At 45.3% G+C, this 72089-nt stretch overlaps 1 protein-coding gene across 3 annotated transcripts; it reads left to right on the top strand.

The window, feature by feature from the left end:
* Positions 1 to 7867: 7867 nt before the first annotated feature.
* Positions 7868 to 46386, top strand: LOC142291019 (uncharacterized). 3 transcript variants are annotated; one of them, XM_075335225.1, is made up of 4 exons: positions 7868 to 8279; positions 12870 to 12974; positions 19072 to 19141; positions 43946 to 46386. In XM_075335225.1, exons 1-4 carry the CDS (start codon positions 7977 to 7979, stop codon positions 43981 to 43983), a joined length of 516 nt encoding a protein of 171 aa, XP_075191340.1. In that variant the 5' UTR covers positions 7868 to 7976; the 3' UTR covers positions 43984 to 46386. The 3 variants fall into 3 exon arrangements, with proteins under 3 accessions (XP_075191340.1, XP_075191341.1, XP_075191339.1); XM_075335224.1 differs by lacking the exon at positions 43946 to 46386 and adding an exon at positions 29748 to 30286 and having other exon boundaries at positions 7873 to 8279; XM_075335226.1 differs by lacking the exon at positions 19072 to 19141.
* Positions 46387 to 72089: the final 25703 nt, after the last annotated feature.

Here is a 72089-nt window from a genome sequence, read left to right on the forward strand (position 1 = left end):
GTATATGGGCAGGATGGGGGTATATGGGCAGGATGAGGGTATATAGCAGGATGGGGCCATATGCCAGGATGGGTGATATAGCAGGATGGGCCATATGCCAGGATGGGGTATATAGCAGGATGCGGCCATATGCCAGGATGATGGTATATAGCAGGATGTGGGCTATATACTGTATATACAAGGCAGGAGAATCATTACCAGGATGGGGTACCTTAGTAGAGAATTTGGGGACATTACCCCCATAACAGTGTCAGTAGCAGATCCTCGCCGCATAACAGTGTGTCATGACCACACTTTTTGCTTAAAATTTATTTTCCTATTGTCCTCCTCTAAAACCAGGGTGCGTCTTATGGTCCAGTGAGTCTTATAGTCCGAAAAATTCGGTAGCTACCCCTCCTTTTCTCCTGCTATTACTAAAATTAGAATATCCAATAGGGAAATGGATAATAGCAAACTGGAAAGTTCCTAACTTGTCATAGTGTGTCTCCTGAAGACAATATCCGCCTTCTGAGCACTCATCTCCCTAAGTTTAATTCTCCTCTTCCCAGGGGAATTAAGACCCCTTACATTAGAAGATACTACACGTACCATAATTATTTCTCAGTGCAAGAGAAACAATGTGAAATATAACCATACTCACACTTAAGTCGCTTCCCAGAAGCACCTCCCATACTACTCCTCCAAAAAAATTGTTTTACCATTCAATAGATAAACCTTCATTCAGAAAGAGGGGGTGATCTGTCATGAAGGGAAAGGAAAGACACAAAATGGCACAGGGGAGACACAGACAACAAAAAACATGCAAAGAAAACATGCAGTCTTAAAGGGAACCTGTCATCAGAAATTTCGCCCAAAAGCTAAAAGATTCCCCCTCTGCAGCTCCTGGGCTGCATTCTAGGAAGGTCCCTGTTATTATTGTGCCCCATGTGAGACCAAAATAAAGCCTTTATAAAGTTCTACCTTTTTGTATGCAGCTTCTGTAAATGTGTCACGGGGGCGGGCTCTCTGCCGTCCGTTATTCTGCCTCCTGGTCCTGTATGCCGCCCCCATCGCTCCTTTCCATATCTGATGCACCGCCCACTGCTCCAGCCATCCCCGCGCATGCCCAGTGCCAGTCTCACAGGACTGAGCAGTGTGACCGCTGGTGACATGTGCGCAGGCAAGTGATTATGGGCGGGACTGTGACTGTTATCAGCAAGTACCCGCCCATAATCTCGTGAGCGCGCAAACCTCTCCAGCATTCACACTGAGCTCAGTGTAGATGCTAGACTGTATGGGCTGCTTCCAGGGATGACGTCCCTTTGTCATGTGATAGGGGCGTGTTCAAAATACTATCACATGACAAAGGGACGTCATCCCTGGAAGCAGCCCATACAGTCTAGCATCTACACTGAGCTCAGTGTGAATGCTGGAGAGGTTTGCGCGCTCACGAGATTATGGGCGGGTACTTGCTGATAACAGTCACAGTCCCGCCCATAATCACTTGCCTGCGCACATGTCACCAGCGGTCACACTGCTCAGTCCTGTGAGACTGGCACTGGGCATGCGCGGGGATGGCTGGAGCAGTGGGCGGTGCATCAGATATGGAAAGGAGCGATGGGGGCGGCATACAGGACCAGGAGGCAGAATAACGGACGGCAGAGAACCCGCCCCCGTGACACATTTACAGAAGCTGTATACAAAAAGGTAGAACTTTATAAAGGCTTTATTTTGGTCTCACATGGGGCACAATAATAACAGGGACCTTCCTAGAATGCAGCCCAGGAGCTGCAGAGGGGGAATCTTTTAGCTTTTGGGCGAAATTTCTGATGACAGGTTCCCTTTAACGATTCAACAATATTTCCCTGAAAAATTTCTGGCTTGTGGATATAAGATTGGCACTAAGTGAGCACACCAAAATAGTATTACAAAAGAAAGCTAAACATGGAAAAAGTCCCCAAAAATATATAGTCTATGAGAGGAGCCCAAGGCCAATGAGAAGAGTAAAAACCAAAGAAACATTGAAGCATCCAGCCAGCCAGATAGGAAACCCAAAAAACTTCAAAAATATAAGTAATAAAAATGGAAACGGCAGTGAGCTGGTAACAATGAGCTGCAATAGTACTGGCCAAAGTAATTAAAATCATCCATAACAGAGCAAGAGTTCTGAACCATTGGGAGTTCGGTCTACCCATTCTAGCAGAAGTTGAGTTGTCCTGGATCTTATACTACACCGGGCCCCTCCATCTTTCTCCATTCTGACTCCACACCGGTGGAGGGAGTCTGAAGGTAGTCACAAGCTTCATCCAAGATTTTTGGCACTCACAAAGGTAACTTTTCACAGAAAGAGGGTAAATCATCCAGAGGGTGCGGGGTCACCAATATTCCATTCTTGTGGGCAGCTAAAGCAAACAGAAAGCTGCATCTGTAGGAGACCTGTTCATCCTGCAAGATCTTAAATGAAGGTTTGAGGTGTCTCCTCTTCTGAAGGGTTATGCAGGAGAGGTCAGGAAATATCTGTAACTCATTGACCTTGTGAGTAATAGATCTCTTCATCATTATTCTCATTTTAGTTTCAAAGTCATTTTAGGTTTCAAGTCCCTATGAGGTCTAGCTAAGTTAATGGGCAAGGTCAGAGGGTTTCACAAAATAGAGTTAAAGATTGTTTGGATCATGTCTTTAAGATCCTACTGACCAGTTGATTCAAGAATGTCCCGTATTCTTAGGTTACATCAACAATCCTTGTTATCAAGGTTCTCAATATGGGTATGCAACTCATTCACCACTCCTTCGCAAAGATGTTTGTTGAATTTTCTTTACCTATTATCAGCTTTGCCCAACATCTGGTCGTCTAATGGTTAGACGGAGACCTGGAGAGGCGTACAAGCCACAGTGTCTTGCACCCACTGTGAAATTTGGTGGAGGATCGGTGATGATCTGGGGATGCTGTAGCAAGGCTGGAATTAGGCAGGTTAATCATTGCGAAGGACTTATGAATCAAGTCGCACACAAGATAATCCTGGACACAGTTGCTACCTTCTGCTCATGCAATGTTCCCCAACTCTGAGGACTGGTTTTTCCAGCAGGAGAATGTGCCATGCCCCACAGCTAGGTCAATCAATGCATGGATGAAGGACCACCACATCAAAACCCAGTCATGGCCAGTCCAATCTCCACACCTGAACCCCATTGAAAACCTCTGGAAGGTAATCAAGAGGAAGATGGACAGTCACAAGCCATCAAACAAAGAATAACTGCTTACATTTTTGCGCCAGGAGTGGCATAAGGTTACCCAAAAGCAGTGTGAAAGACTGGTGGAAAGCAGCCAAGACGCATGAAAGCTGTGATTAAAAATCATAGTTATTCCACAAAATATAGATTTTTGAACTCTTCCTGAGGTAAAACATTATTAGTATTGTTGTTTCTAAATGATTATGAACTTGTTTTGTTTGCATTATTTGAGGTCTGAAAGCAATGCATTGTGTTACGAATCGGCGCCGCCATAGCCACAAGCAGCCTGCTGCGGTTCCTCTCGCGCCCAGGCGTCGGCTGACGTTTTTGGCCTTGCCTCGGGTCGTCCAGCTGGCTGCTTCCTCCTGAACGTCTAAGTGTCGAGAGGCGGCTAGTGCGCATGCGCGCTGATTTACCCCAGCCAGAGCCTAAGTCCAGTGTTTCGCCTAGTAAGCATGCTCAGCCTCATAGTGCCATTTCTGAGGCCAAGTCCTCGGTTCAGGCTACTGAGCATGCTCCTACACTTAGTGCGAAAAGCCTCTTTGCACAGGTACTTGGACATCGTGCCGTGTCTAAGTCCTGTGTTGTGCCTACTGAGCATGCTCAGGCAGATAGTCTGATTTCTGAGACTGTTGTTCAGGCTACTGAGCATGCTCAGGCACTTAGTGCATCAGGGGCTAGGTCCGGTAAGGACCTCACTGGACATGTCTGTGAGGTGGCAGGGTCTGATAGGCCGACACACATCAGGTGTCCTGATGATGTGGCCATTCCGGACTGGCTCGCAGAGGCCTGCCCCTATGACACAGCACCTCACCATTGTCCGTCAGACGATGACTGGTGAGGTGTTTGGGGCGTGGCAGCCATGAAGTCATCAGTGACATGGCGGTTCCGGATAGGCCGCTGGAGATGTCGCTGATGACATGGCACTCCGCTATTGGACCCTGGAGGTGCCATTGTGGTCCACCCTGGGTTTGGGGTGGACCCAGGTTATAAAAGGGGCTGGAGACAACATGGAGGTGCGCAGTCGTCTCATATGCTTGTTGTGAGCACACCTCCATGTATAGAGCCCATTGTGGCATAAGCCTTTGTTTGAAAGCGGTAGGTAGGGTTAGGTGTCCGGTGCTTGTCACGCCAAGACACCCGTGCCTCAGCACATTAGGGTCAGGCGCCAGGCTTCCACCTCCTACCGTCCAGTCCTGCTTGTGCAGCCCAGTGGAGTTAACTGGGCTGCGGCTGCTGCGCCTACTGTCCGGTTGTGCCCCCTACGCACACGGACATCGTACCCCAGGACCCCTGTGGCGTTACCAAGGAGTTCCTGGGCTGGGTGTGTGTACCCTGTTCCCCTTGTATCGGCTTCCCAGTCAATGCTACTAATGTGGCCACCTGGCCTGACGTGTCCTTCACACACGTTGTTGAGGGTATGAATTGAGTAATCTAAAATACTTCAGCCATTTCATAGACTCAAAAATGTAGTTTAGTTGATGTAACCTAACAATTTATGAATGTTTTTGTCTCCTACTAACTCCTATGAATATATTCAGTGATTTTCCTTTATACAAAATGCTTGCTATGGACTCTCTCTTCTCGGGAAAAGTTTTGGAAGAGCCTATCCCATTAGGCTGATGTCTCCCCAGCCTAGTCTGCGGAGCACTGGCAGTAACACGCGAGTTAATGTTACATCTCAGAAACCAACGGACCTGAAACAACTGAAGAAGAAAGCGGCTACTATTTTACAGAAGGTTTTTCCAAGTCGGCGCCACAAACTTCATATGAAGTTTTATCATGTTTTGTACTTTATCAAGAACAGATCATCCAGGTTCACGAAGTGGCCTAAGTGGACTAGCACTGACCAAGCATCCTCCTTTTTTTTCATATCCGGAAAGAACCATAGACAATTTGTAGCAAATGTTTTTTTTTGGTTATGTGCTGATTTTAAGATAAGGTCTAGATTCAATCTTTTTTAATCAGGATAATGTGCCCTAATGAAAGTAATAATGCCAATTCTAATAGCCCCTATAAATCATAGTTATTTTTAATAGAATAAGTAATTAAGGGGGAAGCTAAAGCCTTGTAGTGTTGTATTAGACAACAATCTCATGGAAAACCCACAGATATAGATATAATTAAAGTTCCAAGGGGAGTAGGTCATAAATAAGTTCTAAATAAAATATATCAAATGGGGAAAATTTTAAAATTTAAGGTTGACAACATTCACAGATATCTTATTAAGGGGGGGACTGTGGAGGTGGCCTAAGCTATAAATTGTTTGTTCAAACGTAATAAGAATATCTGTGTATGTAAATAATCAAAATATAGATGTAGTAGCATAATTATCTGTGTGTCTATATAGCAATTACACAGACCTATAAAATGATTCTAAGCTGTATAGTCACGAAGGGGTTACCAAGGATGAGGCACCGGCCTCTGAATATCCTAAACGAAGATACCATTGGCTATCTTCAACTAAATCTCCCTTAACAACGTGGCCAGTCGAGAGGTGACCAGAAACGCTAATCGGAGGACTGCTCGGCCTGACGTGTCCTACACACGTGGCCAACAGGGCGCTTTCGCAGCGGTCTTCTGGTCAACGCTAACTGGTCACCACCTGCCCTGACGTGTTCCCTGCACACGTGGTCGGTGTAGCGCCAGTTGCACCAAAACGCTAACTGGGTTGTCGTTCGGTCTGACGTGTCCCTACACACGTGACCGGTTTCCTGGGTTATCTCAGAGCTACCCAGCTCTGTATTCTCCGCCTAACCTTCGGGTTGCCAGAAGCTCCTTTGTCATCTGAAGCACGGTGGGCCCCGACTGGCGATTGGGTTATTTACCACCTTATCCTGATCTGCCATTCCCCTCGTAACACATTGTTTTGTTATTTTGATCATTTCTCATTTTCAGAAAATAAATACAAAATTTATTGGTTGGAAATTTTGAGACATGCTGCCAGTAGTTTATAGAATAAAAGAAAAATTTACATGTTACACTAAAATATACCTATAAAGACAAAAATCAGAAAAACGGAAAATTTTGCAGTGGTCTCCTAATTTTTGCCAGAGCGGAGGATATGTAATATATCTCTATATCTCTCTCTCTCTCTCTCTCTCTCTCTCTCTATATATACATACATATATACACATAAAAAACATAGAAAGTAGTTTACACAAGTGGGCATGAACTCCTTATTACTGACCTATCACTACTGCGCCCTGTAATACAAGTCACATCCAGCTACACAGTATATGGTGCAGTTCCCTTGTCGTCCAGCAGGTGGCAGTGGAGTGCAGGCTACCCGCTGTTCCGGCCACTTGCTCGTCAGGTGACATCCAGGTACACTGTATAGTTCCTGCGGCGTCCAGCAGGTGGCAGTGGAGTGTAGGCTGCACGCTGTTCCGGCCACTTGCTCGTCAGGTGACATCCAGGTACACTGTATAGTTCCTGCGGCGTCCAGCAGGTGGCAGTGGAGTGCAGGCTACTCGCTGTTCCGGCCACTTGCTCGTCAGGTGACATCCAGGTACACTGTATAGTTCCCTTGTCGTCCAGCAGGTGGCAGTGGAGTGTAGGCTACACGCTGTTCCGGCCACTTGCTCGTCAGGTGACATCCAGGTACACTGTATAGTTCCTGCGGCGTCCAGCAGGTGGCAGTGGAGTGCAGGCTACTCGCTGTTCCGGCCACTTGCTCGTCAGGTGACATCCAGGTACACTGTATAGTTCCCTTGTCGTCCAGCAGGTGGCAGTGGAGTGTAGGCTACACGCTGTTCCGGCCACTTGCTCGTCAGGTGGCATCCAGGTACACTGTATAGTTCCTGCGGCGTCCAGCAGGTGGCCGTGGAGTGTTGGCTGCACGCTGTTCCGGCCACTTGCTCGTCAGGTGACATCCAGGTACACTGTATATGGTGCAGTTCCCTTGTCGTCCAGCAGGTGGCAGTGGAGTGTAGGCTACACGCTGTTCCGGCCACTTGCTCGTCAGGTGGCATCCAGGTACACTGTATAGTTCCTGCGGCGTCCAGCAGGTGGCCGTGGAGTGTTGGCTGCACGCTGTTCCGGCCACTTGCTCGTCAGGTGACATCCAGGTACACTGTATATGGTGCAGTTCCCTTGTCGTCCAGCAGGTGGCAGTGGAGTGCAGGCTGTTGCAGTTCCGGAATGTTGCTCGTCAGGTTATAGCCATACACCGTATATGGTGCAGTTCACTTGGTGTCCAGCAGATGGCAGTGGAGTGTAGGCTGCACGCTGTTCCGGCCTGTTGCTCGTCAGCTCACATCCAGTTACACCGTACATGTATAGTTCCCTTGGCGTCCAGCAGGTGGCAGTGGAGGCTGTCGCTGTTTCTGCCACTTGCTCGTCAGATTACACCATACATGGTGCAGTTCTTGCGGCATCCAGCAGGTGGCAGTGGAGGCTGACGCTGTTTCTGCCACTTGCTCGTCAGATTACACCATACATGGTGCAGTTCTTGCGGCATCCAGCAGGTGGCAGTGGAGGCTGTCGCTGTTTCTGCCACTTGCTCGTCAGATTACACCATACATGGTGCAGTTCTTGCGGCGTCCAGCAGATGGCAGTGGAGTGCAGGCTGTCGCTGTTCCGGCCTGTTCCTCGTCATGTCATAGCCATACACCGTACATGGTGCAGATCCTCTGGCGTCCAGCAGGCGGCAATGGAGTGCAGGCTGCGGGCTGTTCCGGCCTCTTGCGTCTTCCTCCGCTGTCGGCGCCACTTTGAACCTGCGCCTTTTCTCCCTGTCGGAGGACGGGTGAGCGGGCGTCAGTATGGCGGCGGCAGTGTCGCCCGAGCTGCAGTGGGACACGATGGAGCAGAGGAAGCACAAGGGGCAGAACCTGTATCAGCGGCTGTACGTGTGGAAGATGCAGCAGCTTCCTGCAGACGTGCACAGGTTCTGTGACCCGGAGACGTCCGCCCCCCGCAGGAAGGAGCTGCTGCAGCTGCTCCGGAGCCTGGAGATCGGCTGCAGCTGCCAGCGCCTGCAGATCCTCTTCTCCTTCTCTGTGCCCAGCCCGCAGGCGGTGGAGCTGCTGTGTGCCCTGAACCTCCCCCTGGTGTCAGCCGGAGCTGTGAGTGCCTGTGCCCTCCTCACCCACTGCCCTGAGAGTTCACTATTCCGATTGTCGCATATTTTTCAGACTAGATCTGGGGGCTCCATGGGGACAGTGACCTGCTGCTATAGCAATCCTACAAAAGTCACTGGATAACACATCTGTGCCTCTTGTGTGCAGCTGTGATTGGGCTGTAATAAAGCCACCAAGTTGCAGACAAGTCGCTTGTTACAAGCAAATTGCATTGAAGTCTATGGCACATGTGTAGCGTGTGTGACTTGTGACCAGAAAAACCCACACATCTAGAAACATTGGCTGCTCCGAGTGCGGGTCGCAATGTGACACCATGGGAAATCATTACATACAATGACAGAACATATCGCCAGAGCCTCCATTCATAATTTGCATGACTTTTTTTATAATTTTTTTTTTCTTCGTCATTTTTTGCTCACACGGTTCTTGAAATTGGTGCAAAAAAAAATCAACAATGGTCTTTAAAGCACCACTACAGAGTATTATTTATTTATTTCAGTGCTGGAGTGGCGCTGTAAATCTAAGCTCCCTGTCACATACTCACCGTCCAGCTGCTTCACCTTCTCATGACGCTGCTCCGATCCCGTGGTGCCATCTTGTGATTGTAACTGGCTGGAAGTCAGAAGTTTCATCACAAGGTCCCAATGCAGGTCTATGAGATCCAGAATGAAGCTCTCATAGACTTGTATTAAGTTGCGACCTCCGGCACGCACCATGAAACACTAGAACTTCTGGCAGGTCACAAATCGCCAGAGAGCAACGCTGGAAACGGATGGAACCGCCAAAAGTGAGTATAAATCAGAAAATAGTTTAAAAAAAAAAAATCAACATATTTGGATCTCTGGATAAGACATCGGACCCCAGCTACAATTTTATTCATCTTCCTATCACCTACATGCCCAGATAGACGGGTGATCCTCCTGACAGATTCCCTTTAAGGCCCCCATACTCTATAGAAAAGAAAAAAAAAAGATTGTCAGCTCACCACATTCTCGTACAGATTATTACAGCAGATTCTAATCAGGGAAACTTGGTGAAGAGGAAATAGGTATCCAGCAAGTGTAACTTCATTAAGTCATCCTGTATTAGAAGTCCATTAAAATTGAAAATACATATCGCGGAACATTGCTCTAAATTCCAGAGATAATATTCCAAGTGCGTATTCAGATTATCTAGACATACGATACGCATTTGGATCATGGTCCTTAGTCATTGTATAGAGCAGGTCCTGACCTGTATCTCATTGAGCCACATGTGGCTCGCAGGCCCATGATCTGTGGCTCACGGCTGGCTATGAAGAGCAGGTCTCCAGATGGTGACATCTTTGAGTAGCCCCATACAGAAGAGCAGCTCTGAATAGAGGTAGGAACCCCTGGATATTGGTATACTGCCTCGGTATGGTGACTTGTGTGTCAGAGCTTTGGCTGCCATTATACTGGTGTCACTACTGTCAGTGGAGAGGGAGCTAAATGTCTCACGTCTCTCAGAGCTGAATGTGGCTCTCAGGGTCAGAAAGATTGGAGAGGACTGGTATAGTGTATACTCAGTTGACTAATGTCGGCCAACACTCTGTGTTTGGGGGCCTCCAACTCTCCCGACAGATGATCTAAAAGTAAAGAAAGATCTGGCATGTGCAGTTTCAGACTGCAAATTCTTTTGTTCTCTAAGAGATTAGCCGCTGTCGGAGCTGTCTGGCAGCAGCTCTCTCATACAGTTAGGTCCAGAAATATTTGGACAGTGACACAAGTTTTGTTATTTTAGCTGTTTACAAAAACATGTTCATAAATACAATTATATATATATAATATGGGCTGAAAGTGCACACTCCCAGCTGCAATATGAGAGTTTTCACATCCAAATCGGAGAAAGGGTTTAGGAATCATAGCTCTGTAATGCATAGCCACCTCTTTTTCAAGGGACCAAAAGTAATTGGACAAGGGACTCTAAGGGCTGCAATTAACTCTGAAGGCGTCTCCCTCGTTAACCTGTAATCACTGAAGTAGTTAAAAGGTCTGGGGTTGATTACAGGTGTGTGGTTTTGCATTTGGAAGCTGTTGCTGTGACCAGACAACATATGGTCTAAGGAACTCTCAATTGAGGTGAAGCAGAACATCCTGAGGCTGAAAAAAAAGAAAAAATCCATCAGAGAGATAGCAGACATGCTTGGAGTAGCAAAATCAACAGTCGGGTACATTCTGAGAAAAAAGGAATTGACTGGTGAGCTTGGGAACTCAAAAAGACCTGGGCGTCCACGGATGACAACAGTGGTGGATGATCGCCGCATACTTTCTTTGGTGAAGAAGAACCCGTTCACAACATCAACTGAAGTCCAGAACACTCTCAGTGAAGTAGGTGTATCTGTCTCTAAGTCAACAGTAAAGAGAAGACTCCATGAAAGTAAATACAAAGGGTTCACATCTAGATGCAAACCATTCATCAATTCCAAAAATAGACAGGCCAGAGTTAAAGTTGCTGAAAAACACCTCATGAAGCCAGCTCAGTTCTGGAAAAGTATTCTATGGACAGATGAGACCAAATCAACCTGTACCAGAATGATGGGAAGAAAAAAGTTTGGAGAAGAAAGGGAACGGCACATGATCCAAGGCACACCACATCCTCTGTAAAACATGGTGGAGGCAATGTGATGGCATGGGCATGCATGGCTTTCAATGGCACTGGGTCACTTGTGTTTATTGATGACATAACAGCAGACAAGAGTAGCCGGATGAATTCTGAAGTGTACAGGGTTATACTTTCAGCCCAGATTCAGCCAAATGCCGCAAAGTTGATCGGACGGCGCTTCATAGTACAGATGGACAATGACCCCAAGCATACAGCCAAAGCTACCCAGGAGTTCATGAGTGCAAAAAAGTGGAACATTCTGCAATGGCCAAGTCAATCACCAGATCTTACCCCAATTGAGCATGCATTTCACTTGCTCAAATCCAGACTTAAGACGGAAAGACCCACAAACAAGCAAGACCTGAAGGCTGCGGCTGTATAGGCCTGGCAAAGCATTAAGAAGGAGGAAACCCAGCATTTGGTGATGTCCATGGGTTCCAGACTTAAGGCAGTGATTGCCCCCAAAGGATTCGCAACAAAATATTGAAAATAAAAATATTTCGTTTGGGTTTGGTTTATTTGTCCAATTACTTTTGACCTCCTAAAATGTGGGGTGTTTGTAAAGAAATGTGTACAATTCCTACAATTTCTATCAGATATTTTTGTTCAAACCTTCAAATTAAACGTTACAATCTGCACTTGAATTCTGTTGTAGAGATTTCATGTCAAATCCAATGTGGTGGCATACAGAGCCCAACTCGCGAAAATTGTGTCACTGTCCAAATATTTCGACTTCCTAGCAATCCCACCAGCGATCCCGACCTGGCCGGAATCGCTGGAAAGTCGCTGGTGAGCTGTCAAACAGGCAGATCTGGCCAACAACGCAACAGCGATCCGGACCTGCAGAACGACCTCACTGGTTGTTGGGGACGTGTCACATAGCAGCTATTTGACGACTCACACCTATGTTAGGGGTGTGGTGTTTGGCGCTGAAGCCACCTAGGTGTCCTTTTTACACGCCCCCTCTCAGCTCCGATTGGTGATCGCTAGTGCGTTCTTATTGGCAACCCCGAGCTTGGAAAGATTGGCAAAAGTCGCGCTTGTATATCCGTTGTTCCTGAGCTTCTGTTGCTTAGCGGATCTTTGTAGAGTTCTCTGTGCGGCGACTCCACACTGCTTTATCTATACAGCATCAATACAGCTCAATCAAATGATGCTTACCGTATAGGCTTTATAGTATTGCAGACTGGAGAATTCTCTAATGATCCGCAAACCAGCACGCTCAGGAACAGGGTAGCTTTGAAACTAAGGACGGAAGCGCTGAAGTTGCCTTCTTTTCAGTGAAAGCCGCCCAATCAGAACGCTATAGCACGCCTACGGGCTGGGTTCTAAGTCGCTAACGATGTCGTAACGGTGTCAAACACCAAAAAATGGTCCTGAAAGATTTGTTGCAATCAGTGACCTCACAGTGGTGGCCAGGTCGGTGATGCGTGTCACACACTGCAATGTCGCTGGGGAGGTCTCTATTACGTCACAAAACCGGTGACGTTACAGCGATATCGCTAGCGATGTTGCAGTGTGTAAAGGGGCCTATAGAGAACACAGGAGCCCTTGGGAGAGTGAATGTGTATTGGATAGTTAGGCGAGATAGCTGTAGGCCAAACGATTGGCCAAATCATTGTTCGGCCAACAGGCCTCTTTTGTGTATGTGACCCCTTAGAGATACAATTCCTGGCCCAACTATAGCTGGATGGTCCTGAACTGACAGCTTCATAGATCTCGTGGTCGGACTGGGCCTTCCTTCTGTAATACGGCTTACATATCTAACACTTGTCTGAATCTGCCTTCATATGGTAGGTGTCAGTGGTGGTAAAATGATTTACACCAAATATACCCCTGCAGTCAGAGAAGAAAGAATCCTCACAACTTGCTGCTGCACATCTTTACTGTACATATGTGGAGTGTTGAGCCCTACACCTTACTGTGCTTATTCCTTCTTTGCTGTTTGTCCAGGGCACTGGATACTGGGAGTTCTTACTGCAGTGTCGTGGACTGGATGTAGTGGCCTTTGATCAGAACACCATTTTCCCCCCAGAGATGCGTTACACAGAGGTCATGGTAAGAGCAGTGTGGTGGAAATGCGGCATGATAACATGTACATTAGAGATGAGCAAATAACAATGACAAAATAATCTGCATAAACAGTACAGATGGCATATGTGACAAAACAGCGAAAAATGTATGTTGCTGTCACTTTGCTATTACTAAGGCTGCGTTTGTATTAAAAAGCTTGAAAAGTCAGATACAGTCCTAGGGGAACTCCGACACAGATTTTTTTTGAAGGCAATAGGAGTATCCTGTGATTTGCAGCCAATTTATTAGCAGTAAGTCATATTTGAGTTTTAGCATATAGTGTACTGCAAAATGGCAAACAAATTCCAAATTCGGAAAAATTGCAAAAAAAATTGCACTATTGCTTTTGAGATATTTTATTCACTGTGTTTCCTATATGATAAAACTGATGTCTTGGTGTGATGCCTGAGGTCGGTGCGAGTTCACAGACACCAAACTTGTATAGGTTTACTTTTATCTAAAAGGGGTTAAAAAAAAATCAGAAGCTTGTGCGAAAAAAGTTGCGTACATTTTGCACCATTTTCGGCGATTCGTAGCATTGTCATTTTTCGGGATCTATGGCTCAGTGACTGCTTACTTTTTGCGTCTCGAGCTGACATTTTTAACGGTACCATTTTTGCGCAGATGCTACGCTTTGATCGCCTGTTATCGCATGTAGCGCAAAATTTGTGGTGACCAAAAAACGTAATTTTGGCGTTTGGAATTTCTAACCACTACACCGTTTGCCAGTCAGATAAATTGATTTTATATATTCCTAGGGCGGACGTTTCTGAACACGGCAATACCAAATGTGTGTGTATTTTATATTTTTTTTAACCCTTTAATTTTCAACGGGGCAAAAGGGGGGTGATTTGAACTTTTAGGTGTTTTGGTTTTTTTTTAATTTTTAAAACTTTTTTTAAACTTTTTTTTTTTTTATTTTACTAGGTCTCCAAGGGGACTATAACAATTAGCGGTCTGATTGCTCATTCATTTCTCCCCATCAGAGCAGCACCTCTCAGACTGGGAGAAATTATAATTTCTTGTAACAAGCAGCACTCGGCTGTTTCTTACAGGACCTGAGTCATGTGAGCACAGGAGTCATCACATGACCCTGTGCTACCATGACAACCACTGGATCCATGTGATCACATCACATGACTTTCGGTATCAGCCTGTGAGTACAGATCTAACGTTATCGCCATTAATATGGCGCTGTCACATCTTGACAGCACCATTTAAGGGGGTTAAAAGGCAAGGGTGGATAGCGATTCCACTCGTGCCTACAAAGCACACATGTCGGCTGTATTAATCATATGAGATGTGCCCTGATCACCGCAGGCCGCTTGCAGCAGCCCGCGAGGATTAACACTATGACCGCTAAGACGTAATATTACTACCCGCAGTCATTAAAGGGTTAAAGGGGTTTTCAGTTATCTTAGAAAAGTCTACAGTCACTTTTTTTGCCTGCAGACTTCTGAATCCTGACAACGTGAAGTGCGCACACTGTCAGGATTCTTCGGTATTGCCAGTCAGAGCAGTGGGTCACGTGACTGAAAGTATGCGCTTTGCATACATCTGGTCATGTACTGACAAGACATGCTCTGCCTATATCAATTTCCTTTTGTTGAGAGAAGCCAGGCACGTCTAGTCGGAATGTGGCCGGATTTATGTCAAGCGCATATTTGTGGTCAAGTGACTGCCTGCTCTCACTGGCAATACCGGTGAATACTGATTGGGTACGCTCCACCTTTTGTCAGGATTCAGAGGATCAGAAACCCTCCTTACTAGTATGTACATATTGGGAAAAAAAGGGAAGAGACTTCCAGCAATGACAAAAGACATTTCACGATTGGAATAGAGAAGCATTAAGATAAAACTTCACATTTATTTCTAAAAAATGTCAAGTAATCAGTGTAAAAATACACTATAGGAAAAAAGAATAGGTGATGTGTTTCAGCTATGATTATTCATAGTTTCTTGTAGAGGATGAATATGCTTCATATAGAACTAGAGTCCAATCGTTCAAGGATCCTAGAACGATTGGACTCTAGTTCTACTTAAAGCATTTTTATCCTCTACATTAAGAAACCAGTAATAGCTGAAACGCGTCGGATTTTCGTTTTTACATGAACTGGTGTCTTCCAACCATTCATGTACACCTTTTTATGGCTTGATAAAGGCCCTGCGTTGCTGTTTTTATCCCCTCATGCACATTGGGGCCAATAAAGATTTTTCTATTTAATGGAGTTTTTGGTGCCTTGGATACTACTGTATTGTTTTTTCTTTTTCCCTTTGGTAAATTTTTATACTGTCTGATGTAATCTACTGCTGATTAAACAGTAATTTTATCAAAACTTAACTAAGCAGCCCAGTAAGTGACAGACCGCTGGAATAAGGATCTCTGCCCCTGCATTATGCTGCTCTCAGATCAGGTGTGGTGACAGATTCTCTTTAAAGGGAACCTGTCACCTGTTTTTTCCCTTAGGAGCTGCGACCAACACTAGTGAGCCCTTGTATACAGCATTCCAGAATACTGTATATAAGACCACAGGCTGCACTGTACAATGTAAAAACACCTTTATAAGGCTATGTGCGCACTAGACCGTTTTTCCCGCGGATTTACCCGCGGATTTGCCCCGGAAATTTCTTGAGAAATGTCTGCAATCTTTGTGCAGACATTTCCCATGAAATTCAATGAGAAAAAAAAATAGTTGTGCGCACTGTGCGGATTTTTCTCAAGAAAATTTCTTGAGAAAATTTTCTCGAGGAACTTTCTTGAGAAAATGTGCATGTCCATTATTTTCCACAGGTACCGGGGGTATTCCGCAGGTAGCAATGATGTGCGGTATACCACCGGAATAGCCGCGATTTACCTGCGGTAATGCCCATCGCTGCCTGCGGTTTTGAAGGAAGCGATGTCATTATGCCAGGAAGAGGAGCAGAGTAAACACAGACGTCACACTCCCTGGACGCCGCACAGAAGCACTTCCGTGCGACCTCCAGGTGCCCGTGCAGTGTGTGTCCTGCTCCGGCCTCGCGGCTGCCTGCACTGCAGGGTGTCAGTGTCTGCCCGCAGTGTCAGCAGCCTGTCACGCAGCAGCGCAGGCAGACACCGACATCCTGCAGTGCTGGGAGCCGCGGGGATGACGATCGCTGCTGTCAGGAGGTGAGATCATTACCTGCTGTGACGATCTCCTGCCTCCTGACGTCAGCGCTGTCACTGCTGTCTATGCCCGTCTCGCGAGCGGCCCGAGACTGTCACTAGCGGTGACGTCACGGGCTCTCGCGATAAGTCAGTGACAGCGCTGACGTCAGCAGTACAGGAGATGATCACAGAAGGTAATGATCTCATCTATGCTCCTGATGGCAGCGCTCGTCATCCCCTGCAGTGACCTGAGCTGACCTATTGATGTTAGCTCAGGTCACTGCATTGCTCTCCCAGCCAATGGGGAACATTCTGTTTTTCATTGACTGGGACAGCGACTATGGTATGGATCGCCGTGCCCCCCCCCCCCCCTTATTGGATTACGCCGGACGTGGAATTGATTGTGCTCTTTTCAATAAATTGGTTAAAGAGGGAATGTTTTGGGGAGTGTTTTTTCAAATAAATCTTTTTTTGTTGTCTATTTTTTAATTATTACTGACTGGGTTGGTGATGTCGGGTATCTGATAGACGCCTGACCTCACCAACCCCAGGGCTTGATGCCAGGTGACATTACACATCTGGCATCAACCCCATATATTACCCCGTTTGCCAACGCACCAGGGCGCGGGATGAGCTGGGGCAAAGCGCCAGGATTGGCACGTCTAATGGATGCGCCACTTCTGGGGCGGCTGCGGCCTGCTATTTTTAGGCTGGGGAGTGTCCGATAACAGTGGACCTCCCTAGTCTGAGAATATCAGACCCCAGCTGTCCGCTTTACCTTGGCTGGTGATCCAATATGGGGGGGACCCCACGTTTTTTGTTTTAAATTATTTATATAATTTAAAATAACAGCGTGGGGTGCCCACTGTTTTGGATTATCAGCCAAGGTGAAGCTGCCAGCGGTGGTCTGCAGGCTGCAGCCGTCTGCTTTACCCTAGCTGGCTACAAAAAATGGGGGGACCTCACGTCATTTTTTTTTAATTATTTATTTATTTTATGGCTAAATACAAGGCTAAGCACCCTTTAGGCTACTTTCACACATCCGGCTTGAGCTCTGCGGCTCAATCCGGCTGTGCAAGCTATGCAACGGATGCGGTGAAAACACCGCATCCTTTGCATAAGTTTTTCCTGTGCGGCCAGTCCGGTTTTTGCCGCTTGCGGCATGCTACTGAGCATGCGCAGTGGCAAAAACCGCATGCGGCGGCCGGATGCGGTTATTGCCGCATCGCGCCGCATCCGGCCGCCATAGGCATGCATTGAAAAATGCGCCGCACGAAAAAACGTGCCAGGCAACGTTCCATCCGGCCGCCGCATCGGCTACATCTGCCGCATGCGGCAAAAACCGGACGGAACGCAAGCCCATGCGGCACAATGCGGCACTAATTAAAGTCTATGCAGGAAAATCGCAACCGGCAGCAAAAAAAAATCGGTTGCGATTTTCATGCAAAGTGCCGGATTGTGCCGCATAGCAAAAACCGGAGGTGTGAAAGTAGCCTAAGTGCCACATGAAAGTCACTAAAGGGTGCCAGCTTAGAAAATGCAGGGAGGTGGAACATTATATAGGTTTTTCTCATCTATCTATCTATCTATCTATCTATCTATCCCTCTATCTATCTATCTATCTATCTATCTATCTATCTATCTATCTATCTATCTATCTATCCATCTATCCCTCTATCTATCTATCTATCCATCTATCCCTCTATCTATCTATCCCTCTATCTATCTATTCATCTATCTATCTATCCCTCTATCTATCTATCTATTCATCTATCTATCTATCTATCCCTCTATCTATCTATTCATCTATCTATCCCTCTATCTATCTATCTATTCATCTATCCCTCTATCTATCTATCCATCTATCCCTCTATCTATCTATCTATCCATCTATCCCTCTATCTATCTATCCCTCTATCTATCTATTCATCTATCTATCTATCCCTCTATCTATCTATCTATTCATCTATCTATCTATCTATCCCTCTATCTATCTATTCATCTATCCATCTTTCCCTCTATCCATTATCTGTCTATCGATTATCTTTATTATTTATTGCAGGGACAAACCTGCGGTAAATCCGCGGTAAATCCGCGGCAAATCCGCGGCAAAAACGCATGCGGATTTGGTGCGGATTTTTTCCGCAGGTCCGGAAATCTTTCACTGGCAGAAGTTTCTCAAGAAATTTTCTTGAGAAACTTCACATTTCTAGTGCGCACATAGCCTAATACTCACCTAGGGAGTAGTCTGGTGGCTGTCGCTGCTCTTCGTACGGCGCCGCCTCCATTTTGTGTGATCGCCTTCCACCTGCCCAGTCCTGTGTGGATGACACGTCCTATGTCATCCACACAGAGTCTGCCACTGTGCTCCTGCGCATGCACATTTTTATTTGACCTACTGAGGGCAGAGCAAGGTACTGTAATGCGCAGGCGTAAGGTAAGGTCAAAGACCGCCTGCACATGCGCACTACAGTGCTTTGATCTGCCCTCAGCACGGCAGAGGAAAGTGTGCATGCGCAGGAGCGTAATGGAGTCCTCTCTGTGAATGACGCAGAATGCGTCATGCACATGGGGCTGGACAGGAGGACGGAGATCGCACAAGATGGAGGAGGCGCCGGACTGAGAGCAGCGACTCCAATCGGCCCCAACCACACCTTAGGTGGGTATTATAAAGGTATTTTTTTACGTTCTATAGAGCGGCCTGGGCTCTTATATACAGTATTCTAGAATGCTGTATATAAGAGCTCACTGGTGGTGGCCGCAGCTTATAGGGGAAAAACCTAGTGACAGGTTCCCTTTAAGAAAATGTTTGTGTCCTGCTACCTTAACTAAACAAAATGCCAATTATAACCTGAACGAATTAGCACAGCAAAAACTGAATGCACCTACTACATTTATAGTATTTATTACACTGATTTCAGGTGTATCTTCTGAATGTACCTCTGTTATTTGTAGACAGGAGGCCCTGAACTCTTGGAGAACTACCCAGACAGAGCCTTGTTTCTTGCCTGGCCTGATGCAGATGGTAAGGAAAAAAAATTACACACACTAATTTTTGGACAATAAGACAACCATGTTTGGACAAAAGAAAATAGAAAAAAAGTAAAGATATAGCCGGGGTAATGTTACTAACAGTGGTCTACAGTTGTGCTCGTTTCTTGTTGTTCTAGGACAGATGAGGGGGTAATGATTTATTCAAAAATGGTAGGAGGGGTCTACTAAAAAAAAAAACTAAAGAGAATTATGTATTGTACCCTGGAGTAACATAAAAAGGTGCCAGTACAGGTTACCTTGGTTGTCTTGTACCAAAACTCATAAAGAGCATAAGTACATTTATTGTAGAATCAGCTATGTGCCTGGTTTCTTACATGTATAATGTCTTTCATTTATGACACTTAAAAGGAATCTGTTAGCAGATTGTTGCTACTTCATCTGAGAGCAGCATAATGTAGGAAAAGAGACCCTTAATCTAACGATATATCACTTATGCGGGCTTCACACGGTACGATCTATTGTGCGATTGCACAAGCGATCGTACCCGCCCCCGTCGTTTGTGCGTCACTGGCAATTAGTTGCCCGTGGCGCACAAAGTCGTTAAACCGCCGTTGCATGTCCTTACCTGCTGAGCAACCTCGCTATGGGCGGCGAACATCCACTTCCTGAAGGGGGAGGGACGTTCGTTGTCACAGCGACGTCACACAGCGGCCGGCCAATAGAAGCGGAGGGGCGGAGATGAGCGAGACGTAAACATCCCGCCCACCTCCTTCCTTCCGCATAGCCGGCGGGAGCCGCGGGACGCAGGTAAGCTGTGTTCATCATCCCTGGGGTGTCACACAGAGCGATGTGTGCTTCCCCGGGTACGATGAACAACCGGCGCAAAGTAGAATAAACAATTTTTTAAAAATGAGCGACCTGTTCGCGATACGAAACCGATTTGCGATCATTTACAGACGCTCATAGGTGTCACACGGGACGACGTCGCAAGCGATGCCGATGTGCGTCATGAAAACCGTGACCTCCAACGACATATTGCATGATAGATCGTCTCGTGTGACGCCCGCATAAGATTACTGGGTGCAGCAGTTGTGACAAAATCAGAGTTCTTTGTTGTTGTATGAAGAAGAGCTGAGAAAGCAAACCACACCCACACCATAGCTCTGTACATTGTCTATTGATAGTCAGCTGCTTATCAGAGGAGGGGGTGTAGTAGAAACTGCTCACAAGCTGGTGGAGTTTATATAGTCCCAGCAATAATCTCCTGGTGCTAAAACAATCCCTGGAAGTAAACAACAGCACACAGTGTGATAAGAGATACATTGCTGAAATCTGTGTTTTTAATTTTTACCTCCTGCTGTCCTCAGATTACCTAGCAAAACTCTGCTGACAGATTCCCTTTAACTCCACAACAAAGGACATACCAGTACGTCCTTAGCCCTGTCTGTTCTGTTTATGCTGGTTATCGCGGAGTTCCCACAGTTATTCCACACATGTCTGGTGCTCTGATCAGCAGACATGTGAGGCTAACAGGTCCTGGTGGATTGGTGATCCACGCTTGCCTTTTAATCCCTTAAATCGTACTATCAAACTCTGTCAGCATGATCTAAAGCACTCCGGCAGGGATTGTGCCATTCCCCGTCACCATTGGCTGCCACATGACACCATTGGGTTGCCATAGCAATGTGGGGCCAAATGATGACCGCTGTGAATGCTGGCAGAGTGCCGGCACTCACAGGAGAACAGCATTTTCTCTTGATCAGGGGAATCCTGAAGCATAAGGTCACCTAAAGGGACTAGTATAATGAGAAAAAAGTTTTATAAAATATGGTAACAAACCGTAAAAGTTTAAATCACCTCCCTTTTGCGCCATTGAAAATAACAATAATAATAATAAAAAATACATAAAATCTAAAATCAATTAATCTGATTGGTACATGGCGCAGCGAGAAAAAAATTCCAGATGCCAAAATTACATTTTTTAAATTTAAATGCAATAACAGGTGATCAAAACATCACATCTACACAAATATGGTATAATTAAAAACGCCAGCAAAAGACACAAAAAAATTAAACCGTCATTGAGCCCCAGAGCCCAAAAAATGAGAACGCTATGGGTCTTGGAAAATAGCGACAAAAGCGCTTTTCCTTTTTTGTTTCTTTTTTTAATACGAAAGTCTGAATTTTTTTTTCACCACTTAGATATAAGTAAAACTGTACATGTTTAGTATCAATGAACTCGTACTGAGCTGGGAATCACAATGTCAGGTCCATTTTTTTTTTTATATTGTAAATATGGTAAATATAAATTCTAAAAAACAATTGTGCAATTGCACTTTTTTTTCCAATTTCATCACACTTTGATTTTTTTTGCTGTTTTCCAGTATAATATGTGGCAGAATGAATGGTGTCATTCAAAAGTACAACTCATCCCGCAAAAAATCAAGCCTTCATATGGCTATATTGATGGAAAAATAATAAAGTTTTGGATCTTGGAGAAAGGGGAGGAACAAATGGAAAATTGCCCAGAGTGAAGGGGTTATACTACTTATACACATTATAGTCAGCTGTACACTTTAGTAGAAGTTATTTTAATTATCACACTATAAAGGATGCCTATTGCAGATTTTATATCAAGCAGTTTTGTACTACACCAATTGTCTGTACCCTTCATAACCACACATAAATGTGGGCAAACAAGTACGGCATCACATATGTACTCTTTTGGTGCACAGTCACACTTGAAAATGCAGGAGATCGGCTTTTGTTTGGGTCCGAGATTCTTCTACTAAGTGTAAATCAACTTGTTATCTTTGTGTGACTGTTTTATTTTTTTCAGTCAGTGCACCAAAGATCCATTCTAGTAACCTTCGTGTGGACACAAGCTTTCTCTAACCTAACAGCAAGATCAGCTCAGTCTCGCCTACTCCGCATTAATTAGAGAGGGAAAACTACGCAGCCACTTACCGTATTTTTCGCTTTATAAGACGCACCTGATTATAAGACGCACCCCCAAATTTGGTGAAGGAAAAGAGAATTTTTTTTTTTAATGTTAAGTGGGGTCCATCTTATAATGCCAGTGTCCCTCTAACAAATCATATAGGGTATATGTTCCTCATAGCGCCCCAACCTAAAATTAGCTCCCTTAATCTGGATATGACCCCCTTATATTGAATATAGCCCCCTTGTGATGGCACACGTTCCCCTGTGCTGCCTATGGCCCCCAATGGATTGCATGCATTCCCCTGTGCTGCCTATGGTCCCCTATGGATTGCACACGTTCCCCTGTGTTAGATAGCGCCCCCATGCTGCTGCGCATGGCCCCTATAGATCGCACAAGTCCCCCTGTGTTAGATATCTCCCCCATAGTGCTGCCCATGGCCCCTATATAAATCGCACAAGTCCCCCTGTGTTAGATATCGCCCCCATAGTGCTGCCCATGGCCCCTATATAGACCGCACAAGTCCCCCTGTGTTAGATATCGCCCCCATAGTGCTGCCCATGGCCCCTATATAGACCGCACAAGTCCCCCTGTGTTAGATATCGCCCCCATGGTGCTGCCCATGGCCCCTATATAGATCGCACAAGTCCCCCTGTGTTAGATATCGCCCCCATGGTGCTGCCCATGGCCCCTATAGATCGCACAAGTTCCCCTGTGTTAGATATCGCCCCCATAGTGCTGCCCATGGCCCCTATATAGATCGCACAAGTCCCCCTGTGTTAGATATCGCCCCATAGTGCTGCCCATGGCCCCTATATAGATCGCACAAGTCCCCCTGTGTTAGATATCGCCCCCATAGTGCTGCCCATGGCCCCTATAGATCGCACAAGTCTCCCTGTGTTAGATATTGCCCCCAGGCTGCTGCCCATAGTAAAATAAAACCCTCTTTCCTTACCTCCTGCAGCGCTGAGCTCCCTCCTGTCTGGCTCCGTGCTTCTCTTCCTCCACTTCCTGGTTCTCAGTGCGGTCATGTGATCGGCACATTAGAGTAAGATCTCTGCCTGCCTGATCACAGTGGAAGCAGGGACACGGGGAGAAACGCTGGAGGGGATAAGTAAAGCTTTTTTATTTTAGAATGAGCAGCAGCATGGGGGGAAAATCTAACACAGGGGGGGGCATGTACCATCACAGGGGCGCGCAGAGACATATAATATGCACCGCTCCCCCAGCCCCACACTGCGGTGCGATTTCAGCACCACCGGAGATGGACAGCGGCTGTGCATATCATATGAGCGGGAGCAGGAGATCAAACGCTGCCACCGCAGCGTTCACCTGCCCCCAGCACAGCGCCCCCACCTCCCCTGGACCCTGTAGTGTACATATATATATACCCCGCCCCCTGTATATTCGGCTTATAAGACGCACCCCCTACTTTCCCCCAAAATTTGGGGGAAAGAAAGTGCGTCTTATAAAGCGAAAAATACGGTAGTTATCGCAGCGATACTCTACCCTATGATTTAAAAGGAATCTGTAAGTGGGATCAAATCCCTAAGCCATATACACACATGGTCAAAATTGTTGCTACCCCTCGTTAAATGAAAGAAAAACCCACAATGGTCACAGAAATAACTTGAATCTGGCAAAACTAATAATAAAAAAATATATGAAAATGAACAAATGAAATTCAGACATTGCTTTTCAACCATGCTTCCATAGAATTTAAAAAATATAAAACTCATGAAACAGGCATGGACAGAAATGATGGTACCCCTGAAAATAATGTGACAAAAGGGACATGTTAAATCAAGGTGTGTCCACTAATTAACATCACAGGTGTCTACAATCTTTTAATTAGTCAGTGGGCCTGTATATAGGGCTACAGATACTCACTGTGCTGTTTGGTAACATGGTATGTACCACATATCAACCTTGGACCAGAGGAAGCGAAGGAAACAGTTGTCTCTGGAGATTAGAAAGAAAATTATAAACAACCATGTTAAAGGTAAATGTTATAAGACCATTTCCAAGCAGATTGATGTTCCTGTAACTACAGTTGCACATATTATTTAGAAATTTAAGATCCATGGGACTGTAGCCAACCTCCCTCCCTCCCTTCTTTTTTTTTTTTAACCACTCTTTCATTTTGCAGGGAATTGAGATTTGTAGCCTTTATTATATTAGGAAAATCAATATGTCTAATTTGAAGTTGTAAATGTCACGTGTCACATGGAGAATGTGTCTGATCCGACCAGTAGAGGTCAGGATGTGCATTTGTAATGTTTTACTGCAGGCTTCTTCCAACTGTCCCCTCAAAATATTAAAGAGAAATACTATTGTGTAGAAAGAAGATTCTCATTTAATACTATTGGACCTAAATTAAAATCATTTAATGTTTAAATGGGGAACAACCTGAACCAGTACTTCTTGTACACAGAAAACAAACAACTATGTATTTTTTCTTCTCTTTGTTATTCCAGTGATTATATAATATCTACGTTAGAGGCTGTTAGGCTATGTGCACACGTTGCTTTTTTTTCAGCGCGGAAAAAAACGCACCCTCTGGCAGAGGGGAGAATTGTAAACAATGCTTCTTGAGAAAAACGCATGCGTTTTTCATGCTTTTTTCATGCGTTTTTTTAGGTGCGTTTTTTAAGACTTGTCAGTGTTAATAAAGTTGGTTGAACACAGAACTTTGGAAAAAAAAACCTGTGATGTCATTTCCTTCTCCACATTCTGTTTGGATAAATGGGAGGGCTTGGAATGGAAGGAGCACCATTTGAATTTTGGAAAAGTTGAAATAAACTTCGCGCACCATGTCACATTAGCAGGGCCCCTTGGGCACCTATACGTCAGAAAACCCCCACAAGTGACCCCATTTTGGAATCTGCACCCCTCAAGGATTTTATTCAGGAGTATATTAAGCATTTTGAATCATCAGCTACTTCACCCAAAATGTTGCTGCAGCAACAAATTTCTCACTTTTAGGCTATGTGGCCGTGATCCAGCGACACGGCGTCTAGTACACAGTGTCAGCCTTCCTGCAGAGATGTGAATGTTGTCCACGGGAGAACGCAGCTGGCCATGCCCACGATTTGGGTTCAGGCTGCTGTGGACTTTAGCTCTATTCTACCTGCAGAGAGCACTCTCGTCTCCACAGCATAAATTGACATGCTGAGTCTCAGGAAGCCACGCCACCGGTCAGTTTATGCTGCGGAGAAAAGAAGCACAGTGGGCACGGGATCTCCAAAAATCCTTCCACTACGCTTCTACTGCACAACGCAGCGTTATGGACGCAGGTAAAACACTCAGCGCCCAAACCACTGCAAAACCTGATTGTGGGCACACAGCCAAAAAAGCGTCAATGGATGTCAAATATATATAACATCCCACCTCGCCTGCATATTCTAAGCTGGCACCTTTTAGTACCTTTCATGTGGCACTAAAGGGTGCCTAGCTTAGTATTTATCAAAAAAACACAAAAACAAAACAATGAAAAAAATGGCATGGGGTCCCCCCTATTTTTGATAGCCAGTCAGGGTAAAGCAGACAGCTGTAGCCTGCAAACCACAGCTGGCAGCTTCATCTTGTCTGGTGATTAATTTGGAGGGCTCCCCAGGCTTTTTTTTTTTTATTTATAAATAAAGAATTAAAAAAAAAATAACGTGGGGTCCCCCCAAATTAGATCACCAGCCAAGGTGAAGCTGACAGCTGGGGTCTGGTATTCTCAGGGTGGGAAGAGCCATGGTTATTTGACTCTTCCCAGCCTAAAAATAGCAAGCCACAGCCGCCCCAGAAGTGGCGCATCCATTAGATGCGCCAATCCTGGCGCTTCGCCCCAACTCATCCCGCGCCCTGGTGCGTTGGCAAACGGGGTAATAAATGGGGTTGATACCAGATGTGTAATGTCACCTGGCATCAAGCCCAGCAATTAGTGATGTCACGGCGTCTATCAGATACCAGACATAACTAATTGACAGTAAACAAAAGCAAAAAAAAGACAAAAAACTTTTTATTAGAAAAAACACTCCCCAAATCATTCCCTCGTTCACCAATTTAATCAAATTTGAAAAAAATGGGTCCGCAGAAATCCATTTGGACGTCCCACGTCGGCTCTGGACCTTCAAGAATATGGGGGCACGTTCAGGGAACGTATCCCCCATTTTCTAGGAGGGCAGACCCTCCATTTGAGGAGAGTGGGTGCCAAAAATCTGCACCCACTCTCCCCGGGTCACAGCTGCAGAGTGCGAGCAGCCAGCACAGCTCTCTGAACACAGTGCTGGCTGTCAGCTGCTCTGCTCATGTGACCGCACTGACCGGCGTCTGCTGTGAAGGAGGAGGGGGCCGCGGGGGATCAGCGCTGCGACCGGACAGGTAAGGGGGAATACCGGGGGGAATAGGGGGTGACCTGGCAGGGCCTGGGGGCATTTTTCTGTCGCATGTCTCAAGGCACATGCGACAGAAATCATAGGAGTAGGTTGCGGCCGGTGCGCTGCTGTGCGCGCGGCCATGTTGGATTTTCGGGAGGGGGGTTGGGGGTCGGGGCGGGCACTTTGGCGATACCGGGGGCTTTCCAGGACTTTGCCAGGAAGTGAGGTCAACAGGAAACCTCTTGACCTCACTTCCAGGTCAATTCCTGCGTTCTGGCATGCCGACAAAGCCCGCGGACTGCAACAAAAAAGCAGCTCACTGCAGTGTAGCTGCGTTCTGACCCACATCATTGATTCAATGGGGGAGAGAACGCAGCTACACCGCACAAAAGAAGTGACATGCTGCTTTTCTTTCCGCACCGATTTTTGGCTTCCAAAACGCTGCGTTTAGAAACGCAGCGTGTGCACTGATTTTTCGGCTTTCTCATACACTTTGCTGGGAAAGCTGAACGCATGCAATTTGCCACTGAAACGCTGCGGTTCTAAATGCAGCGTTTCCGCGGTAAAAAGCGCAACGTGTGCACACAGCCTTACTATTTGGCATCACAAAAAGCCTTCATACATTGCATTTGTGAATTTGGGTATTATACTATCCAGTAAACCACACTTTTGTTTTAGGGGAAATTTTGGATATGAGTGGGAGTTATACAGTGTATTATAAAACTAGAAAGCATATCCCATTAAGAAATTCTGAGGCTGCTTTCACACATCAGTTTTTTGGCATCAGGCACGAGAAAACTGATGCAACGGATCCGGCGAAAAAACGGATCAGTTGCATCAGTTTTTTCTATCAGTTCCTTCAGTTTTTTGACAGATCCGGTGTGATACTGAGCATGCTCAGTTAAAAAAAAACGTCGGCCGGATCCGGAAGTCCGTAGGCTTCTATTATATCCGGCGCAATCCATTTTTTTTTGCCGGACACAAAAACGTTCACTTCAACGTTTCATCCAGCCACCAGACAAGTAAATTTTGCCGGATATGGCAAAAAACATGAAACGCAAGGCCATTCGGCACAATCCAGCGCTAATGAAAGTCTATGGGCGAAGAACAGATCCGGCGGCAACAGACGCCGGATCCGTTTTTTCATGTTTTTGCCGGATTGTGCCTGATGGCAAAAAACTGATGTGTGAAAGCAGCCTTACTCTTCTACCTGCCTAATCTCATATTTTTAAAGAACACTTGTTTTTAATGGCTTTATAGGGTTTTTGAAAAGATCAGCAAAAAATGTAAACGCAATAGAGGCTGAGACAAGTCTGTAACTATAGATAATTCTGAGCTCTATCGTTAATAGATCGTTCTGTGCACATAGATTGTCGTTGTTCTTGGGAGTGCAAGTCCTGTTTATACAGTATAATGTGCTACAAACAAACTTAATCAGTTCACCCATGGGCGTTTTTCCGTTTTTAGTTTGTTTTTTTTTTTTTTGCTCCCCGTCTTCCAAGAGCCGTAACCTTTTTATTTTTCCATCATTCTTGCCATATAAAGGCATGTTTTTTGCGGGACAAGCTGTACTTTTAAATGAAACCATAAGTTTTACCATATAGTGTACTGGAAAACGGCAAAAAAAATTTCAGGTGTGAAAAAACTGCAAAAAAAATGTTTTTGGGATATTTTATTCACCATGTTCACTATATAATAAAACTGATATGTTGGTTTCATGTCTCAGGTCGGTACAAGTTTGTAGACACCACACATGTATAGGTTTATCTAAGGGGGTTAAAAAAAATTCACAAGCTCGTCCAAAAAAAAGTAGCGCCATTTTCCGAAACTTGTAGCATTCTCATTTTTTGGGATTTATGGCTAAGTGACTGCTTAGTTTTTGCATCTTGAGCTGATTTTTAATGGTACAATTTTTGCACAGATGCTACGTTATGCCTGTTATTGCATTTTGCGTAAAATTTGCGGCGACCAAAAAAACTTAATTTTGGTGTTTGGAATTTTGTTTGCTACTACGCCATCTCCCAATCGGATTAATTGATTTTATATTTTGATCGATTGGGTGTTTCTGAACATGGCGATACCAAATGTGTATTTTTTTAACCCTTTAATTTTCAATGGGCTGAATGGGGGGTGATTTGAACTTTTAGATTTTTTTATTTTTTTAAATTCTTAAACTTTTTTTTCAACTTTTTTTATTTTATTTTATTAGTCCCCCTAGGGGACTATAACGATCCGCTGTCTGATCGCTCATTCATTTCTCCAGATCACAGCTACACAGCTGAGATCTGGAGAAAAGCTGCTTTACTCTCACACACTGCCCTCTGCCGGCAGTGAGAGAAAGTGACTCATGATCGCTACAGGAGTCATCACATGACCCTGTGCTATTATGGCAACCACCGGAAGTCATGTGATCACATCACTTGACTTCGGATGGAGGTGGGTAAGTTATGCTTATGGCAGCGCGCTGATACATCTCGCTGTCTGAATTTGACAGCAAGATGTACGGGGTTAATAGGCGGTGGTGGAACGTGATTCCACTCGCTCCTGGCAGGCACACATGTCAGCTGTGGAAATTAGCTGACATGTCCGCGTATCGCCGCGGACTGCCCATGGCAGCCCGCGGGGATTAACCTCACATGATTCATGACATACCTAGTACGTCATGTGTCGTGAAGAGGTTAAAGGGGTATTCACATCTCCAAGATTCTGTCCCAGTATGTACCAGGTTGATGGAACTGGGGATTCCCGAAGATCCTGCAATGCCCTGCACATGAGGTAAGCAATATAGTAAATCAGAAGAGCTATACTAAATTTCTAATTGGAGGTATTTGCTAATAATATTATTATTATTATTATTATTATTATTATTACACCTACTGCATATTGGGATAGGATCTTGGAGATGGGAATAATCCTTTGTCATTTCACCTGACAAACGAGCGTCATGCTTTTTCTTTAGGTGATTGGCAGCTCGTTTTCATTGCATGATTATCGGGAGGGAGTGTTCACTTTACAGCTCATTCCCTATAATCGTCCAATGTAAATGCACTCTGAGACTCCTCTGCTTGCTGTGAAAAGATTTGATACTGATGGTGAGAATTTTCGCTTAACGCCAATATTCCTTGAATGTCAAGTGTTATTAGAAGGATAAGCCATATTGGATATTTCATTTGTATTTGCACTGAAAGACTGTCCATGTAGTGCATTTTGATTCACAAATGTACTGTTGTTTGGGAGCACAACTCCATCTTTTTATTTATTTAACTTTCAACCATATTACATATTGACCGGTGTGTTGATGCCATCTTACAGTATGCGCTGTTTTGCAGAGTCTTCCCACTTTTCTCTGGATTGCCTGGCTTACTTCAGGGGTCACACACTTTTTCACGTGGGAGAACTTCTTGGAGAAACATTGTCATCCAACCCCTGGGGTCAGTCAACCTCACGTGCCTTCCAACTTTCCCTGGCTGAGGATTTCTGCTGTGTGAAGAGGATCCGGTTGCCCAGTTGGCCAGGACAAGTGGACTCCTTTAGTGTATGGAAGCGAAAGAATCCCCAGTTTGTTCTCTGTGATGGGGCTCATTTCCAGTATACGGAGACTGATCTAGAAGTATAACCTCTCGAGTGTATATATTTTTTTGCGGACCGATACGCTACACAGCTTCCATGGTAACGGCTCAATGTGACTTAGACAATCACTTGTATTGTGGTGTTCTAGTACTGATCCAATGGATCCATACATCTTCCATCATGAATGAACTTGTATAAAGAGGTTGATTGAGAACTCACTAGAGAAGAGAATATTGATGAATAATCACTTCTAATATATATAAACAACAGTGTATATATATTAAAATGATAAATCTCCTCTCTCTCTCTCTCTCTCTCTCTATCTATCTATCTATCTATCTATATATATATATATATATATCTATCTATCTATCTATATATATATATATATATATATATATATATATATATATATATATATATATACTAGAAGGTGGCCCGATTCTACGCATCGGGTATTCTAGAATTTACGTATTGTGTAGTTCATGTATGATTTTTGTGGAGCGCTGTGTGTCTGTAGCGTTGTGTGTGTGGTGTGTTTTGGGGGGAGGTACGTTTTGTGTGTTGTGCGGTATGTGCGAATATTTGTGTGTGCAGCGTTGTCTGTGTGTGTGGGTGTCTGTGTAGGGCAGTTGTTTGTGGTTCCCAGTGTGTGTGTGTGTGGTGTGTTGTGCAGTGCGTGCTTGTGTGTGTGTTGGGGGGAGGTGTGCACTTCCCATCGTGCTCCAACCGCCATGCTGCGCACTCCCAAACGTGCTCCATCCCCCATGCTGCACACCCCCCATCGTGCTCCATCCCCCATGCTGCACCAGCATCAGCCTCTCTGCCCGCAGCATCAGCCTCTCTGCCCGCAGCATCAGCCTCTCTCCTCCCAGCATCAGCCTCTCTCCTCCCAGCATCAGCCTCTCTCCTCCCAGCATCAGCCTCTCTGTCCCCAGCATCAGCCTCTCTCATCCCAGCATCAGCCTTTTCTGTCCCCAGCATCAGCCTCTCTCCTCCCAGCATCAGCCTTTTCTGTCCCTAGCATCAGCCTCTCTCCTCCCAGCATCAGCCTCTCTCCTCCCAGCATCAGCCTCTCTCCTCCCAGCCTACCCCAGCCTCAGCCTCCCCCAGCATCAGCCTCTCTCCTCCCAGCATCACCCTTTTCTGTCCCCAGCATCAGCCTCTCTCCTCCCAGCCTACCCCAGCCTCAGCCTCCCCCAGCCTCAGCCTCTCCCAGCATCAGCCTCTCTCTTCCCAGCATCAGCCTCTCTCTTCCCAGCATCAGCCTCTCTCTTCCCAGCATCAGCCTCTCTCCTCCCAGCCTACCCCAGCCTCAGCCTACCCCAGCCTCAGCCTCCCCCAGCATCAGCCTCTCTCCTCCCAGCATCAGCCTCTCTCCTCCCAGCCTACCCCAGCCTCAGCCTCCCCCAGCATCAGCCTCTCTCCTCCCAGCATCAGCCTTTTCGGTCCCCAGCATCATCCTCTCTCCTCCCAGCCTACCCCAGCCTCAGCCTTCCCCAGCATCAGCCTCTCTTCTCTCAGCCTCCCCATCCCAGCCTTCCCCAGGATCAGCCTCTCTGCTCCCAGCCTCCTCCAGCACGCCGTGCTCCTCTGCCGACACTCACAGATCCGATCGCATACACTCACACACACACACACCCGATCGCATAAACTCACACACACCCGATCGCATACACTCACGCACACACACATTGACGATATTGCACATACGCGCTCACACTCACAACATCCGGAGATACCACATGCTTCTGGCCATGTGATCCTCCGGCAGGTCCTGGAAGCTCACAGCACAGTATCGCCGCCGAGAAGCAAGCGATATCCCAGGATGTTGTGAGTATGTGGATGTGATGTGTGTGAGGTATGTGTGTGAGGTGTGTGTGTGAGGTGTGTGTGTGAGGTGTGTGTGTGAGGTGTGTGTGTGAGGTGTGTGTGTGAGGTGTGTGTGTGAGGTGTGTGTGTGAGGTGTGTGTGTGAGGTGTGTGTGTGAGGTGTGAGGTAGGTGTGTGTGTGAGGTGTGTGTGTGAGGTGTGTGTGTGAGGTGTGTGTGTGTGAGGTGTGTGTGTGTGAGGTGTGTGTGTGTGGTGTGTGTGTGAGAGTGAGTGTGCTGTTATGTGTGTGCTGTTATGTGTGTGCTGTTATGTGTGTGCGTGTGTGTATGTTCCGCCGCTGCAGGACCTTGATGCGCTGGTAACTATGCTAGCATGGTTACCAGCGTATCTCGTCCCCCGCTCGCACGGGAGCCCACACCAGCATACGCCGGCCAGCCCCAGCAATGCGAGGGTATGTGTCGGCTGAGTTTGCGGCGTACGCTGATGTGGGCTCCCGGGGGTACAGTACTCACCTAGGAGTCGTGGCCCGTGACCGTGTCCGTTCGGGGAATGCGTGGGGGGGCGGGGCCAGAGCTAGCGTGCATTGCGTGAGGGGGGCGGGGCGTGGCCGAGTTGCCAATGCCTGCAGGGTGCCGGGGCGAGAGGCCAATCTGTGGGGGCGGGGCGGAGCCTGGGCGAGCAGCCAATCCGTGCGGGGGGCCGGGGCCATGGCGAGCCCAGCGGCCAATCAGCTTTGTGTCACCGTAAGGACACAATTTTGGAGCAAGACAGACAGACAGACAGACAGAATAAGGCAATTTTATATATATATATATATATTTATACATACACATATATATATATATATATATATATATATATATATATATACATACATACATACATATCTGGCACATTCTACAGCTCTTTACCATAACAACAAAGTTAAAGAATGACAAACTACCAGTCAAACAGAAGAGATGGCCTTGTATGCAAGTACTTACAATATGAGGCAATAGAAGAGACACAAAAAGTTAAAAGTTTTTGTATTGTAGGGTCCAACCATCTTTTATGATGTAAAGGGTCACATATGAAGAGCTGCACTAGCCAGTATCTGTATATATACAGATATGAGGTACTATTGAGTACATTACATTGGGAAACTGTTGGAGACCAGATTTAGAACATAATGTAAAAAGTGGGAAAGGGAAAATAGGATGGTGAGTATAATAACCAGCCAATTAATGTGTTTTTAGGGCACAGTTAAAATTGTGGATGTTGGGGATTAACCTGATTGTTTGGGGTAGTGCATTTCGGAGAGATGGTGCAGCTTCAGAAAATTCTTGGAGACTGGAGTGGTAGGTTTGGATTATGGAGGAGGTTATTCATAGATCATTGACAGAATGGGGAGACTGCGGGAAGGGTGGTAGACAGAGAAGAGGGAGGAGATGTAAGATGATGCAACACTGTGGAGATATACTTTTATTTTTTATGTGAAAGCCTAGTAGTAACTGATGGCGTCTGTCAAGGCATTCATCAGATGTATGGATTTTTTTATGGTTGGTAAACTGATTCTGCACATTTTAGAATATGTTCGATTTATAAATACATTAAAGGAAGAAAGAAACACACATCTTTGATGCTGTCCATATCTACAGCAAGATCTAGATGCTTAGTTGAGGGATGCCAGGGTAGAATCTAGGGTAGCCATGCTGTCTCCAGGCCAAATAATGTCCTCAGGGTCACCCAGTTATGATGATCTGTAAGGTCCTGCCATAAGTTGGGTTTCAGATGTCTGTTGTTAGTGTAATGCTGACAGGCCTAATATCATGCAAGTATTGTGCAATATTAGACCCGCAATCAAGCATCTGAAAACTAATTTTTGTAAACATAGAAAAAAAAATCATAAAAAATGTTTTGTAATTAAAAACTGTAAAAACAGAAAAAGTACTCCTAGTTGGTATTGCTGTGTCTATAGCAAGCTAATCTATAACACTATCCCACTAATTACCCCGTACAGTAAAAACTAAAAAAAAAAAGAAAAAAATTTGCATTGCAATGGATTATACCAGTAATAAGAGTAATACAAGTTAAAGTCCAATATAGGGACTAAGATTTTTTTTTAAATAAATATAAAAGAAAAATTCACTAAATAAATAAAAAAATGAAAAAACCTATACCAATAAATATGTGTATTTATGTACACATATTTGATATAGCCGCGTCCTGAACAACCCAGTCTGTAAAACTGTCACACTAGTTAAGCCCTTCAGTGACCGCTGTAAAAAAAATTAATAGATTAAAAACATGGCAAAGATGAGGCTTTTTCATTATACGGGCAAAAAAAAATGCAATGAAACTTGCCTGTAAATAAAAATATTATCACTGAAAACGTCATCTTGTGCCTCAAAAAAATAGCCACCACTCAGCTCCATTTGTGAAAAAAATAATAAAAAAAGCTGTAGCTCTCAGAATATAGGGATGCAAAAACAATTTGTTTTTCTTTAAATTTGTTTCTCTTATGTAAAAGCGGTAAAGCATAAAAAAAAATATAAATTTGGAATCACTGTAATCCTACTAACCTGAAGAATAAAGATATCTTATCAATTTTACAGTCAACGGCATAAAAAAAATCCTGAATTGCTGTTTTTTTTTTGTTCGTTCATGCCACCTCCCAAAAATTGAAATGGAAAGTGATAAAAAAGTGCCTGAAAACAGTACCAATAAAAACATCAACTCATCCCATCAAAAAGAAGCCCCTCACATGACTGTCAGCGGAAAAATAAAAAAGGTATAGCTCTCAGAATATAGCGATGTGAAACTATTATTTTTTTCTATAAATTCTTTTTGTGTTGAAGCAGAAAAAAAATTATGTATATCTGGTATCGCTGTAATTGCAGTGACTCGAGGAATAAAGCTGTCTTATCTCTTATACTGAGTAACAATGTAAAAAATAAAACTAATTGATTTGTCTATTTTGCCTCCCAAAGTTCGCCGTAAGGCTTGACTCCCATTTATCCTGCTGTCTACATACACTGAGCACTTACACCAGATTTTCCATATAAATTTCTGAAATACGTGATTCAGGCAGAACCCCCAACAGAACATTCACTATAATGACACAGAAGGAGTCATTTTGGGCTCTCTCTGGCCTATGATCTTTGGGTGCCTATCTTTTTAAGCACACATAAAAACACTGTCGACCAGAGTTTTATGAATTTCTGAAAAGACGCACACTGATGAGCAGAGGTCAGACCGATTCGAGAGTAATTCTGGTGTCTCATTATGGTGAATGCAACCCATGGGGCTTTCATCTGTATTTTGTCATTGTGAGATTTAGATGGAGTCCCCGATATAAGTGCACAATGTAGAGCACAGGATAAATGTAATCCAAAATGTTATGTAAAATAAGAGCTTCAAGCCAGTCCACAAAAAAAACAAAAATCCCCACTCAGGTCCGTCATCTGTTAAAGGGATCCAATCACCAAGATTTTTGTATATAAGCTAAAGTTAGTGCTATACTGGCACGATCAGGCTGATTGTAAACATACCTGTAGTTGTCAGCTCGGATATTTAAGTTTTGAAATCCAAGAAAGTAAAGTTTTGACTGACAGCAGCTGAGGATCAGATAATATCTGGGGGGGATTCATAGTTATCCCCTCCCCTTGTTAGAATTAGCATAAATATTATACCATAGATTCACTTTTTCACTTACAGGACCTGTTTAAGGTCATACTCATGTAACCAGAAGGAGCGGGGCCACAGCCAACAAACCTGATACAACGAAGCAACATTTTTCTGTTTTTCTGAGGCCCTTTCCTCTACACTGTGTGCAGAATTATTAGGCAAGTTGTATTTTAGAGGATTTTGTTTTTATTATTGATCAACAACTATGTTCTCAATAAACCCAAAAGACTCATAAATATAAATAAAGCTTAATATTTTTGGAAGCTGGAGATTATTTTTATTTTTAGATTTGGCTATCTTAGGAGGATATCTCTTTGTGCAGGTAACTATTACTGTGCAGAATTATTAGGCAACTTAATAAAAACCAAATATATTCCCATCTCACTTGTTTATTTTCACCAGGTAAACCAATATAGCTGCACAAAATTTAGAAATAAACATTTCTGACATGTAAAAACAAAACCCAAAAAAATTACAGACCAATATAGCCACCTTTTTTCTGATGACACTCAACAGCCTACTATCCATAGACTGTCAGTTGTTTGATCTATTTACGATCAACATTGTGTGCAGCAGCCACCACAGCCTCCAGACACTGTTCCGAGAGATGTACTGTTTTCCCTTCCTGTAGATCTTACATTTTATGAGGGACCACAGGTTCTCTATGGGGTTCAGAACAGGTGAACAAGGGGGCCATGTCGTCATTTTTTCATCTTTTAGACCATTACTGACCAGCCATGCTGTGGAGTAGTTAGATGCATGTGATGGAGCATTGTCCTGCATGAAAATCATGTTTTTCTTGAACGATACCGACTTCTTCCTGTACCACTGCTTGAAGAAGTTGTCTTCCAGAAACTGGCAGTAGGTCTGGGAGTTGATCTTGACTCCATCCTCAACCCAAAAAGGTCCCACAAGTTCATCTTTGATGATACCAGCCCATACCAGTACCCCACCTCCACCTTGCTGGCATCTGAGTCGGAGTGGAGCTCTCTGCTCTTTACTGATCCAGCCTCTGGCCCATCCATCTGGCCCATCAAGAGTTACTCTCATTTCATCAGTCCATAAAGCCTTTGAAAAATCAGTCTTAAGATATTTCTTGGCCCAGTCTTGATGTTTTATCTTATGTTTCTTGTTCAGAGGTGGTCATTTTTCAGCCTTCCTTACCTTGGCCATGTCCCTGTGTATGGCACACCTTGTGCTTTTTGGTACTCCAGTAATATTGCAGCTCTGAAATATGGCCAAACTGATGGCAGATGGCATCTTGGCAGCTTCACGCTTGATTTTCTTCAATTCATGGGCAGTTATTTTGCGCCTTTTTTTCTCAACACATTTCTTGCAACCCTGTTGGCTATTTGCCATGAAATGCTTGACTGTTCGGTGATCACGCTTCAAAAGTTTGGCAATTTCAAGACTGCTGCATCCCTCTGCAAGACAAATCACAATTTTGGAATTTTCAGAGCCCATCAAATCTCTCTTCTGACCCATTTTGCCAAAGAAAAGGAAGTTGCCTAATAATTAAGCACACCTTATATAGGGTGTTGATGTCATTACACCGCACCCCTCCTCATTACAGAGATGCACATCACCTGATTTACTTAATTGGTAGTTGGCTCTCAAGCCTATACAGCTTGGAGTAGGACAACATGTATAAAAATTATCATGTGATCAAAATACTCATTTGCCCAATAATTCTGCACACAGTGTATTTTGTTTTTACCAAAGTTGGGGCCAAAGCATCATTTTAGTGGGAATTTTTTTTTATCCCAATATTATAAACTTTTGAGATGCATCTGGGTACAAATAGTTTGATATAACTATAGATAAATTCCTTGAGCCGTATAGTTTCCAAAATGCACCCACTTGTGGGAGGTTTCTGCTTTTTCGGCACCCTGGATGCTCTGTAAATGTAACATGGGGTCCATTATCGGTTCTAGTTAAAATTGTGCTCCAAAAGTCAAATAGCATTCCTTCCCTTTGGATCCCTGCTCTGCGGCCAAAGAGTAATTTCTAACTACATATGGGATGTCTTTGTACTTAAAGAAATTGTTTTAAAATTGTCATATACATTTTCTCCTACTATTCTTGTGAAAAAAAAACAGGGCCAAAACAACATTTTCGTGGAAAAAAAACATCTTTCATTTTCAAGTACCAATGTTATAAAACTTGTGAAGGATCTATGGGTCCAAAAAAAGTTACTACACTCAATTCTGCGAGATTTCTGCTGTTTTTGTAACTTGGAGCTCTGCAAATGCAACATGGGGTGCACAATATTCCAATCAAATTTACAGTCCAAAAGTCAAATAACGCTCCTTCCCTTTTGTGTCAAAACAGTAATTTAAACCAAATATGCGATATCTGTGCATTAAGATGAAATTGCTTAACACATTTTTCCTCCGTTTTCTCTCAGTACAGCTTATGAAGATGAATTATTTGAGGCTAAAAAAACATTTTAGCTGAAAGAATGTAATTTTTAATTTTTTCATTCCGCTTTGCATTAAATATTGTGGAGCACTTGAAGGGTTAACAAACTTTGTAAATGCAGCTTTCAATAGTTCAAGGGGTGCAAATCTTAAAATTATATCAATTTACCGTAGTTTTATTTTTTTACATCTAGGCCCGTCAGTCGCTTCAAAACTAAATGGGTCTGTAAAAAAAAAGTTCATTTTGTAAATTTTGCTGAGAACATGAAAATAGCTGCAAAACTTTTAGGCTATGTGCGCACGTTGCGTAATTGCATGCAGTTACGCTGCGATCTGCACCGCAGCGTAACTGCATGCGTCCTGCGTCCCCAGCATAATCTATGAAGATTATGCAGGAGCCGTGCGCACGTGGCGTATTAGAGCGCAGTGTTTCGGCTGCTGCCCGAAGCGCGCATTCTAAGAAGTGACATGTCACTTCTTTCGTGCGCTCTGCCTGCGGGTCCCGCTCTGTCTATGGGAGGAGCTGCAGTCAGAGAGCATGAAATCGGCTTATTTTTTTTTTTCATTACGGACTCTTTCTGCAGCGATTAAAAGCGCACGTGTGCTGTTCAAATCGCTGCAGAAATTTCTGCAGGGACAGTACGCAACGTGCGCACATAGCCTTAACCCTTATAAAATCCTAACAAACTTTATACTTTGGAACAGGAGACTTAGACAATCGACCTGTGTAAAAATTTCTTATGTCTTACAACCAGGGACGGACTGGGCTGGGTGACAGTGGATGGCTGCTCAGGGTCACGCGAATGCCCAGTGCCGTCCCAGCTGAAATACAGAATAGCAAATGCGGCCACGCGGCATGCTGTATGCTGCTAAGTCTGCTAAATGACATTATGCAGTATGCCTAATGTAACTTACCATCACCAGAGAGGATTTCCAAGCAATGGGGTCCGACTGAAGACAAGATACACTGGAGGCGTTAAGGACTGTTTGGCGGTCTTTGGGGCAATCAGACTTGTTATAGGAAACTGTGGGAGCCATCACAGTGTGTATATGGATTTGTGGGAACATCACATTGTGTATAGAGATCTGTGGGACCATCACAGTGTGTGATGGGAATTATACTACTGTTTATAGGGAACTGTAGGGGCCGTCATAAAGTATATAGGGGGTAATATATCCATCATTTTATATATCGGGAGCTCTGGGTGCCATACTCTATATAGGGAGCTGAGGAGCCATCATACTCTATATAGGGAGCTGTGCGGGCCATCATACTGTGTTGAGAGGAGCTATGGGGCAACTTTGGCTTGAGCAGCCTTAGCCTATACAGTATGTAACAATGTAGCCTGAATCATAACACTATTTTTTGTAAGTGGCCTATATTAGTTTGAGACAGAGACTACAAGCGCTGCACTGAAGCTGGTCAGATTACTGAATGCGGCCAGTTTTTAGTGCCCCGACACTCCTTCCATGTAGCAGTCTCTACTTGCAGCTTCAGAGAACACAATGCTGCTGGTCCGAGCTATCAATCTCTAGGAGTGTCCCAATTCACAGCAATCAGGAAGGCAGAGGTACTGGGCATTACTGAAGTAAGCCACAAACAATAGAAAGAAGTGGCCCTGCACCACCGCGCAGTGTCTCACACCGGTGTCAGCAAGGAGTAGGTTAGTTCAAGTCGTTCCAGGAGGTAGACTGGCCGTGGGTGCTCGTTGAACCGAGAGAGAAGTTTTCTCATAAAGCCAGCAAATTGATAGAAAAACAACAGCACATACCAACGAAGATCCAGATATTAACGTTCTTTATTTCATCCAACGATGCAGGTAAAAAGCAGGAGGAGAGCTGGCTGCGGGTCCCCTCAGGACAAAGGCCATTTCGTGCCCAAAAGCACTTCTACGGGTCCAACCCAACGGTGCAGGTAAAAAACGGTAGGAGAGCTGGGTGCAGGTCCCTTCAGGACGACGTCCGTTTTGTGCCCAAAAGCACTTCTACGGGTTCATGAATGGACCGTAGAACTGTACGTGTACCGTTAGATGAAATAAAGAACGTTAATATCTGAATCTTTGTTGGTATGTGCCGTTGTTTTTCTATCTATTTGCTGACTGCTGAAGTAAGCGCTTCACAGAAAACTGTAGTCTAGGAGCTGGGCACTAGTGAAAAAAGATAATACAGCTGCTTTTAAGGCAAGACAAATCTTTATACACAGTATATCACAAAAGTGAGAACACCCCTCACATTTTTGTAAATATTTTATATCTTTCATGGAGCTACACTGAAGTTAACTCTTCGTAAAGATAGCCTAGGCTAAAAGAAGATTGCCAACACCCTGAATCTGAGCTGCAACACGGTGGTCAAGACCATACGGGTAGTTTAATAAGACAGGTTCCATTGCATACAGACCTTGCTGTAGTCGGCCAAAGAAGTTGAGTGCTCATAGTCAGTGTCACATGACGCCAAGAAGGGAAAATAGCTAATTGGGAACAATTTGGCCATTTTCATTTAGCGGTGTACTTACTTTTGTTGCCAGCACTGTAGATATTAATGGCTGTGTGCTGAGTTATTTAGTGGGCACCAAATTTACACTGTTATACAAGCTGTACACTGACTACTTTACATTGTATCAAAGTGTCAGATCTTCAGTGTTATCCCATGAAAAGATAATAGAATATTTACAAAAATGTAAGGGGAGTAATCACTTTTGCACTTTTGTTATATACTGTATGTGCATTATTTTTTACAGAATGGTTTACATGAATTTACATATATTACTGTTTAATGCAAATATTTCTGTCCCAATTTTTCCAAAGAAAGTAGTGAAAAAAATATATTGAGTAAATAGTCCCATTTCCTTTGCAACTGAATATTGCAAAAAACTATTCGGTATACTGTGGTGCTGTCTGTTCAGCACATACACCTGGTAACTAATCAAATGTGCCAGATGTACCCCCTATTGCTATGTGAATAGTGTCTAATACTGATAAACTACCCTCTCCTCGGAGGTCGGGGCTCCCCTTGCAGCACACATATCTCATAGAACGTAGTTTATTCTATAACTAATCAATAAGATGTATTTCCTTTGGTGCGGCGAGTGCAGCATCCACCAATGTAACGTGTCCTGGCAGTTCTGGAATGTCATTCTGTATACAGATTACAATGTTGTAAAGTGATAATTTGAAGAAAGCTCTCTACGGATTGTTTATCTTCCATTTACAGAGTAAATGCTTGTGCTCGGAGATCCCATGGAAATTTAGTGTAATGTAACAACAATGCAGTGATGCAATGGGAAAGTATGTGATTTATAAATGTGAGTCAAACACATAGCTGCGGGGCAAGGTTACGCACTGATTTCCTAGTTGGCCGTGGGGCATATCAGCCTGTCTAGATGCATATGAGATTGCTGTAGTACAGTTAGTCATGGACAGTTTCCATTGAAGTTTATTTAATACTTTGCTGTAATGTTCTGATTGCAGTATGTGCAAACTATGCTGAATTGGTCACTGGTGACTGGTACTGCCCTGCTATTCAGCCGACATCGATGTTTGCCCCATTTTGCTAAATTTATAGCGTTCCTTGAAATGTCTTTATCATTTCCTCACCCTTTCATGCCTCTGTTTTTTATAAGTGCTATTAAAGGGGTTTTCTGTCAATTGATAGGATACTTGATAAATATCTGATTAATGGAAATCCGACTGCTCCCAATCCACCAACCTTTCTATATGTCATAGCAATTAAATGGAGCAGCATTGCTGCAAATGCACCCTGCTACTCCATTTGCAAATTGCCTCTTCAGAAAGGAAGGACTTGAACTCTAGTGGCACCAATTGGAAGTACCAACCCTAAAAATCAATATCGACCCTTTAAAACGAGCCTTGCTATATGACTTAGGATATATAAGCCAAACCAGAATCTGAATTTGCAGACACCATGTTTCTGGGTATTGCTCCTCTTCCTCTCTGAAGAGACAATTTGCATATTAAATTTCCCAGAGGAGCATGGAAGGCATTTAAGTGTCCTCATACTGGCATGCCAGACCAGGTGTGTCACTCTCCATAAGGCGAACGTGTAAGGGGCTTTAAACGTTGCGACATCGCTACTGATATATCGTTGGGGTCACGTCGTTAGTGACGCACATCCGGCACCAGTAGCATCATCGCAATGTGTAAAGCCTAGGTGCGACGATGAACGAGCGCAAAAGTGACAAAAATCGCTGATGTATGTCACGTCGTTCATTTTTATAATGTTGCTCCTGCTGCAGATACGATGTTGTTTGTCGTTCCTGCAGCACCACACATCGCTGTGTGTGGAGCCGCAGGAACGACAAACATGTCCTTACCTGCGTCCACCAGCTATGCGGAAGGAAGGAGTTATGTCCCGCTCACCTCCGCTGCTATTGGCCAGCCGTTTGGTGACGTCGCTGTGACGCCGAACGCACCTCCCCCTTGAAGGAGGGATAGTTCGGCAGTCACAGCGACGTCGCCGACCAGGTATGTGCGTGTGAAGCTGCCGTAGCGATAATGTTCGCTACGGCAGCAAACACCATATATCGCATGTACGATGGGGACGGGTGCTATCGCGCTGGACATCGCTAGCCAATGCTAGCGATGTCGCAGCGTGTAAAGCCCGCCTTAGCCTCTCAACTAGTCAAACCTGATCTCATACTTTGCACTGACGAAAACATGGATGGTGTCTGCAAATTGAGATTCTGGTTTGGCTTATATATCCTAAGTCATATAACAAGGCTCATTTAAAAGGTTGACATTAACTTTTAAGATTGCTACTTCCAATAGGTGGAACTAGAGTTGAAGTCCTTTCCCTTTTCCTCTCTGAAGAGGCATTTTGCACATTAAATTTCCCAGAGGAACATACAAGGCATTTAAGTCTCCTCATACTGGCATGCCAGACCTGGTGTGTACCTCTCCATAAAGAGAAAACGTCCCCATAAGATCCCAGTCTTAAGCGGGCTCTACACGCTACAACATATCTAACGATGTGTCGGCGGGGTCACGTCGTAAGTGACGCACATCCGGCATCGTTAGTGGTGTTGTAGCATATGACAGCTATGTGGGACTGCGATTGAACGTAAAACCGTTCATCGCATACACGTCGTTCATTTCCTAAAAATTGCACGTCGGGTTGTTCAATGTTCCCGAGGCAGCACACATCGCTCCGTGTGACACCCCGGGAACGATGAACAGATCTTACCTGCGTCCCGCCGGCAATGCGGAAGGAAGGAGCTGGGCGGGATGTTTACATCCCGCTCACCTCCGCCCCTCTGCTTCTATTGGCCGGCTGCTGTGTGACGTCGGTATGATGCCGAACATCCCTCCCACTCCAGGAAGTGGATGTTCGCCGCCCACATCGAGGTCGTATGGAAGGGTAAGTACGTCTGACAGCTTCTAATCGATTGTGCAACACGGTCAACAAATTGAACGTGCCGCACATACGATGGAGGCGTGTCACATCGCATACGATATCGTATGCTTAATTGAAAGGTGTAAAGCAGGCTTTAGCCTCTCATTTAGCCAAACCAGATGTCATACGTTGCACTGATGAGGGGCAGCACCCCGAAACACAGTGACTGCAAATTGAGATTCTGGTTTAGTTTATATATCCTAAGTCATATAGTAAGGCTCACTTTAAATTGATAATATTGACTTTTAAGATTGTTAAGAGGTGGCACTAGAGTTCAAGTGCTCTTCTTCTCTGAAGAGGCAATTTACAAATTAAATTTCCTAGAGGCGCTTGCAAGATGTTTAAGTCTCCTCATACTGGCATGCCAGACCTGGTGTGTCACTCTCCATAAGGTGAAAACCTCCCCTTAGATCCCAGTCATAGCCTTTCGTTGTGGAACAGAAGATGATTGCTGAGCAATGTACTCAGGGGCTGACAGACATTTATCATCTATCGTATGCAGAGGTAATTATATAACTTGTAGGAAAACTTCTTTAATATCTAATTTCAGCTACTCCTACTGACGTGTTTTGTCATGGTAAATTATTTATTTAAAGAAAATATTACTTCTACTTTCCTTTTGTTTTGCAGAACTGACAGAACCACCAAGTGGATATCTTTTTCATTGATAAAAAATTGATTGCATTTATACCAAATCTAAACATCAAACAGAGCTTTTTTGGGAAATGGAAACTTATTTTTAACTTTTTAAATTCTGTTTAAAAGATTATTTTGTAAAATATTAGATTTTTATTTTTTATAATGAAATTGCTGTGCTACATATTGGTAAAGATCTGGACATACAATGTTATGGGTGATTAGACATTCCCTGGATCCTAGAGAATTTCCATTCTTCTAAAGAGGTGAAGAAACGGCTCTTGGGATGATTTCATGCACAGTTTTATGGGGAATGGCATTGGTGCTTTTTTGAACCATACAAAGTGAATCAAGCAAGAAGTTTGCTTTTATTTTTCCCAATTTTTTTTAATCCTGTTTTGGTTTTGGTTTAAAATCTGGATAAAAAACATTTATCATTGCATGTATGCCAAATTTTGGTGAAAAGTTAGACATTTCATTTTCATAGATGCCTGCGTTAAATTTATTAAAAGGAACCTATCATGTAAAAAAAAGGCCATTATCCTACAGTTATGGGGTTAATTTGCAGGATATAAGCGTTTTGAGGCCGTGCGTCCGCCACACTAAAAACCCCACTACTGGGAGGACTTTAACTTTATTTACTTACGGCAGCCTCAAGCTTTTAGTCAAGAGGACACGACTGCCACAATTTCACTCACCACTCAGTGCACAGTTTACGGCGGCTGAACTATACCCTGTCACTGACTGTCAGCCAACTCTGACTGATAGCTAGCTTAGTGCAGTGCTGCTCAATATGCATAAAGCGGTGTCTAAAACTGCACCGACAGCACGTCTATGACTATAAGCCCCAGTTTGCTGGAAGGAAAAAAGTTTATTTCCTCCCAGCAGCGGGGTTCTCACGGCGTTGATGAAATCACAAGGAGCCGATGGTTGTCATGGCACCCTGAGGTCACACAATGACCTCCTGGTGTGCCAGGTATGAAGGCCTGTTAGACCCAGCCATAAGCAGGATCTAACAGACAGTCTGTCAGTGTAATTTGACAGGTCTCATATATTGCAATACATGTGATCAAAATAATAAAAGTTAAAGTCCAATAGAAGGACAAAGTGAAAAACTAACAGATGTTAACAAAAAAAAATCAATATCCCCCCCCACCAGAAAATAAAGAGCAAAAAATATTTCATCATGTAAAAATGCTGTTGCATGTTATGTAAAAACAAAAATAAACTAATGAAGCTCACATATTTGGTATCACTATGTCCAGAACAACACTAATATAAATATATATATATATATATATATATATATATATATATATATAAATAAATATAAAAACTGTCACGCTATTTAATCCTTACAGTGAACACTGTAAAAAAAAAAAAGTATAAAGAAACTATACTTTAGGAATCGTACTGACTTGAAGAATAAAGCTGTCTTAACACTTTTACTAAGTAGTGAACGGCATTTAAAAAAACTAAAAAATTGTGTATTGCTGGTTTTGCTCATTTTGCCTCCCAAGAATCTGAATAGAAAGCGACCAAAAAATATCATGTGCCCAAAAATAGTTTCAATAAAAACGTCAACTCATCCCACAAAAAAAACAAGCCCTCACATGACTGTCTGAAGAAATATAGAAAAAACAATTTAATAATGTGATGCAACTGTGAAAATAAGGCATTTTATTGTGTGACAGTTGCAAAACATGAAAAAAAAAATATAAATCTAGTATCGCTGCAAATGCACTGACCCGAAGAATAAAGCCATTTAATCACTTATACTGCACAGTGAACGGCATTAAAAAATAAATAAAACCAATTCTTGACCTGCTGTTGATTTGCTCATTCTGACTCCCAAAAAGCTCAGCTCACATTTATCTTGCGCTCTACGATGAGCGCTTGCACCATGGATTACATGTAAATCCCTGAAATATGTCATTCAGACAGAACTTTCAATGGAACATTTGCTATCATGAGGCAGATGGTATCTGAGGAAAGCAACAGTGATTTTGCTGAAACGCGTTGTGTAAAAATAGGAGCTTTTTATTATTATTAATAATAAAGCTAATCATCTTACAAGACTGGCAGCCCATTTACTAGCGCTCAACCAGACCGAAACTTCTAATCTACAATAATGCAAAGTCAAACACAAAGGCATTGTATCAGCTCACCAAACTCTAATGAATGTCTATAATTAGGGTGTGGTGCATGGACTCTCTGAACCGGCTTTCAGGTAGTATTGGAGAAATAGAGGAAAAAATCCAGCATCAACTCATAAAGGGACACTGGTCAAAATTGAAAAATGAGGCTCGGTCATTAACGTACAAATTGGCTTGGTCCTTAAGGGGTTAATGGTACTCTACATAACCAAGGTTATGCTGTTCTTTTCTGACTTTTGTCCTGATGAAGAAGGCGGAGATGCCTTTGAAACGCGTAGACCTGTGAAAATAAAGAAAAGGAATTCACGATATATCTTTGGATTGTGGTTTTTAGCGCAGCATTTAACCCGATTTCTTTTGATCATCCCCCATCCTGTTGCAATATTGGGGCTGCAGCTGACCACTTTTGTATTCATTTACCATTTTCCGTGCTGACAAGGTGTTGTGCCTGTCACAACTGAAGCAGGTGAGTACCTGTCCTATTCCCTGCACCTATCTCTATCGGTTAAAACCCTATGTGCGCTTTCTTTCCACAGTTTATGGGCTCATATATAGGAGGTTATGTGGGGCTCATAGCATACAGTTGAATCCAGAAGTTTACATACACTATCTAAAAAGACACAGATGCATTTTTTTTCTCACTATCTGGCATGAAATCAGAATAAACTTTTCCCATTTCAGGTCAATCAGGAACCAAAATCTAATATATAAAGCTGAGTGTATGTGTGTATGTATGTCCGCTAAAGGAATGTACATTGTTCAAAATTTTGTGATTGTAAAAGTAACAGTCACCCCATGTGACTCAGGGAACGTCATAGACTATGTTTTGACTGGAAAATTTAACCCGCGCTTTACAGTTACTTTTCAAAAAACCTGCCTCCATTAAAGTCAATGGATCTGGGAACTACAGGTCATTAATAGCAGCTCTAATTGGTTGTTATAGGAACAAAGGACATTCTTAGTATAAGAAGTTTATGTGTGAGGTAATATGATTTCTGTGGAGAGACGGATAGAGACAGACAGGGAAAGAGACAGGGAAACAGACAGCGAAAAAGGCAGACAGAGACAGACAGATAGGGAAAGATACATACAGATAGACAGGGAAAGAGACAGACAGGGAAAGATACAGACAAAGAGACAGACAAAAAGACAGACAGAGAGAGAGAGAAATGGACAGACAGACAGGGAAGACACAGACAGACAGGGAAAGAGACAAACAGGGAAAGAGACATAGTGACAGACACACAGAGAAAGACAGAGAGAGACAGACACACAGAGACAGACAGACACACAGAGAGATAGAGACAAACAGAGGCAGACAGACACACAGAGACAGACAGACACTAAGCCACACAGTCAGACAGAGACAGACCAGGAAAGAGACAGATACAGACAGCGAGAGACAGACAGACAGACAAAAAAAATACAGAGACAGACAGGGAAAGAGACGGAGACAGACAGACAGACAGACAAATAGATAGACAGAGACAGACAAGGAGATACAGAGACAGACAGGCAAAGAGACCGAAAGACAGATAGAGACAGACAGAGACTGGGAGAGAGGGAGAGACAGTTAGGCCTAAGCCACACGGCATGAAAATCGGAGCGAGTGGAATGCGATCTTTTATCGCATTCCACTCGGACCAATATTAGCCTATGTCCCAGCACCCATGAGCGATTATTTTCTCAGCCCTAATTGGACCGAGAAAACAATCACAGCATGCTGCGATTGTAATGCTAGTCTTGTTTCTCTCGCACCCATTCAAGTCTATGAGAGAAAGATCACACTGCACTCGCAGTACATCGGTGTACCGCAAGTGCTGGGTGAGAATGGCAATAGCTGGCTACTGTGGAGAGAGGGAGATAAAGCCCTCTCCTCCACAGAGCCAGCCCGCCCATCCTCAGGGCCGCCCCAACCCCCACAGCTGAGGTCCGATCGCACGGTCGGACCTCAGTCGCAGTGACACTCGCATGACACTCTGCTCCTGCTGTGCTGCCAGCGTGAGCAGAGTGTCATGCGAGGATTTCAGTAGATCTCCGTGTCGCCCCAGCCTTACTATCCCGGGCAATGCCAGGTACTACAGCTAGTTATTTCTATTTTTTAAAGTCAAAACTTTACATTACATTTCATTTAAAAAAAAAATTGAGAAAACGTGATATGGCAGAAAAAAGCATAATCTTAGCTGCCATATGTCCCATCGCTAACAACCAGTGCAGTTTAAGGTATATGGTTAATGGCCTAGTTTTATTGAAAGCTGACAAGCATTAGCTTGCTGTATTTTTCATTGGGAATAAACCTGCATTTAAGGACCACTAACGCATTATGACTGGAGTGGTTTCAGGGAGATTAAACTTCTCTCTCGCCCAAGGGTTCCACGACAAATGATAGAAGTGTTGTCTACACATAGATATGGTATATATTCCCACAGGTGGGGTGGAGGGAAAGCTTGACCCAACAGCTCACCTTCAACGATATAAGTGTGCTAGTACTGGTATGCTAACAAGCAGTTAGGATGAAGGGCTTATTTTAGTTTAGCTAATGGCGAGTCGATAATGAATAATAAAAGTCTTTTCTTCCCTCTACTTGACTTGAGGTCCTCATAAAATCTGGAATGTGAGAAGAACATCTTTTTAAATATTATGTATGGGGTTCACTTTTCTGTATGCTGCAGAAGTTTGCAATTTTTTTTTTTGGCAGATCTTGAGAACTGCTCCCAGAAAAATAAAATATGAGTAACGTATCCATTGTAAATGTGATAAATCAGATAATCCCCGAGATATAAATGGGTGTTCTTATAATGTGATGGCAATGATATGTCGTCACTTTATATTTGGAAGGGGTTTTTGGTCTTTGGGACTTCCACTGACCCATAGACTTAAGGCCGCTTTACACGCTGCTACATCGCTAGCATTGGCTAGCGAAGTCGCGTGCGATAGCACCCACCCCTGTCGGTGGCATGATATGTGGTGATCGCTGCCGTAGCGAACATTATCGCTATGGCAGCGTCACACGCACATACCTGTGCAGCGACGTCGCTGTGACCGGCGAACCGCCTCCTTTCTAAGGGGGCGGTCCATTCAGCATCACAGAATCGTCACTGAACCGCCGCCAATAGAAAAGGAGGGGAGGAGATGAGCGACCGGAACATGCTGCCCACCTCCTTCCTTCCTCCTTTTTCGGTGGATGCAGGTAAGTAGATGTTTGTCGTTCTAGCGGCGTCACACACAGCGATGTGTGCTGCCGCAGGAACGACAAACAACATCGTTACTGCAGCATCGTTACTGCAGCAGCAACGATAATTGGGAAGAGGGGGGCATGTCACCGATGAGCGATTTGAACGTTTTTGCGACGATTCAAAATCGCTCATAGGTGTCACACACAACGACATCGCTAAAGCGGCCAGATGTGCATCACAAATTCTGTGACCCCAACGAGATTGCTTTAGCAATCTCGTAGCGTGTAAAGCCACCTTAAAGCTGTGATTGAGCAGGTAGCAGGACAACGCTGTGTAGGGGAAGGACTGTGAAGGGACTGCAGTGGGCGTTGTAGCACCTTCATTCATAGGATCTATGGGCATCTTAAAAACTAGACTCCAACAGAACTTAAAATGATGGCATATCATTGTCATATGTCACCACTTGAGACATGGAAATATCACTTTAAAGAAACCCAACCATGAGGATTTTCATATATAAAGTAAAGCCAGTGCTATACTGGCACCAGGATGCTGAATGTAAGCATAGCTTTTGTTCTGAGATTGGATGTTGTATTTCAGAAATATGTGCAGGTAAAGTTCCAGCAATGCACTGCTATTTGATTGACAGGTGCAACAGGAAGGGAATATGCTAGACTGTTCCAGGTATGAGCAGGGTCGGACTGGGGTGTGAGGGGCCTACCAGGGAAATTGCCTCTAGGGGCCCGCACTATAGCTACCATAAACGTTTTTATTACTTGTTCATTTTCGGTTTCTCTCAGTATAATGTGCGCCTATTTGCAAATTCTATAGTGCGCAGAAGAGATCTGTCCTGTGCCCTGCCTATATCACAGGATTTCTTCTGGCATCTTCTTTATTGCAGTTAATAATGGAATCTATTATTTACAGCCAGTCGCAGTTTTTTTTGCACACATTATTACATCATTATCAGGTAATGATTCCTTGTCCTAGGAAAACCACCGAGTCCATCAGCCAAACAATATTCAAAGAGAAGCAAAATGTTATCCAGCATCTTCACATGGAAAAGATTACTAACGTTAATCCACCGATCCTGCCATCTATCCACCATATAGGGAAATCCCCTATAAGGCTATGGTCACACAGAGCTTTTTTGGTGCTTTTTTTTCCCTGACCAAAACCTGATTTTGTGGCAGGAAATCTCCTTTGAGTCATCTGCGTTTTTGGTGCAGATTTGCTGCTTTTTTTTCTCTACAAAATGGGATGTATCAATGAAAAAACGCATTCTTTAAAAACCTGACCAAAAACACAGGTATTTGACAAAACAGTCAGGAAAAACACCTGATGTGTTTGTGTGTGTGTGCATGAGATTTTAGAAATCTCATAGACCTTGCTGGGACTGTAAAAGCAGCTTTTTACTAGCATGGATTTGCATTAAACAAAGACAAATCTGCAGCTAAAAAAACGCAGCAAAAAAGCTCTGTGTGAACATACCCTAAGGCCCATGTGCGCACTAGAAACTGACTTTTTCTTAAAAAAAAACGGACCCACTGAAAGAATCCCGCATTCGGATTTGCCGCGGTTTTTCTGCAGGTTGGTCCCTGCAGGTTTTTACCATTATCTATTGCCAAAACTGCAGGTACCTGCGGAAAAGAAGTGACATGCTCATTAATTCCGAAGCGGAAAATTTGCGGGCAAATCCGCAGGTATAAAAAAACGCAGTGTGCGCACAGCATTTTTTTTTATACCCATAGATTTTGCTGGGGAATGTCTGCAGCAATGTTAGACACCTCTACAGCAAATCTGTGGCAAATCCGCAGCGTGCACACATAGCCTTAAGGGTGCTTTACACGCTGAAACATCGCTAGCGATAGCACCCGCCCCCGTCGCTCGTGCGTGTGGTGATCGCTGCTGTAGCAAACATTATCGCTATGGCAGCATCACACGCACATACCTGCTTAGCGACGTCGCTGGACACACCGAACAAGCTCTCCTTTAAGGGGTCGGTTTGTTTGGCGTCACAGCGGCGTCACTAAGAGCCGCCCAATAGCAGAGGAGGGGCGGTGATGAGCGGCCGGAACATGCCGCCCACCTCCTTCATTCCTCATTGCCGGTGGACGCAGGGAAGGAGATGTTCGTCATTCCTGCGGTGTCACACACAGCGATATGTGATGCTGCAGGAGCGACGAACAACCAACGTCATGCACCATCACCGATATTATGAAAAGGAGCGACGTGTCAACGATCAACGATTTTTGCCGTTTTTGCTATCGTTGCTCCTTGGTGTCACACGCTGCGATGTCGCTAACGGCGCCGGATGTGCGTCACTAACGACGTGACCCCCGACGATATATCGTTAGCGATGTCGCAGCGTGTAAAGCACCCTTTAGAGTCAGTATGTGGTGGTGTGAAGCATTACCACCCAATATACTCTTCCTGTTGGAAACTGGTGATCTCTCTTCTCTTTCCACCGTCACACATTACATAATTATCAGGTAATGATCGGCCCCCAGTGTCTGTACTGGATGTGGACAGTTATTCTGTGGGGAGAGAGGTCCTGTAAAAGCCTCACTATAGCTTCCAAAATAGTTTTACATGTTGGATAAACCCTTTACTAGTCCTGTGTATTCTTACAATACTGCTCTATAGGCAGATCAGGCTTTTTTTCTACATATACAGTATTTATACTGAAGCCCCTCCTGTACTATCATCACATATAGGCTATGTGCGCACGCTGCGTTTTTTTCTGACCACAAAGATGCAGCGTTTCTGGCCCCAAAAAACGCACCCACCAGAAAAACGCATAAAAAAGCATGCGTTTTTGCTGCGTTTTTGTCCAATAAATTCAATAGGTGAAAAATGCAGAAAAAAAGGCAAAAAGAATTGACATGCTGCATCTTTGTTGTCACCACAAAGACGCAGCCAAAAAAAAACTGCAATGTGCGGACAGCAAAAAATAAAATCTTATAGACTTTGCTGGGGAAGCAAATTCATGCAGTTTTGAGACCCTGATGAGTAATTATATATAGTCTAAGATAATGACACTGAGGGTATAGGATAAGACATTAAGGCTGGATTCAGACGTCCGTGTTTTAGGTACGTGTGACATTCCTTTTTAACACAGATGTCACACGTACCCATGTTACCCTATTGTGTACTCACACGGCCGTGTTTTCACACAGACCGTGTGGCCCCGCTATTTCACACGGAGACGTGTCCGTTTTTTCTCCGGCAGCACGGGTGTCACACGGATCGCACACTGATGTAATCCGTGTGACATCAGTGTGATATGTACCGGAGAAAACACGGGTTTTTAAATAAAAAGACTTTCTATATTTACCTGTATCCAGCGCTGCTGTCTCCGGCTCTGCTGCCTCCCACTCCTGACCCCCGCTCATTATTTTCATTGATTATTCACTGCAGTGAGCAGCACTGCAGGGAGCAGGGGCATCGCGGTGACAGCGCTGGAGCCAGCATCGCCGAGGACAGCATCGCTGGGGACATCGCTAGTGACAGGTGAGTATCCTGCCAGCAGTGTGTGTGCAGGGACGTCCAGGTCGTCATCGGTTTTCCCAATGAACTCTGATGACCTCTTGATGACACCCCTGCGACAACTACAGCGAGTGTTACGATGGTGACCTCCAGGTGTTCATGAGAGTTCATTGGGAACTCCGATGACCCCCTGAATGTCACTGCACAAACTGCTGTATACTCAGCTGTGCTGTCCTCGACTGTGCTGTACCCAGCCTGTCCCCACGATGTTCCGGCTTCCAAATCCTCGGGCAGTGAATAATCAATGAAAATAATGAGCGGGGATCAGGAGCGGGAGGCAGCAGAGCAGAAGACAGCATCGCTGGATACAGGTAAATATAGAACATCTTTCATTGCAGAGACACGTGTTTTACCCGGTTTGTGTCACACGTATGCAAACACGGATGTCACAGGTGTGACCATAACCATGCGTGTGACTGGTACCTGATTAAACACGGACGTCTGAAACCAGCCTTACACTGGGGGTACAGGACAATAACACTGACACTGGGGGTACAGGATAATGACAGTGATACTGGGGGTACAGGGTGATGACACTAACACTGGGGGTACAGGATAATGACACTGACACTGGGGGGACAAGATAATGACCGACACTGGGGGTACAGAATAATGACACTGGGGGTATAGGATACTGACACTGGTGGTACAGAATAATGACACTGGGGTTACAGGATACTGACGCTTGATACTCGGTACAGGATAAGACACTTGGGGTACAGGATAATTACTCTGGACACTCGGTTCTTTTCCTCACCACCCATCTTTTCTATGTTCTGATAGCCATCTTGTCTTCAGCACCCAGCTTTCCCATGATATCAGAGAATGGGACAGCTGGGAGCTAGGCAGCTGAGGACAAGACAGATATCAGAACATAGAAAGGCTGGGTGATGAGGAAAAGAGCCTCTTTCAACTCAGCACCCAGCTTTCCCAATCCCATCCCATGCTCTGACTGCTGCTATCCCTCTTTCCCTAATCCCTACTGATATATGGTTACTGTGTGGACTTCACTCATGTCTTGCAGCAGGGACTGGTGCACACACCCAGCACCCCCAAATCACACACACCCAGCATCCCCAAATCTCACACACTCAGCACCCCCAAATCACACACACCCAGTATCACCAAATCACACACACCCAGCACCCCAATGTCCTGCATATATCATACAGACTGGCTGTACCCCAAATTACCCCTCTCTCAAACACACTGAAACCCCATGTTCTATTCAAATAGTATCCCTTAACCCCCCTGTGTCACAACCTGTAGCCCTGATATGCCACTCACAACCCCTCCCCACCCGCCCCCGACCCCATATCTCTCACCAGACACATCTTCCTCGGGCACATCTTCCTCAGTATTTCCTGCCCGGCACCTCCCACACAGTCACATGGGCATGACATCACTGCAGGTCCTCACTGCTCCACCACTGAATGCAATGCATCTTCTTCTCTGAAGCAGCTTCTGCTCTGCGCTGCAGCTCATCAACTCATAAGCTCCGGGTGTCTCCAGATCAGGAGCGCCCCCCCCCCCCCCCCCGTAGCTACTGGCGCTGTCATAATCTAGTGACTGCTGCATACAGTATTGTCACCTGCGGCGGCGGCTAGGAGCCGCGGCTGCAGGTCATGTTAATACACCCAGCGGGGGCCCCTGCAGGCTGCCAGGGACAGCATAGTGTGAAGACAAGGTGGGGGTTTCCCCGCTACCCTGACACGCCAGACCGACTCTGGGTATGGGTCATTTGTGTCATGTGATAGGGGCATGTTCGAATTGCAGCCCATACAGTCTAGCATCTACTAAGGCCAGAGAGACAGGGGTGGGAATAGATAGCAAAATCTGACCTACATATTCCCGCACCTGTTGCACCTGTCAATCAAATAACAGTTCATTGCTGGAACTTTACTTGCACATGTTTCTGAAATAAAATATCCAATCTTAGAACAAAAGCTATGCTTACATTCAGCATCCTAGCGCCAGTATAGCACTGGTTTTACTTTACATTATAAAAATCCTGCTGGTTGGTTCCCTTTAAGAGATAATTGTGCACACTGGATGTACCACAAAAGAATATAATAAATAATTCTCTACTAAAAAAGTAAATTCCTAAATAGTCCTTCTGGGATTGATTTTCTATGTGGAAGCTCACGGGAGTGGCTGCTCCTCAAAGTCTATGGAGCTTCGTTCGGAGGCACTATTACCTTTGATCTACATAAACGAGGAACATTGTGGGAATCTCTGGTACACGGCAGACCTGGGAGCTTTGTTTTCTAATAAATTGGTTAGCGAAGGACAGTCTCTTGTCTGTATTTCTCTCTTTTTATCTCAGGTTTCCATATGTAGACTTTTTTGGAATCCCTGGACTACGTTGGACCTGGATGGTTTGTTTTGTTTTAGCTAACACCAGGGCATGATGCCAGCTGACATCAACCCCAACTACCCTTACCCCGATCGCAGCCGCACCAGGGAAATCAGGAGGAACTGAGGTGAAGCGCTAGAACTGGAGCTACTTATGTGAAGTTCCATTTCTGGCGTGGCTGTGGGCTGGTACTTTTAGGCTGGGAAGGGCATAATAACCATGGGCCTTCTCACCTTGATAATATCAGCCAGCAGCTACCTGCTTTACCTTTGCTGGTTATCAAAAATAGGGGGGAACCCACGTCATATTTTTATTTATTAGGTTAAACCAGGCTAAACACCCTATAGTGCAACATGAAAGGTATTAAAAGGTGCAAGTGTATAATATATAGGGGTTGTGGGACAGTCTTTATCTGCAGGATATCTATCTTTATGATTATATTTGATTACATTACTATTTCCAACAACTAGGATGAATTTACATAGGGTGTTCTAGAATGTAAAAGTTGATGTAAAATTGCATTGCATACGGATGCTAGACAAAAAAATAAATAAATTGCACACTTGCATAGCACTTGCATTACATACGTGACATCTGCAGGACATACGCATGACACTTGTCATCATTTTCTTTTTCTGGATGACAATCAGAACAATTATTAATATGCAGATGTGAGCGAACCCTTACAGACAGGACCTGCCGCTAACAAGGAGGAGCAGAGTTAGCTTGTTAAATCCCAGTGTCAAACTCTGACAGTGGGATTCAACACACTTGCATATGGGCGCACCATTTTCAGCTTCCATCGGCGCACCTACAACGTGATCATGGGTTGCCGATAGGTTGTTATGACAGCAGGGGGTCTGCTGAAGACCTCCATGCTTGTCATAGCAGCGCTCCTTTGAAACCCTGCCTGTAGCTGAACTTCAAAGGAGACTGTGATTTTGTCACGCTAGGTACAGGACAATACCAAGTGAACGGAGGAAAGGAAGGGAATCCCTGTGTCTAGGGAAGGGAATGATGGTGACCCCTGACCAAGCCTACCACTGGCCCCTGGCTTCCCTTACCACCCTAAATAAATTCGGCACCTATGAGCTGAACAGGAAACCTGGCTCTGGCTGACCCTAAAGTAGGCCCTAGGTAGGGAGCAGATGGCATAAGTGTGCCGCCCCCATGCCAGCAGCCGAGCTGCTCGGATCCAGATCCGTGGTGGCTCGAGGGGTCTCCGGTCCCGGGTGTCATGCTGCCACTCAAATGAAGGGGGGTATTTACAGGGGATTGTATTAGAGTTTGTGACGCCACCCATGGTATGTGGTAATTTGGAGTACCACCGCTGCAGTTAGGAGTACCCGGGTGTGATGGAATAGGGCAGCCAGGTGTTGTGACCCTCCATGGGTAGGGGGGAAATACCCCGGGACTCGGTGATGGTGTTGGGGAGTGCCGTTGGATGCAAAGGGGTCACTTGCGTACTCAGTCCATTAAGCTGACACCGACAACTTTATAAACCAAAGTGTATACCGCTGCCGCTGAGGGGAGCTTAGTTCGGGTCCTGTCCCCAATGGTTCTGCCTTATGGTCCGTGACATGCCTCCTGCCACTAAGTTTACTTCTTTGGTGGTCCCGGTAGTATGGAACTTGCCGGGTACTGCTCCCCACTATGGCTAAGTGTGGGAGCTTGCTCTCAGGGTTCATGCTTGGCATTTTCTGGACCGTTTGAGTGTAAAGTCCTATCCCCCTCGTTGCGCTAGTACCCCGATTTTGGAGCGGGTGGAGAGCGGATCTTGAAGGCTCCGTTCTCGTCGGGTAAATTGTCAGGTTGCCTGAAGCTACTCCCTGAACTAGGGTCTACGTACCCCATCGTGCCTTGGTCCCAGCCCGGTGATAGTGCAAGGCTGCCGGCTGTCCTCCTCGACAGATCCGTGCCCCTTGCCACGATCCCCTGCGACCAGGGGTCCAGATCCTCTTGGCCTAGACCATAGTCTGTCACCTAGATAGCTTCCTAGGAGCCCTGCTCCTGACCACCTCTCTCCTTCACTTCCAACACACAGTCTCCTACTCCTGACCTCCCCTATCCAACCCCCCAAGTGGGCAACCCTATTCCACTCAGGCTGTCAACTGGTGTGTTTGGTGGGTGTGGTGCAGAGTGTACCTAGGATTTGATTAGCTGATGTAGGCAACACCATATAGTTCCCCCTTGGTTAAACGTAGCTCGTCCCCGAGCTACAGGATATCAGAGCTTTATTATTTTTTTATTTTTTTTTTTAAAACTGTAGAATAGAAAAGAATAACATTTTTATTTACAAGATTCATCCCACATTAGGGAGGTTTGGCACTTAAATGTTACTATAATTTTGAGTTCATCAAACCAACAGTGGAACGCTACTGGTTAGGTTAGTAGCGGAGGCTCAACCTGTTCCGTTGCAGCCTCTTCCTGCGACAGTCCAGTCCCAATGTCCCGGATCCCATTAACCCGCTACCCAAACAACCTGACCCACTGCATACCTATTCGTGGGTACGTGACCAGGTTAACATCCCGGGTGTTGTAAAAGACGACTCTGGTGGGCACAGGAGGTGCAACTATTTACAATACACAAGTCTGTTGGTCACAACCAGTCCTATGACCATGGTCCATTTTTACTATAAAACATTTTTGCATAAATACAACGAAGTCCATGCACCTGGTGTACACACTATAAAATCTTCTTTCCAATCAGGTAACTTTCTCTGTTGATTCAAACCTTGTTGACTAAAGGCCCTGTCACACACAGAGATAAATATTTGGCAGATCTGTGGTTGCTGTGAAATCATGGACGTATTGTTTCATTTCTACACAGCCACAAACCTGGCACTGCAGCCACAGATCAGCCACAGATCAACCACAGATCAGCCACAGAGCTATCTCTATGTGTGACAGGACCTTTAAACACGGTTGTCTCTCAACACTCTTTATATGAAAAATAACAAACTTTGTAAAACAATAAAAGAAACACAGCTACCTAACAGTTTACATTTGCATATTACTCTACTGGGTCCCGTAGCCACACTTCCTTGCGACTACGCACCACTGACGCCGGTACCAACTCTTCCTCCATGATCACGTGTTTAAGCACATCTAGGGCGTACCAGCCCCGCACTGCTGAGTATAGGTAACCATATCCTCTGGCGCTAGGTTTCGCTCGGGGTGTCCCCTGGGGAGGTGCTGTGCCACATTCCGTCGAGACACAAACACCCCGGTCTCGTACTGTCATCTCCATCTGCAGCTTCTGTTGGTGTCATTCCCAGTAGGAGGCGTCAGCGTCCGGCCTCAGCTCCCTAGCTAGCATAGGCTTTAAGTGCACTCTTGCGGCCCCAACAGCCGTTGGGATGCCGCACGGTGGCCGAACCGGCAGCTCTCCAGGCTCCACCTCCACCATTGTGGGCAAAGAAACCGACTGCTCCGCAGCCGAGGTTGCAGGGTCCGGGTGCTCCGCCTCTAAGGACTGGCCCAGTGATGCGGCCGGGTCTGGTCGGGCCGGTGTCGGGGTGACCGCTGTCGTGACCTGGTCGGGTGACAGAATCGGGGGTTCTGCAGCTGCTTCTTCTTAAACAGGGGCTGAAGGTTCTGCTACCATAGTGGGAGCAGGCAGCTCAGCATCCGCCGAGGACGGGGTTGGTGGCAGTGGAATGCTCGCCAGGAGCGGGGGTGGTCTGGATCCCTCAGCCACATCGGCTGGATTAGGGCAATCATCAGAGACTGTGTAACCGCTTACCCTCTCTTCACGTGGGATTTCGATCTCACGGGCTCACACCGCCACCGCCAGGCTCCTCATGTCTTCCCTCCAGTGATCCAATATGAACAGGAACTGCGTCCGCAGCCTTCTGCAAAGCTTCTCCGTCTCTTTCTCAATCCAGGTCACGGTCCCGGGAACAGCACGTTCCGGTGACCAGCTCAAATCCGCCATCTTTCCTCTACAGGGTCCAGGAACGTTATGGCAGAGTCCTGGCGTCCCTGCTTCTCTTCCGCTGCTACATGCCGTCACGCCCCCTCGGTTTTCGCTCACCACTCTCTTTGGTGCTGTGGCCCTCTGGGAACTTCCGGTTCCGGCTCACTCTCAGGACGAAGGGCGGGGCTTCTACTTCGCACGCTTTCGTGGAGAAGACGGCGTTTTGGCACCAAAAAATGGCGGAAGATGGCGGAAATGGCCGATCTATGCACATATAAAATTAATTAACCAGATTGTTAAGCAATGTAGGCAAAAAAAATGCAAAAAAGCCAAAATTAGTTTTTTGTTGTTGTTGCAATACCACGAAAAATTCTGTAACAAGTGGCCAGAATGTCATATCTATCCCAAAATTGTATCAGTAAAGATGTTGTCTCGCTCCGCAAAAATGAAGCCATCATCCAGCTCCATGAAACAAAAAATGAAAACGTTATGGGTCTTGGAAAATGGCGACACAACTCCCCCAAATTTTTTTTGCAAACTTCTAATTTTTTTTTCAGTTCTAAAATAAAAAAAAGATAGACATATCTGGTATTGTCATAATCATACTGATGAGGAGAATCCTATTGCTAGTTCATTTTTACCACAAGCTGTACACCATAAAAACAATTAAAAAAATTAAAACCATGTCATAATTGATAGGCCCCCGCACAACACCTTCCCTCACAGGGTTACACCATGCCAACAAAACCCTAGTCACCCCCCCAGAGCAGGACAGGCACACCAGTGGGAGGGACCAGGTGGAAGGGAAACGCCCACCTAGGGGTCTAGAGAGTCCGGGGCGGGAAAAGAGTTAGTTAAGTTTTGAGTTCAAAGTGTAGAGTCGGAGTTGAGAGAGGAGAGCGTAAAGTGCAAGTGAGGAGTCAGAGAGGAAAGGCGTCGGGGTTGGAGCCCCGGCGTGCTGGTTAGGTGGCAGACGGTGGTCCGTGTCTGACAGGAGATGGGAAGACGGCTGCCAGAGATCCGAGGTGGACCGGGGCAGGGTAGAAGCCCGCCGGTACCGACACCGGAGAACCGACCCGGAAACCGTGCACAGAGGAGGTACCTGGACCCTGAAGCAGAGACCGGAACAACCATCTTTGTTAATTAACCAGGTGAGGGCAGGATTATAGGTCCTGTCCCACCAAAAGTCCCGAAAGCAGACCAGCAGCCAACCGCGGGGATAGGGAATCTGCCAGGGCCCCTTTAGATCCCAAGGGTCAGCGTCTGCGGGCAAGGCTCCCATCTGTAGTTCTGGGAGCGGACTCCCAAGTTCCATACCGAGCAATCCAAGGAAAACTAAAAATAGTGTAGAGGAAAGTGACACAGACCATCACCCCGGGTGAGGCACCAGAATACACCCGGCTGCGGAGCTCCAGCCCCTGGCACCTTGGTTACCACTGGACTTGTGTGATTTCTTCAATAGTGAGTACACCAACATCCCCAACATCCATCCAGGCGCGCCGGCCCCTGCAACCACCATCCTCAGCACAGAGACACTGGGCCCCGGGGCATCCATCCCTACCCACGGAGGGTTAACAACACTAGCTGCCCTTCCAACACCCTGGGTGCTCCACAATAGCAGCGGTGGTATCCCATGTTACCGCACACCGTGGGTGGCGTCACAGACAGTATAAAATATTTCCCACATACAACTATCCCCCTTTTCATTCGAAGTGTCCGCGAGACCCCCGGGTCCGGAGACCCTCGAACCACACCGCAGATCCGGATCCGAGCAGCCCGGCTGCTGCCGTTGGGGGCGGCACATATACAGTATGAACCCACACATAGCCCCCTATGTAAAGTATATGCCCCCACATAGCCAGCCTATATAAAGTGTGAGATCACACACAGCACCCCCTATATACAGTATGAGCCCACACACAGCCCCTATATACAGTATGAGCCCACACATATCCCCCTATATACAGTATGAGCCCCCGCATATCCTTCTATATGCAGTGTAAGCCCCAATATAGCTACCTATATACAGCATGAGCCCCCACATAGCCTCCTATATACTAGCTCACATCTCATACACATATATATATATATATATATATATATATATATATATATATATATATATATAAAAAACACAAACATACTCACCTCACTGTTGTTACCCCGGCGCTCTGCGACAGTCTATGGTGCTCCACTTTTAGATGATTCCCTGGAGCTGCCCTGTCATTCTGTATTGCTGGTAGTATAGTCCAAGAAAGCTCCCTGGCAGGAGATTTGCATTGGGGAATGTGAGTGACGCGAGTACGCGTTGCTGGCTGCACACAACATTGTAATGAAGGCAAGCTGGTCATGTTTCTCCCCCCCCCGACTACCGGACTCCAGGTGGTAACCCAGATTGCCCTCATTATAATCTGCCAATGACTGTTACGCCCTCTTAATTTGCATCTTGGGGACTGCCCTAACTTATCGACAGTGCTCATCCCTGGAGCGAATACTGCCCTATGTGCTTGCACACTGTTGCTAGCTATCTTGACCCTTGCATGCATGCAGTGGCTAAGCGCAGTCTCCAAGCGCAGTGGCATTTGCATATATATTGTGTGGCTCATTTCCTGGTACAGCCATTATCAATGCGCAAGCGCACAGAAGTAGGGTAATGTTCCCTTTAGGAGTGAGTTCTCCATCACAATCTAGGGCAGTCCCCAAGACACAAATTGATGGGGCGCAAAGCTGAACTGTGCTCATAACCACACTATTAAGGCACCAAAAAAACCTCCTCTGCATATGGATTAAAAAAAACTATTTTTACAAGCGCTGTACCAGTAACAGGTACAGATATGAATATTCAGTGCTCCCCACGCCCATAATCCCACCCACTTCTTTGCACTCAAGCCGGTGCTGAGAGGTGGGCGGGATTATTGGCGTGGGGAGCACTGAATATTTATGTTTTTTAATAGCACCAAATGTGATCACCCAGCAGCCGGCTTCCTGCAGCTGCTGGGCAGTCAAGTGTGCCGCTATTAAATTATTTGTGTACCCATTTCTCCCCATGCTCATAATGCCAGGTGTGTTTAGTAGTGAATATGCAGCAGCTGACAGCGGTGTAACTGCGTGCAAATGATAGTGACGTCATGTGCTGCGCAAATTACACACTGAAGTCATTTGCCAGCATTAGAGGAGGACACCGGGGGATTGGAGGGAAGGTGAGTAAAATTGTTTATTTTTTTTTACTGTGTGCGTCTTTACAGGGTATTATATATACCAGGATACTGCCAGGGTGGGGACATATACCAGGATGGAGCCATGATGAGAACATATACCAGAATGGGGACATATACCAGGATATGGCTATGATGTGGACATGTATACCAGGATGGGACCATGATGGGGACATATATCAGGATTGGGGCCATGATGTGGCATTATATACCAGAATGGGGCCTTGATGGGGACATGTATACTAGGATATGGCCATAATGGGCAAATATATACCAGGATGGGGCTATGATGTATACATATACCAGAATGGGGCCATGATAGGCATGTATATACCAGAATAGGGCCGTATATACCAGGATGAGGCCATAAATACCAGGATATGGCCATGATGGGTTCATACACCAGGATGGGGATATGATGTGGACTTATACAAGGATGGGGACATAGACCAGGGGCCATTATGGGGACATATACCAGGATGGGACCATGATGGGGACATATGTACCAGGATCGGGGCATGATAGGGACATATGTACAAGAATGGGGACATATATACCAGGATGGGGCTTTGATGTGGATATAAACCAGACTGGGGCCATGATGGGGACATATACCAGGATGGGGACAAATGTACCAGAATGAGGGACATATATATCAGGATAGGGGCATATTTACCAGGAAGTGGCCCAGGATGGGGGACATTAGTACAGGATGGGGCATTGCTACATGGGGGGAGAGGGGCCAACTTACATGTCTTTATAGGATTTAGAATGCTACAAAGGCACATACATCTGACCAACACCCGAGGGCTGAGGGGGCAGGTCCAAACTTTGCACTGGGGCCCATCGAACTTTAGTTATGCCACTGGGTAACAGGTTCCCTTTAGAAGTAAATCATAGTAATAATAATTGCCCGACAGCTATCAACTTTGTCTGGGTTGCATGGCGAGATGCAGCATGCATTAGGGCATATAAAACAATGTTTTATAGTACGATGTCCTATGGCACATAAAAATAATAATAATAATAATATTTATTCATTTATATAGCGTTGTTAATTCCACGGCACTTTACATACATTGGCAACACTGTCCCCATAGGGGCTCACAATCTAAATTCCCTATCAGTATGTTTTTGGAGTGTCCCCATCCTTGTATATGTACACATGGTTTGATGTATTGTGGCACAATATTTTGTCACATTGTTTTATGGAACCATTTATTATGGCACATGGCACTGTGTATTATGGGACATGGCAAAATGTATTATGGCACATTGCACGATGTATAACGGCACAATGTATTATGGCTTGATGTGCAATGGCACATGGGCATGAGCATGGCATGATGTATTATGGCACATGTCACTATGTATTATGGCACAAGGCAAAATGTATTACGGCACATGGCACAATGTTTTGTAGCAAGATGTATTATGACTTAATGTATAATGGCACATGACAATTTATTATGGTACAATGTATTATGGCTTGATAAATAATGGCACATGGCAATGTATTATGGAACATAGCACAATGTATTATGGAACTTCTGTTTTAGGGCAATCTCTTTCTTGGACAACGTTTGGCCTCTAACTAAGGCTAAGTTCACACTTGCGTTGTTTTTCATCAGTCAAAATCAGTTGTGTGACTGATGCAACGGATGCGTTGCGGATAGTGGCACAACTGATGGGACTGATGCTGCAAAAAAACGATCCGTTGGGTTTTTTTTTAACTGTTTTAGCAGCGGCCGGCTTTTGTTAACGATCAGCTGATCGCCCGGTGGCCGGCTGTTGTGAACGATCAGCTGATCGTTCCGGCCGCTGGAACTGTACCTGAATTTCATTGTTTTTTACTGTGCGCATGCTCACAGTAAAAAATGATCCACTGCACACAGAAAACATTACATGCTGCATTGCTCAACCTGACGGTCAGTCAGTAAACGACTGATCCGTCATGCGGCGGATGCAATGCAGGGCCATCAGTCACAATCCGTCGCTAATAGAAGCCTATGGGGAAAAACCGGATTCCTGCAAAGTATTTTACAGGATACCGTAATTCCTCAAGGCGACGAATTGTGACTGATGCAAAACAACAGAAGTGTGAACTTAGCCTAATACATACATGCCTGGATATAAAAACTCTTGTTGATAATTTAACTTTTTTTGTGGAGAAAGGGGTCTATTCAGAATTTTGCTATGTGGCCCAATGATTTCTATGCACGCCCCTGTAAATACCAGTATATTAAATATATATACTATTACACCTAAGAATATTGTATGATAAAGTGAAGTGAGTGCGTTATTGATGGGGAGTGTTTTTACTTTTAGGGCAATGATATTGTGAGATTGAAATCATCATGACTTAACATGATACTATGCTCTATAAGTAACAATCACAAACTAAGTTTTGTGGGGCGATTTTTTTTTTTTTTTTAATTATAACTGATTCTTTATGTATTTGTTATAATTGTACATTTAACTTGACAAAATAGTGAAGCATGAGGCGCTATTTTGTATAGTTTTTTTTTTTTTACAGAATCTGCGTTGGAGGCCCTTATTAGAGCATCTAACGGAGATGTGAAGCCTTTATGCTTCATTTATTTTCATAGGAGTGATGAAAAACCTCTAGTGCGCTGTACAGGATCACTCCTTTCTATATCCCTTTGTCACATTACCCATCTGGTTGCAAAAAACAATTACAACTTGGTGGAGAATTAAGAAACAGGTAATACTGTCCATAGAAGGATTTACAATACAAATGCCAATTAAGCCAAAGTAATAACTCTTTACAAGCAACTTTCACTCATTGTTTTACTGAATTCTGTTGGTTCGAGAGCACATAGAGTTCTGTAACGTTCTCTGCTTTCTTCGGTGACTATACATACGTCATCACCTTTCCAATAGGGTACAACATTCCCTTGCTGGGACATCATTGACGTCGCGGCTGTTAGAGCCATCACTATTTGGATCGGTTCGACATGTCAAAAAGATCTTTACTTTGAAGAACAACAGCAGGACTTCCCGGGTCACTCGTACTGATGTAGCATGATTATGGTATCAATCATACACGCAGCTTATAATTTTAACATTTTACCAGTATTATGTCATTTCTGAACATCTCAATCCTACCCCTGGGTAATGAATCCACCAAAAACATGACATGACAGATTACTAATCGGAAATACAACAAATTCTATGAAGCCACTTACATAAGATTAGATCACGGTTAATCTGCGATAAAGACGTGCGCTGTTATTCTTTTTGACATACCATAGCCTTTGTGTGTGCATTGCTTGATTGTCATGAATATCAGTGAAGAAATGCCTAGCTTAATCATTTTCTTCCCAAAGGGGATTGTTTGATGGGAAAGCGTCTATAACACATGGCTTTCTTCATAGCCTGAGTTTACTTTCTTCGAGCTAATGGCCCCTCCACCAATAAAAATCTCTAAATATACGGCATCAAATGCTTCTGATTGTGTACATTTTTCATAAAAAATTGGAAGATTGGAGTATGACGCTTCCAGAAATCTGTAACAGAAATGTACCGTATTTTCTGGCGTATAAGATGACCCCCAACTTTTCAAGTTAATATATAGAGTTTGGGATATACCGTATATACTTTATTATTATTATTATTATTATTGTTTATTTATAGAGCACCATTGATTCCATGGTGCTGTACATGAGGGGGTTACATACAGAATACATATACACGTTACAATAGACAGACTATCACAGAGGGAAGAGGGCCCTGCCCTTGCGGGCTTACATCCTAAAGGATTTTGGGGAGGAGACAGTAGGTGGGGTGTAGGTTGGGCGGCAGCTCCGCACGGTGGTGGGGCGGCAGCTCCGCACGGTGGTGGGGCGGCAGCTCCGCACGGTGGTGGGGCGGCAGCTCTGCACGGTGGTGGGGCGGCAGCTCCGCACGGTGGTGGGGCAGTGAGGTCATTGTAGATTATAGGCATTTCTGAACAGATGAGTTTTCAGGGTCCGTTTGAAGTTTGCAAGTGTAGTGGATAGTCTGACGTGTTGAGGCAGTGAGTTCCAGGAGACTGGGGATGCTCGGGAGAAGTCTTGGAGTCGGTTGCATGAGGAGCGAATGAGAGAGGAGGAGAGAAGGAGATCTTGGGAGGACCGGAGGTTACGTTTTGGAGTGTAGCGAGAGATTAGTTCAGAGATATATGGAGGAGACAGATTATGGATAGCTTTGTAGGTCAGGGTTAGTAGTTTGAATTGGATACGATAGAAGATTGGGAGCCAATGGAGGGACTTGCAGAGAGGAGAAGCAGGGTGGTATTGAGGAGAGAGATGGATCATGCGGGCAGCAGAATTAAGGATGGACTGGAGAGGGGCGAGTGTGTTAGCAGGGAGACCACAGAGGAGGATGTTGCAGTAGTCGATGCGGGAGATTATGAGGGCGTGCACTAGCATTTTTGTAGATTGGGGATTGAGGAAAGGGTGGATTCTGGAAATATTTTTGAGTTGAAAACGGCAGGAGGTGGTGAGGGATTGGATGTCTGGTATGAAGGACAGGGCAGAGTCAAAGGTCACTCCGAGGCACCGAACTTTGGGTGCTGGGGAGAGCGTGATGTTATTAATTGTAATGGATAGGTCAGGTGGAGAGTGCAGGGGAGATAGAGGAAAGATGATCAGTTCAGTTTTGGCCACATTAAGCTTTAGGAAGCGAGAGGAAAAGAAGGAAGATATAGTCGATAGGCACTCTGGGATTCTGGACAGCAGAGATGTGACATCTGGACCAGAGAGGTAGATCTGAGTGTCATCGGCATATAGGTGGTACTGAAAGCCATGGGACTTTATGAGTTGTCCCAGGCCAAATGTATAGATAGAAAAAAGTAAGGGTCCCAGGACAGAGCCTTGGGGGACACCAACAGAGAGAGAACGGGATGAAGAGGTTGTGTGGGAATGGAGACACTAAAAGTGCGGTTGGAGAGGTATGAAGAGATCCAAGAGAGGGCGAGGTCTCTGACGCCAAGGGAAGAGAGGATCTGTAGTAGCAGGGAGTGGTCAACAGTGTCAAAGGCTGAGGATATACTTGAGTACAAGCCAAAGCCCCTATTTTACCACAAAAAACTGGGAAGACTTAATGACTCGAGTATAAGCCTAGGGTGGGAAATGCAGCAGCTACTGGAAAATGTCAAAAATAAAAATAGATCTCAATAAAATGTTATGTGCCCATCCTCATCCCTCCTTGTAGTAATGTGCCCATCATTGTGACCCTTCCTTGGGACCTATAGTAATGTGCCCATTGTTTAGTAATATCCCCGCAGTAATGTGCCCATTGTTTAGTAATATCCCCTGCAGTAATATGCCCAGTGTTTAGTAATGTCCCCTGCAGTAATATGCCCAGTGTTTAGTAATGTCCCCTGCAGTAATGTGCCCATTGTTTAGTAATATCCCCTGCAGTAATGTGCCCCATTGTTTAGTAATAATGTACCCTGCAGTAATATGCACAGTGTTTAGTAATGCCCTCCTACTGGTCTCCTTTTTGTCCCCTATTATGCCGTTGTTTACACACAATAAGAACTATTCTCACCTCTCCTTCGTTCCCGCGGTGCTCAGCTGCTTCTTGCAGACCACAGGCACATAGACCTCTCAGTGATCTTGCCTTCTGCATGGAGCCGCCGCTGTAGGCTGACATCATGGCTTTACTGCAGTTGAATGCTTTACGGCGGCGGTGCGGCAAAGCATTCAACTGCTGTAAAGCGCTGACCGCAGCGGCGGCTGCGTGCACTGGATGTGATCATTAAGAGGTGCTTCTTGCAGACTGAAGGCACATAGACCCCTCCATGATCGCGTCCAATGCACAGGGCCACTGCTGCTGTCAGCGCTTTACTGCAGTTGAATGCTTTTTGCTGCCACCATAAAGCATTCAACTGCAGTAAAGCCATGACTGCAGACAGCAGCCCCATGCACCAGACGAGATTACGGAGGGGTCTATGTGCCTGAGACGCAGAGAAGAAGGTAATAGGATACAAAGGCGGGCCAGAGGGATGCGCTACCGCTCTGATAGTCTTGGAGGCAGAGAGAGCTAATTATACGCCCTATAAGACAACCCCTGACTATTGAAAAGATTTTCAGGGGTTAAAAAGTCGTCTTATACGCTGGAAAATACGGTATCTATCGCCGTGTGAGCTGTTTACTCTCTATTGCATTATGATAAGCATATTAAGGACTGGTACCCGACTGCAGTAATCCCTCGTAGGTTGGTACCTAAAGTGGAAATGGTAACTGTAATACGTATGATATGTTTGTTCCTCTTGTTCTTTATATATTTTGTTTAGGTGTCTTTACACCCCAGGTATTTGGATTATATGCTTTATCAACCTTGAATCCTGCCATAACTCTGTAAAGGTGTACTGTGTTTGCCTTCATTTTGTACCTGGTACAATTCTGTTACTTAATAAACTAATTAAAAAAAAAAAAGAAATGTATCTCTTTGGTTAACAAAAGGATTGGATGTCGAAATTCAACAATGCCTGATGCTTCTTTTTCCTGAGTTCAACAGTTGGGGAGAATTGGAGCGCCTATTACACATTAGGCCTTCTTCACATATCCATGTTTCCAGTATGTGTGGCATCCGTGTTTTTTCACGATACCACATGTACCTATTATAACCTATGGTGATCTTCACATGTCAATGTTTTATCATGAAGCTTGTGTCCGTGTGAACCACACGGAGATGTGTCAATTTTTTTCTGGCAGCACAGATGACAAGGGCTAATACAAGCCTATGGGTCCATGAAAAGCAAATACAGAACACAGATGGCAGAATACTTGTGCTGTACGTGTTTAACATTGCAAAGTATAGGAGAAGCTTTGTAATTTCATTCTTAATCCTTACCGGAAAAACGCGGATGGCTCATTGATGGCACATTGATGGCACACTGATGGGACACTGATAGAAAATAATGATGACACCGGCTAGAACCAGTGTTTCAAGTACAAGTTTTATACGTACGTGTGAAGGGGACCTTAGATGGCTTGTTAGTCCTGCCCAAATCAGTGGGATGCAGCTGGCAATAATATAATTGTGACATATGCAACTGTGTATTGTATGGAGCCAATTCACTTACATTAAAAAAAGGTGCAGTTGACTGTGCTTTTCAATACAGACCAACAGAAATGTTATACCAATTCATGACTCATATCCCAGCACACCGTGTGTTGTGAGCATAACCTTTAACAGTAATTTTATTTAAAATCAGACTAAGGCAGAATCTATATATATAATTGCCTTATTCTGTCTGTCTGTCTTGCTCCAAAATTGTGTCGTTACAGTGACAGTGTCATTACAGTGACAACTGTCGGATTGGCCGCTGGGCTCGGCCTGGCCTCGTCCCCCCCATGGATTGGCCGATTGCCTCGGCCTGGCCCCGCCCCCCGCATGAATTGGCCGCTTGCCCCAGCCCTCCGCACGCATCGCCCGCTCCAGCGTACACCGGCTCCCGGTACACATGTGCAGGGAGCCGGCATACGCTGACACCTCGCCCCTCGGCCCCACCCCGGCACACATTGGCACGCTCGGCCCCGCCCCCGGTGGACATAACCTTGCGATGCTGGGATCGTGACGGAGCCGGTGTATGCTGGTAACCATAATACACATCGGGTAACTATAGGAAGCGCTTCCCTTAGTTACCCGATGTGTATCATGGTTACCAGCGTACACCGGCTCCCGGTACACATGTGCAGGGAGCCGACATACGCTGACGCCTCGCCCGCTTGGCCCCGCCCCGGCACACATTGGCCCGCTCGGTCGCACCCCCAGCACACATTGGCCCACTCGGCCCCGCCCCGGTGACCCGCTCGGCCCCACCCCCAGCACACGTTAGCCCGCTCGGCCCCGCCATGACACACGTTGGGCACCTATACACCTCCCCCCCAGAACTACTTCTCCCATTATACTCTTTCCCCAGGACTACTCCTCCCATTATACTCCTCTTTCCCCAGGACTACTCCTCCTATTATAGTCCTCCTATTATACTTCTCTCTGAGTATAATAGGAGGACTATTATAGCATGGGGATGGAGCACGATGGGAGGTGTGCAGCATAAAGGATGGAGCACAATGGGGGGTGCGCAGCATGGGAGATGGAGCACGATGGGGGGTGTGCAGCATGGGAGATGGAGCACGATGGAGGGTGCGCAGCATGGGAGATGGAGCACGATGGGGGGTGCGCAGCATGGGAGATGGAGCACGATGGGGGGTGCGCAGCATGGGGGATGGAGCACGAAGGTGGGTGTGCAGCATGGGGATGGAGCATGATGGGGGTGTGCAGCATGGGGGATGGAGCACGATGGGGGGTGCGTAGCATGGGAGATGGAGCACAATGGGGGGTGCGCAGCATGGGAGATGGAGCACAATGGGGGGTGTGCAGCATGGGAGATGGAGCACAATGGTGGTGCGCAGCATGGGGGATGGAGCACGATGGGTGGTGCGCAGCATGGAGGATGGAGCACGATTGGGGGTGTGCAGCATGGAGGATGGATCACGATGGGGGGTGTGCAGCATGGGGGATGGAGCACGATGGGGGGTGTGCAGCATGGGGGATGGAGCACGATGGGGGGTGCGCAGCATGTCGGATGGAGCACGATGGGGGGTGCGCAGCATGGGGTATGGAGCACGATGGGGGGTGCGCAGCATGGGGGATGGAGCATGATGGGGGTGCGCAACATGGGGGGATGGAGCTTGATGGGGGTGCGCAGCATGGGGGATGGAGCACAATGGGGGGTGCACAGCATGGGGGATGGAGCACGATGGGGGTTGCACAGCATGGGGGATGGAGCACGATGGGGGGTGCGCAGCATGGGGATGGAACACGATGGGGGGTGTGCAGCATGGGGGATGGAGCACGATGGGGGGTGTGCAGCATGGGGGATGGAGCACGATGGGGGTGCGCAGCATGAGAGATGGAGCACGATGGGGGGTGCGCAGCATGGGGGATGGAGCACGATGGGGGGTGCGCAGCATGGGGGAAGGAGCATGATGGGGGGTGCGCAGCATGGGGGATGGAGCACGATGGGGGTGCACACCTCCCCCCAAAACACACACACACCGCCACACGCGCACCGCAAAACGCACCACACACACTGGGAACCACAAACACCACCCTACACAGACACCCACACACACAGACAACGCCGCACACACACAACACCCAACACACAAACATCGCGGCATACACAAATATACGCACATACCGCGCAACACACACACATTGCACAAAACATACCTCCCCAAAACACACACACCCCACAGCCACACCCACACAAACCGCGCAACACACACAGCACCACACACAGACAATGCTGCAGACACACAGCGCTCCACAAACAACGCAACACACACAACGCAACACACAAACAACACCGCTTTCACACCCCCCCCCCACCCAGACAACACCCAGAACACTTACAGCGCCCTACACAAACACTTGGCAACTACACACAACAACATCTATATGTATATAACAAAAATCATACATTAACTACACAATACGTAAATTCTAGAATACCCGATGCGTTAGAATCGGGCCACCTTCTAGTCTTTTAATAAATGATGATAATAATAATAATAATAATAATAATAATAAAAAAGAGAACTTTAGAAGAAAAGACAATTATGCTGCACTCTGTATAAGAATTGGGGCAACGACTGCCGCTAGACTGGTACTTTCTACTGCCCTGTTCAATTTCAAGAAGAAGGGGGGGTGGGCAAGGAGGTGACAATATTTTGGGCCCACATAGA

This window comes from Anomaloglossus baeobatrachus, chromosome 2 (assembly GCF_048569485.1).
Source record: "Anomaloglossus baeobatrachus isolate aAnoBae1 chromosome 2, aAnoBae1.hap1, whole genome shotgun sequence".
In the NCBI taxonomy this organism is placed as follows: domain Eukaryota; kingdom Metazoa; phylum Chordata; class Amphibia; order Anura; family Aromobatidae; genus Anomaloglossus; species Anomaloglossus baeobatrachus.

Bases quoted from the DNA above. Each gene is read 5' to 3' on its own strand.
- LOC142291019 (XM_075335224.1), top strand. From the start codon at position 7,977: ATGGCGGCGGCAGTGTCGCCCGAGCTGCAGTGGGACACGATGGAGCAG. The intron at 8,280-12,869 runs GTGAGTGCCTGT...CTGTTTGTCCAG, and splicing joins CCCTGGTGTCAGCCGGAGCT to GGCACTGGATACTGGGAGTT. The intron at 12,975-19,071 runs GTAAGAGCAGTG...TGTTATTTGTAG, and splicing joins TGCGTTACACAGAGGTCATG to ACAGGAGGCCCTGAACTCTT.